The sequence below is a fragment of the Papaver somniferum genome, chromosome 7 (assembly GCF_003573695.1).
Source record: "Papaver somniferum cultivar HN1 chromosome 7, ASM357369v1, whole genome shotgun sequence".
In the NCBI taxonomy this organism is placed as follows: Eukaryota; Viridiplantae; Streptophyta; class Magnoliopsida; order Ranunculales; family Papaveraceae; genus Papaver; species Papaver somniferum.
In genome coordinates, this window is record NC_039364.1 from 93507563 (window position 1) to 93579651 (window position 72089).

At 37.6% G+C, this 72089-nt stretch overlaps 1 protein-coding gene and 1 long non-coding RNA gene across 19 annotated transcripts; both read left to right on the forward strand.

Annotated features, from left to right (window-relative positions):
- The first annotated feature begins 22437 nt into the window (after nucleotides 1-22437).
- On the forward strand, nucleotides 22438-26808 carry LOC113297880 (transmembrane 9 superfamily member 8-like). The gene is made up of 7 exons (XM_026546454.1): nucleotides 22438-22786; nucleotides 24095-24259; nucleotides 24349-24458; nucleotides 24560-24668; nucleotides 24754-24866; nucleotides 24990-25140; nucleotides 25248-26808. Exons 1-7 carry the CDS (start codon nucleotides 22670-22672, stop codon nucleotides 26403-26405), a joined length of 1923 nt encoding a protein of 640 aa, XP_026402239.1. The 5' UTR covers nucleotides 22438-22669; the 3' UTR covers nucleotides 26406-26808.
- A 13131-nt stretch (nucleotides 26809-39939) lies between these two features.
- Nucleotides 39940-47893, forward strand: LOC113297881. 18 transcript variants are annotated; one of them, XR_003333847.1, is made up of 8 exons: nucleotides 39940-40131; nucleotides 40390-40439; nucleotides 40677-40716; nucleotides 40827-40883; nucleotides 41049-41153; nucleotides 41295-41373; nucleotides 42076-42450; nucleotides 43145-43576. It is a non-coding gene; the product is annotated as an uncharacterized LOC113297881 (long non-coding RNA). The 18 variants fall into 18 exon arrangements; XR_003333850.1 differs by lacking the exon at nucleotides 39940-40131 and adding an exon at nucleotides 40520-40578 and having other exon boundaries at nucleotides 40138-40439; nucleotides 40808-40883; XR_003333852.1 differs by lacking the exon at nucleotides 39940-40131 and adding an exon at nucleotides 40520-40578 and having other exon boundaries at nucleotides 40138-40439; nucleotides 41037-41153.
- Nucleotides 47894-72089: the final 24196 nt, after the last annotated feature.

Genomic DNA, 72089 nt, shown 5'->3' on the forward strand with positions numbered 1-72089 from the left:
GCTGGAGAAGGTGATCATGTTGATGTATTTGCTGTCCTAAGGTAGTTCTACCCTTTTATTGGGGGCTACCTCGGTATCAGCTGGTTGTATCTGCACGTACTCCATGAATTTTCCTTCGTCTATGAATCTCTGAACCGTGTTCCGTAGGTGATAGCATGTGTCAGTTGTATGCCTGTAGTACTTGTGGTAATCACAGTACTCCTTAGCCTCTTTTGTTTTATTCGGTTGCTTTCCTCTAGTATTTGGGTAAGGAAAGCCCGTCTTTGCTCCTTCCTTGCTTAGAATGTGAGAGAACGTTGTGTAGATTTTATATACAAATTCTTATTTTCCTTTTCCTCTTTTGCCATCTCCGTATTTGGATCTTTTGTCTCAAGAGCTGGTTCTTCCCCCGGCATTGTTTTGCCTCTTAGGTTTCTCCAGAATCGATTCCAGAGAGTTGGTTCGTTGCTTGCGCCCTGGGGTTGTCTTTCTGGATTTCTTCGAGTCTGATGTAGCAATCTTGGACAACCCTAAGCTATTCTTTGGAATCAAGGGCTCAGTTGTGAAGCTCCACGAAGATAGCTGAGGTTCTATCAAGTCCGTACTTATAGCAGTTAATGCTAATTTATGAATTGACTTTCCCGATTGCTTGGCATATCTTCTGCCACCTATATGTGTATTGCATCAATATTTCCCGGGGTCCGATAGCTAGAGAAAATAGCCTATCTAGCCCTGCCTTTGTTGACTTGTTGTACATGTACGTCTCCAAGAACACCGTAGACAATTGCTCAAAAGAGTCAATTGTGTTTGCTGGTAAATTGTCATACCATGCCAATGCTAATCCCGTCAAGCTTGCAGGAAAGTACCTACAAAGTACTACCTCATCTCTTTCCCAATGGGCAACAACACGAGTGTAGTATCGTAGGTGGGCTGCGGGATCAGAGGTACCATTGTATGCCTGAAACGTAGGTACTGGGAATTTCGCAGGGATGGGTTCCCTCAAAATGCGAAAAGACAACAAAGATGTTGTCGCTTCCTGGATCACCTCTTCTAGCCTTGCTCCTGCGTGACCGGTTTTCAATCCTTGTATCTCCTTCCGCATTTTCTCCATTTTCTCCATGACCATGTTCACATTGTGAGCATCTCTAGAAAATGTATCATCATAATAAGATTGAGAGGGCTTGTAAGTTGGATCCATTTCGTTTGGATCATGCTGCGTTCTCCTGGATCCCCATGGTGGGTTAGCCTTTAGTGGGTTAAGATCCATACTTCGTCTTCCTGAGCTAGCTCCGTTCTCACGCCTCTTTAACGGAGGGTGAGTTTGGGAATCTTCGATCTGCACATCCAGCATATCTTTTAGGTTTTGGTTCTTCTGGGCCATCACGTGCATTGCATCCTCATGCTCCTTGTTACGCAGTAGCAAATTTGCTACTTGTGATGCCATTTGATCTTCATTGTGGATTCCACCACCCTGAGGAGTGTTGTCGGCTGGATCCTCAGAGTCATCCACTTCTTCTTCTATGGCCGGAACATCGGAATCTAGCTGGATTGGAGTTAGGTTTCCCAACCCCTCCCTGTAGGAGCTAAGGTTCTGGGTAACCCTGCGTTGGCTGCAGGTGGCTTTGTTACATTAGGAAGCTCCGGTAACGGCATGACGTAAAGTGGTTGAGCTCCCGATGTTTGTCCCATCTCTTCAGCGGGAATGGGTGGCTTGTTAGAAACCGTTCTTCTTGCTATTTCACTTTGCCCGTCCTCTGCTTCTGTTCTTTGATTCGCTTGAGATGGCTTTTGAGATCTTCCTCTCGTAACTGATGGTCGTGAGCTTGTTGGTACATCACTAGGTTTTTCCATACTTTAGGTCTCTGGCTATCCTGTTGACACAGAAAAAGTGGAAAAATCTGCTACTTGGATGCCTTCGTTGAAAGTAGCAATTAATGCTCCGACACGGAAGATAGCTAAGCAGCTTTTTCAGAAAAAGGACTTGAAAAAGCGGGGGTACAACAACCTCACCCAATATTTCGATTAGCAAACTGTATGGACTAAATCTAATATACTTTTAAGAGAATCAACTAGACAGTCAGACTCAATCTTAATAAAAAGTATATCAAGGAGTTAATATCTCTATCTCTCAATTTGATCTTTACTCAAGCAAATGGAAATCTGCGAGTCCAAATACTTGAGAGATAAACTTGGATGGTACAAAAGACCAATATCCAAGTGTCAATCAATGTAAATCAACAACCAAAGGTTGGATATTCTAATTGATTGATCTCAACGCACAGCCTGTGATATTTCAATTATATAACGAAATATAATGCGGAATAGAAATAACACGGACATCAGAAATTTTGTTAACGAGGAAACTGCAAATGCAGAAAAACCCCGGGACCTGGTCCAGATTGAATACCACACTGTATTAAGCCGCTACAGACACTAGCCTACTACAAACTAACTTCGGCCTGGACTGTAGTTGAACCCTAATCAATCTCACACTGATTCAAGGTACTGTTGCGCTTCTTACCTCTCTGATCCCAGCAGGATACTACGCACTTGATTCCCTTAGCTGATCTCACCCACAACTAAGAGTTGCTACGACCCAAAGTCGAAAACTTGATAGACAAATCAGTCTCACACAGAAAAGTCTATGGGATTGAATAAATATGTCTCCCATAGATATACCCAGGAGTTTTTGTTCTGTCTTTTGATAAATCAAGGTGAACAGGTACTAATTGATAACCCGGACTTATATTCCCGAAGAACAACCTAGTATTATCAATCACCTCACAATAATCTAAATTGTATGGTAGCGAAACTAGATATTGTGGAATCACAAATGATGAGACGAAGATGTTTGTGATTTCTTTTTATCATGCCCTATCGGAGATATAATCTCAAGTCAATTATTCAATTGAACTCCTATGATAGAAAATGGAAAGATCAGATCGCTCAACTACAAGGAAGTAGTTTCGTCTGGCTTCACAATCCCAATGAAGTCTTTCAGTCGTTAACCGACATGGTCTCGAGAAGAAACCTACGGTCAAAGGAGAATCGACTCTAGCAAAACCAACTAGTATCACACAGGAGGTGTGGGGATTAGTTTTTCCAGTTGCTTGATGTCTCCTTTATAGAGTTTTCAAATCAGGGTTTGCAATCGAAGTTACCTTGGTAACGAAGCATTAAATATTCATTGTTATGAAAAACCTGATTTGTCCAAGCTAATATCTTTCAACCGTTAGATCGAAACTTAGCTTGTAACACAAATGAAATGTATTCATTTAGGTTTGAGTAACCGTACCTAAACGTGTACACTTAGTTGGTTCACAAATAGTTAACCAAAGGTTAGCCATATGAGCACTTTCATATTAACCGTATTTATCTTTCTCATAACTAGTTCAAATGACTCATAAGAACTAGTTCAAGAGTTATTAAATTGCTTAGGTCTTTATTCATAGACACAATTGAAACAAAATCGGTTTGATTCCCTTGAATCAAGTCATGAACAATATAACCACGGTTTGCAAAGATTGCATTCCTTATAGTTTATTGTTTTAAGTTCCTGAACAACCGATTTGAGAAATAACCAGCTTGGGTACGTGTACGGGTATGCGCACTTTAGCTACCGGATTTGAGTTTACAAACTTAACAGAAATTTTCGGTTCGAAATCTTCCGTGGGTACGCGTACAGGTATGCGTACATAAGGTGACTGGTTTACTAGTTTGCAAACTTACAAATTCAGCAGAAATTTTCGTTATGAAAACTTCCGCAGGTACGCGTACTCAACTTGTCTCCTTCACCAATACCGCATGCACACATATGCACGCACTTGGTTTCCGGCACATGGATTTATACACTAATGTGCGAACACATTATATATGCTTATATTCATAGTTGGTAATCTCAACTCTACATTTCAATCATTGAAACATTCTTCTATATGTTATAACAATCGTTATTCACGACTATCTTCATCAAAGCTATTTTCAAGATTGAAACGTCTTCATGAGTTGCGTCACGGGTAAAGATGAAAATGGTTAAAGCAAAAGATGACCAACACATATTTCGAGAAAAAGATATGCGAGTAAACTCGGCTCGAAAGAGAAATGTGTATGTATGAAAACTATCATACTTATACGACTTTGTCTCAAGAGTAGGAGATAGAATAGACTTTTGAGTGACAGAAAAGTTCAAGTCTCCACATACCTTTTTGTCGGATGAAGTTCCACTTATTCCTCGAGTAGTTCTTCGTCTTCGTAAGATGATCGCCATGGAGTCTGGAGCTCAACTGCACTTAACTATCCTAGACCGAGACTTAGTCATAAGTAAACTAGAAATCAAGACATATAGTTTTGATCATTAATATTGACAAACATGCTTGATATAGCAACGCCATGCGAGTTCGACCGAGCAGTGCTCTAACAATCTCCCCCTTTGTCAATTTTAGTGACAAAACTATCAATACATATGGATTACAAAATAGATAGAAACTTTGTAGCTTCACGCCCACATGCTTGATCTCCTTGGCGCTTCAACATTACTCGAAAACTTCGTCTTTTCCAAGCACTCCAATGATTCCAAAGGTTGTAAGTTCAGCATCATAGTTGTTGAAGTTCCGTATCCATAACAATAAGAAAACAAGAGATCTCAATCATTGTTATACAGTATCATAGTATCATTACACAGCATCAAAGTTCTCATATCACAACTTCGACAACAATACTATGGTGATATGTATCTCTCCCCCTTAGTCAGTACTTCGTCTCAACACGAAAACCACTCCCCTTTATATAATGATCCGAAAACCATATGTATTTGTAGTGTGAACTACATATTAATTCTCCCCCTTTTTGTCAATAAAATTGGCAAATGTACGAAAACGAGATCCTAATGAAAATTTTCATGGAGACACTTCAAGAACAAAGAAAAGTACATATCAACTTTGTTTAGATGCAATCATAAAGCCGAAGCTAAATGCATTCATCACGAAGTTTATAAAGATACAAGATAACTCCTCAAATATTCCATAGCCACACTCCCCACAAAGATATGGCAATTAAGCGCAAGTTCAAAAGAACTCTCCCCCATTTGATGTCATTCCCGAATAAACAACAAGAGCGACCTTACTTTTACGAGAAAACAATGATTTCTTTGGACACCAAAAACCACAAAATGATTTTGTATCCAAAATTCTCAATTAAACTAACCACAAGAGAACCCATGATTAATTTAATCGGAATACACAACCAAAATAACCACAAACGAATCTATGATTAGTATAGTTGGAAATGCTCACACGAGAAGACTTATGGAGCCGCACAGTATATACATAAAATATGGATCAGGGAAGATCAATATTGCGGAATATATAAGGATTCATTCTATTTTCCATCACTATTTGCACAATGACATATACTAGACATAATCCTTGTAAACAAAAGATTTTAACCTATCTTCCATCAATAAATGACATAATAGGCTTAACTTTTGTTTGTCAAAAGTTCATCGATCTTGTATCAATACATGCATATCGACAATTTGACAATATATGGGACAATAATAGTTCACGGACGCAAACATCCCATAACACATTGCAATATATAAAACCATAAAGATTAATACTGCAAAAATCATCTTCCAGACCAAACTTTAGAATTTAAACAAATAAATCTAAAAACATGAAGATGAAAACGTTGGACATAGTTATGTGTACTCACGATAATGGCTATTCCAAACCCTAGTTATCCTTCTTAAACAAAAACAAGAATAAAAATTCTTTTAAGAAGTTTTATTAGATAAATAAACTTGATTATTTCATACCTTTGGAAGGGTCCATCAACCTAGGAGTCACTGATATCCTTGATTTTCTTGACCGTAGAGACGCCATGTTCATGAGTTAGAACATTAGTTTTTCGGTCAACGATGCGTGCAAGATGCCTGGATTTGACGCAATCAAGGATGACCTTCCTCTGGTTCCTGATCAAGATGTTTTGATTTTCAAGGATTTTTGCTTGTCCATCAATGAGTTGGTTTGTCTGGAATTGAAGGTTAGCAAGCTCGTTCTTAACCTCAGTCTGAACGAAGATGAAATCCTTGACAGATTCTCCTATCCAAGAGTTATACTCTTTTCTTTCAAGCATCTTTTTTAGAATCAGATCTTGAGTTGAATCACATCCTTTGAAGTCTTCATCCATCTCAATGTTTACTTCTTTTTGAGGTTCAACAGAAGTTACCATAGATATCTTTTTCTGGGAACAAGATACACACATACAAGGCATATATATGTTGTCAATCAAGGGAGAAACCCTGGATTTCCTTAGAGAAGACTTGGACGTTCATGGACCTAGAGAAAATATCAGAAACAAGAGGGACCCAAAAGGGAATACAAAATGTTTCTCAAAATGTTTCTTTTAAACAAGGCTCAATACTGAAAAGTTAGAGCAAAAGAGATACATTAGATACAAAGAGAGTAGCAGAATAACTCAACTTGTAATACAGACATTAACATAATGGATGATAATCGTCCTTAAGACTTGAGCATCTCATAAACAGACATCCTTGTGACTCTCAAGTTACACACGAGGATGTGAGTACCTATAGTTAGGTAATAGGATGAGATGTGATATCACCATGAGTGTTTAGAGATACAGGGACATCATTAGTCAGTCTGTTATTTGTATTCCATTTCTTTCTTTGACTGTTTTACTCCATAGAAGTTTCTTACAGTCCTTCGAGAGAATCCATTATATGAAACTTTTTGATGACTAAGTCTAAGACCTCTAGAAATTGGTTCTAGAGGATTAAATGAGATAGGTCTCCACCTTCTAGACTTAGATCTACTAGTTTTATTCTCATAGACACTGGGAAGCTGTGTTTTTGTGGTGTAGTTTGCACCATGAGTAAAAACACGATTCCGGTAAATTTTTTGAAAAGAGTGATCTTTAAAAATGTTTTTATGAGAATTGTGGTTTTCTGTGGGAGTGAGATCCATTGTTGATGCCGCTAGATGATTAACTCGGTTGACGGTAAATAGAAGAAGATTTTGAAGATCGGAGATCTGTTTCTTCCTAGAAAAACAATGTTTAGCACTAAGATTCCTTTTCCCACATAAGGAACAATTTCGTGGAAGATAATTCTTGAAGGATATATGATTCAAACCCATGTCCCGTTTGGAAGTTTGACATTTATATTTTGCAGGGACTTCCTTTGGTGAGTTTTTCTTCATGTCCGGTAACTCAGACGTGACACAAAAGAATTTCTCATTACAGTGTTTTCCTTAGTTAAGGAGACAGACTGTTTTTGGGCTAGGTGAAGAGATGCAACAATATTCTCTGTTTCAACACGAAGGTTGTTCAAATAAGAGAAGTGTGTCTCAATCCAACGTTTTTCTCTAATTGTTCCCTCTTTAACAATATTCTCAATGATGCTAATTTTTTCTTGTTGTAGCACATTTTCTCGAGTGAGTCTTTTAATATTGTTAGAGAAGGATTCAATGATTTTATAGAGTTCACGTTCTCGACTAAGAGACTTCTCAAATTCATCCAAGAGTTGAGAATGATTGTGAAAATCAATTGTCTCAGTTGGATTTTCTTTGGTTATGGTGTTATTCCTTTCTACTTCTGACATCCGTCAATTGTCTCGTTTCTTTCTCTGGATTCGGAAGAATCAGCTAAGGAATTATCCTTTGAGGAAAAACCAAGACACTTGACATAGTCAAAAGTATGGGAAGACATAAACTATGCGTAGATATGAGATACTACTTTGTCCACAAAATCAGATTGCTACAAACACAGACTTATAAGGTCTTGAACGTGTTTTCCTGCTCTGATACCAGTTGAAAAAGTGGGGGTACAACAACCTCACCCAATATTTCGATTAGCAATCTGTATGGACTAACTCTAATATACTTTTAAGAGAATCAACTAGACAGTCAGACTCATCTTAATAAAAAGTATATCAAGGAGTTAATATCTCTATCTCTCGATTTGATCTTTACTCAAGCAAATGGAAATCTGCGGGTCTTTATCAAATACTAGAGAGATAAACTTGGATAGTACCAAAGACCAATATCCAAGTGTCAATCAATGTAAATCAACAACCAAAGGTTGGATATTCTAATTGATTGATCTCAACGCACAACCTGTGATATTTCAATTATATAACGAAATATAATGCGGAATAGAAATAACACAGACACCAAAAATTTTGTTAACGAGGAAACCGCAAATGCAAAAAAACCCGGGACCTAGTCCAGATTGAACACCACACTGTATTAAGCCGCCACAGACGCTAGCGTAATACAAACTAACTTCGGTCTAGACTGTAGTTGAACCCTAATATCTCACACTGATTCAAGGTACAGTTGCGCTCCTTACGTCTCTGATCCCAGCAGGATACTACGCACTTGATTCCCTTAGCTGATATCACCCACAACTAAGAGTTGCTACGACCCAAAGTCGAAAACTTGATAGACAAATCTGTCTCACACAGAAAAGTCTATAGGATTTAATAAATTTGTCTCCCACAGAAATACCCAAGAGTTTTTGTTCCGTCTTTTGGTAAATCAATGTGAACAGGAACTAATTGATAACCCGGACTTATATTCCCGAACAACAGCCTAGTATTATCAATCACCTCACAATAATCTAAATCGTATGGTAGCGAAACTAGATATTGTGGAATCACAAACGATGAGATGAAGATGTTTGTGATTTCTTTTTATCTTGCCCTATCGGAGATATAATCTCAAGTCAATTATTCAATTGAACTCCTATGATAGAAAATGGCCAGATCAGATCGCTCAACTACAAGAAAGTAGTTTTGTCCGGCTTCATAATCCCAGTGAAGTCTTTCAGTCATTAACCGACAAGGTCTCGAGAAGAAACCTACGGTTAAAGGAGAATCAACTCTAGCAAAACCAACTAGTATCACACAAGAGGTGTGGGGATTAGTTTTTCCAGTTGCTAGATGTTTCCTTTATATAGTTTTCAAATCAGGGTTTGCAATCCAAGTTACCTTGGTAACAAAGCATTCAATATTCACCGTTAGATGAAAAACCTAATTTCTCCAAGCTAATATCTTTCAACCGTTAGATCGAAACTTAGCTTGTCACACACAAATGAAATGTATTCATTTAGGTTTGAGTAACCGTACATAAACGTGTACACTTAGTTGGTTCACAAATAGTTAACCAAAGGTTAGCCACATGAGAACTTTCATATTAACCGTATTCATCTTTCTCATAACTAGTTCAAATGACTCATAAGAACTAGTTCAAGAGTTTTTAAATTGCTTATGTCTTTATTCATAGACACAATTGAAACAAAATCGGTTTGATTCACTTGAATCAATTCATGAACAATATAGCAACGGTTTGCAAAGATTGCATTCCTTATAGTTTATTGTTTTAAGTTCATGAACAACTGGTTTGAGAAATAACCAGCTTGGGTACGCGTATGGGTATGCGTATCTTAGATACCGGATTTGAGTTTACAAACTCAGCAGAAATTTTCGGTTCGAAAACTTCCGTGGGTACGCGTACGGGTATGCGTACCTAAGGTGATTGGTTTACTAGTTTGCAAACTTACAAACTCAGCAAAAATTTTCGGTATGAAAACTTCCGCAGGTACGCGTACTCCACCTGTCTCCTTCACCAATACCGCATGCACACATATGCACGCACTTGGTTTCCGGCACATGGATTTATACACTAATGTGCGAACACACTATATATGCTTATATCCATAGTTAGTAATCTCAACTCTACATTTCAATCATTGAAACATTCTTCTATAATGTTATAACAATCGTTATTCACGACTATCGTCATCAAAGCTATTTTCAAGATTGAAACGTCTTCATGACTTGCGTCATGAGTAAAGATGAAAATGGTTAAAGCAAAAGCTCACCAACACATATTTCGAGAAAAAGATACGCGAGTAAACTCGGCTCGAAATAGCAAATGTGTATGTATGGAAACTATCATACTTATACGACTTTGTCTCAAGAGTAGGAGATAGAATAGACTTTTGAGTGACAGAAAAGTTCAAATTTCCACATACCTTTTTGTCGGATGAAGTTCCACTTATTCCTCGAGTAGTTCTTCGTCTTCGTAAGGTGATCGCCATGGAGTCTGGAGCTCAACTGCACTTAACTATCCTAGACCGATACTTAGTCATAAGTAATTTAGAAATCAAGACATATAGTTTTGATCACTAATATTGACAAACATGCTTGATATAGCAACGCATGTGAATTCGACCGAGCAGTGCTCTAACAGGACCTAAAAGACGCCTGGAAAGACAGGTTTAAATTTCTTATGACACCCTTGGAAAAAAACAACCTTAAATGTTGAAAACAATTGAAAAAGGTGCCATATCTACTAGAAATGGGGTATTAAATTCTTGAAAATATTTTTTCTTCCTTAAATTCGCACTGAGATTCATCGTTGTTGAACTCAAATATCTTCGTTTAAAGAAGATGCGTAAGTTAAAATAAATGACGGAACATAAAAACTCAAGCTGGTGAGCAAAACCTTCTAGCGCCAAACTGTGACTACTAATTTTCCCACAGTCTACGTAATGTATACATCTCAGAGAATTGGATACTAAGTAGTATTGATGCCTCTGTTGAACTGACAATGCTAAGTAGTAAAAGATACTCAAGATCACAATAATAACGAAGAGCACAAATATAACGTAAATGCTACTAAGTTATCATGAGACACAAGAGATTACGTGGTTCGACTTTCGTCTACGTCCACGGGGTAATGAGTGATTGTTTGTATTAAGTTGTAGTGGTTACAAAGATCTTAAATGCTTCCCAAAGTAATAGAGAGAACTCAAGTTGAAGTAAATACTTAATTTCTAAACATTAAAGAGGTATAAGCTTAAGACTAGATCTTCTCTCCTAGATATTGAATGCCTTTAGTTTGTTGGTGAAGCTTGGTATTATAGCCTCTTCTGCTCCAGGTATATCTTTGTTGTCTTTGGACCCATCATTCTCTGATATACCTTTCGTACAAATGGTACCTTCGTTCACCGCTCGCTTTCTCCAGTCAGACTCTGCCACCTCAGCTGACCCACGTCCCTTCGGGAACTCCCCATCCTTAGTATAGATTGTACCTTTGTTCACCGCTATCCTTTGCCATTCAGGTTCTGCCATATCATCTCTCTCCGCGTGCTTTGGTTATGCGTGTAGATAAGATATTTGTGCATTTAATGCTGACTAGATATGTCATCTACCTCTGTCCCTTGGCCAGCTGCCTCTTTCTAGACTAGGATTTACTTTTCCCATCTTGACCGTCGAGGTATCCCTTCTTGGGACATGATAAAGTAAATCTGTGAAGGTATCCTCTATTACTTAGGTTTCTCTGTATAACGAGGGCTACACAGTTATCCTGTACGCGACCACTAAGATCGTGACACGTGCTCCGCAAAATATTGGTATTCACACCTAGTTATCCTTCTTAAACATAAGAATAAATTCTCATAAGAAGTTTCCTAGATAAAATAAACTCAAATACTAAAAACCAAACAAAACATACAAAAATTAAAGTATACTTTTGGAACCCTCATGGGTTTTAAGACCCTTGAGCTTGTGATTTACATCATCTACTGCTTCTTCGGAGAAGATATCCTCATTGAGAAGGTCTTTAACATGCGTCTTCATGAGAAGAAGGTCAGAATTAACCTTTTTCAACTCAGTTCGTAACACATAGAGACCTTTCATAGTATCAACGACCTGCAATTTCGCTTCATCAAAGTATTTAAGAAAATCATGAACAACTTCAGCAGAAACCAACTCATCATGCTCTACATCTTGTGGGTATATGCATAGTAGCATGAGACATCGGGATGATCTCCAGAGTTTTGAGATTCGACAGCTTCAACTTCAACAAGAGTTCTTTTCTTCTTCCCTTTGATCCGAAATCGTTCCCCTTATCAATAAATCCTTTCATGAAATCGTGATAAGTGCATATTTCACATATATTTGGTGTTAGTTCCATGCTAGTATTTGTTGGTTTTCTTGCAAATTATTGTATATTACGCTTGTTTTCTCTTATTTGTGTTTTATTAGGTGAATCATCCAAAAGAAGAGAAATGCCACTTAATTGTGCAATAAAAGAAGCTAGATACAAGTGGAGAAGGGACAAAGACCAAGTGGAACTCGTTCAAGTACAAGATTTCTACTTTTCAATTTGTAGAGGACGAGATGACGAAGGCAATGGCGAATGAACGGAGTCATTCTGACTTTTTATGAAGAAGTTATGAGTAAAACAAGAACTTAGAAGACTAATGGGAGGGAAAGTGCTATTGGCATCCTCGTTGTTCGTTAAGGGGCACCTCATGTTAAGGGGATGACATCTTCAAAGGAAGTGCTAAAGGGAGTCGAGTTTTGTTCACTGGGGGCTGCCAGAATTCAAAAATTGCTAAAGGCACCTGGATTATTACTCAGGGCACTTCGTCTTCCTTATTCTTATACAACAAACATACGATGGAAGTTGGAACTTGATGATCAAAACATATGGATTTTGATCAACAATTATATTCGAATTTAAAATATATCATTGGGTTCCTAGGGATGGTGGAAAACATGGGTTGATGTCTGATTTCGACAAATCAGTCAAGATGGCTAATGGCGATGATGACAAGATGGTTCATGCTGATGCCATAACCATCTCGGTGATTTTAATGGTTGGAAATGAAGTCGAGTCTGAAAAGAAGAGGTATACAGAGAAGGCAGTGAAGATAAGAAGCTCGAGCAAGCTCAGGGAGCTGCTGATGATCGATGATGATGAAGATACGATGAGAGTTGTTTGATGCTCGAATGATGTTGTGGCTCGATAGGAAACTGAGAATGAAGATGGCTCGATGGTGATAAAGGTTGATGCTGGTGTTTGAAATGTAGTAGGTAGAGAAGCTCGTGTTTGAGTTTGTTACTCGATCTTGGCAGATTTGGACCTCGTAATAGTCCCACATAGCTTGTTTCCGCATAATTAACTTAAAATATAATATTGAAAGGCCTCTCCACTCATTGCCCATTGGTTTTGAGTTGGATGTCCGCAGACTTTAAGATGATATCAGAGCTAGGCCCGTACGCGGGGTGTAGGCCCGATTTTGGCCATTATTTATACCGTGAACGAATTTGTCACTTGTGCACCCATGACCCGACTTTGTTCATTACGTATGTGATCCATATGTTAGGCGAGTTACTGGCCTTGCACGTGAGGGGGCGTGTGGAGGGACAATAATCCCACGTCGCTTGTTTCCGCATAATTAACTTAAAATATAATATGGAAGGGCCTCTCCACTCATTGCCAATTGATTTTGAGTTGGATGTCCGCAGATTTTAACACCTCGAGCCAGACAAGGAACATGTGGCACAAAGATATCGAATTTGAACAGGGTACGAAACTGAGAATGGGTGAGTCCCTTTCCGAGAAACTAGCTGAGAAGACACTGTTCGGGATAGATACATAGATTTCCGAGCAGCAGAAAGATTTCTACGCGGAATGGAAATGTGGGGATTTGGTGCAACAAGGGATATAACATTGGATATATATCTAGCATTACAAGAAGACGGACCCGTCCATTGTAGGGTCCCACTAGAGTCTTATCCAACCATAGGTCCTAGCCATTTTGTTAGAATACTTCGTGAAACAACGAGTCAAAGATATACGTTTCCCAAAGTTCTGAGACTCTGTGAACCGACTATACATCCTTATCACCTAAGGATTTGTCGCACTTGAAGCCTATATAAGACCAAATTGCCGAGAAGAGAAATTCACTTTTGGGAGGAGAAAGAAAAGAAAGAGAAGCAGAGGCGGTTTGGGAGGTCGTTTTCGGGTTTGCGTTTTCAGTTTAAATGTTTCTCTTTCATTTAATTATTGAGAACTTTATAGCTATGTCTGGATAATTAATCAATTGATTAAGGATGATTTCAAAATTCTGATTTATGAAATCTTAATTATCTTTGCAAGTTAATTTTGAGTTGATTTTCTTGTCGATTGTCTCTATTATTTTTATCGTCTAAGATTATTATTGGGTTGTTTAATTGACCATTTAAATTAACCTAATAACAATTCTTCTACTAGTATTGAGTTATGCGATACGTGTAATAGTCACTCGATTTTTACATAAATAGTACATCGCAAAATCTAACAGAGGGATTCTGTTAAGTGATTGCGTATAGAGATGACACTAGTAAGCAGACCGAGCTTATGCGTCTGATGGTAGGATTAACCTAATTCACAAAACGTAATGCATTCGACTGGGTTACACCTTGAGAGATTATTCATGGTGTCTCAGATGGATAGAATCTGGTAGTCGAGCGCTTCTATATCCAGTGACAACAGGAATTCCGGGGATAGCTGAAATTATTGCTATTCTACGGTTGGTGACAATAGAAATTTAACAAGAAATAAACGAGTATTTTAATTAAGTTTCTTTTCAGTGACGGCGAAGGATTCCTTATCGTCTTTCTTCTTATTGTTTCAAATCAATTCTTTTTATTTTCTTTTATTATTTACATTGTTCAAAATCTAAAACCCCCCCTTTTTATACTTTATAAAAATTAAAAACTCCCAGCTCTTCGTGGGAATGAACTCCTTGACATTGTATTACCAGTTAATTGTGTGGAAAGAAGTGAATTAATTCGTTGTGTAAACGACGTGCATCAAATCGCAAGTGCGAGAAGGAGATGACATTCTTGATAAAAATAAATAACCTAGAGTGAGAGAACTCAACTCAAAAGGATAGGTATATAAACGGTTTCACAGGAAGTAATTTTTAGGGTTTCTGAAAATTGGTTTGTGACATGTAACGTAGGTACCCGTACGAAAACCAATAGAACCCAAAAAAATAATTGACATGCGGTAAACTCCCCATCCACAAGGCATAATGGTTACACAACAATATTTTGCTAAGTGTAAATTTCCTTCCACAAATCTTAACTCAATAAATTTTATGTTCTCACAAGAGAAAATTTATAGCACAAGATTAGCACAAAAGTCATTAGTAAACAACTTAAGATACAAAAACAACAAAATTTTGGAGTAAACTTTATCCAAAACAAAATACTCATGCAAGCTAGTCTGTAGACAATAGTCTAGCTTAACTAGACAAGGACAAGTTCGCCATCAAGTATAACTGATCATTAGCATATCTTAATCAACAAGATTTTTCATGAGTAAGATTTCAACCTTGTGATTAATTAACACAAGTATGAGCTTTACGCTCATCCAATGAACAATGTTCATGGTTAAACCTCCTTTTTCTTCTAATTTTTTAAGGAAACCCTTTTTGATGTGAAAAATTATCATAAAACTCACTATCATCAAAATATGAAACCAAGTTTGAATCCTTACTGAAGAAGTTTGTCTGGAGGAATTTGACAACCTGTTGATAAGATCTTTGTATCCTTCAATTATCAGATTTAGATTGTCCTTTACATATCCATTGTTGTTTACACCTTATGATACCTTTTTCACACTTTGAAAACCATCCCCAAACTTAGTTTGAGAAGGATTCTTATCAAACCTCCTTGACCGATTCGTGTCAACACTACTATTATAGGTTCCAACATTATAGGAGCAAATTGAACTGATCTTCCTGGAACAATTCTCGGGGTGAGTCCTAAAACCGATTGGTTTAGACATACGAATATCAGTTACACCTTTGAGTATTAAATCTGAGGTGTGTTGGAGTCAACCAAAATCATTATCATCCAACCTTAATTTGCACTGTCGCATGTCCCTTTGTGTCACAAAAGAAACATACTTTCTGATCACCAGAGTGATTATAGAGAATAGGTTTAACATAATCGTTAGAAGTTTCCTTCCTTCCGTGGGATGCAGCAATTCCTTGACTAGAGGAAGTTATAAGCACATTTTCAGTAATCGGAAGGGATTGCAACTTATCTTCTGAAACTAATTTCGTTAGACAACCATGATTAGAAGTCATGTTTTCTAACATCTCAGTTTTGTCAGAAGCAAAAGGTATATTCAACTCTTCAGAACAAACGTTGCATTGAATAGATTTACTCAATAGTTATTTAATCTCTAAAGCATTCTCCTTTAATTTGGCCTTGAGTAAATTATTTGACAAGCTTACTTTGGCTTTTTCTTCATGGAGAATCTTTATCTGAGAGTCATGATCATTAACCATACCAATAAGCATATTGATTTTATGTTTAAGCCTGATAACTTCAGTGGATTGAATTCTAGCTTATCTTAGAATTACTGCACTTTCTTTGGTTGCTTCCCTTTCTACTTCAGAGTCAGACTCATCAGTAAGATAAAAAGGATAATACTTATCAATATTTCCCCGTTTCATGTGAACAAGATGTTAATCTATATTTGAGAAAGACAAAACTTTTTCTTCAATAGATTCCATAGAAACATAACTTTTATTCCTGGTAATGTGTTTGTCAGAGATAGCAGTACTGTCCATAGAGTCAGATTGCTACAAACACAGTCTTATGAGGTCTTAGCGTGTTTTCCTGCTCTGATACAAATTGAAAAAACGGGGGTATAACAACCACACCTAATAATTCGTTCGACAATCTATATGGACCAATTGAAAAAGAGAGCCCAATCAAGAGATATATCAAAGAGCTTTATCTCTATTTCTCAATGCAATCAGCAAATCAAACATATAGAAATCTGCGAGCCTGATTGATATGAGAAATAACTTGGATGGTACCAAAGACTAATGCCCAACTGTCAATCAAGTTTTATCCAACAAACAAGGTCGGATTTATCAACTGATTGAACTACGCACAACCTGTGATATTTCAATTATATAAAAATATAATGCGGAAAAGAAATAACATAGACACCCGAAATTTTGTTAACGAGGAAACCGCAAATGCAGAAAAACCCCGGGACCTAGTCCAGATTTGAACACCACACTGTATTAAGCCGCTACAGATTCTAGCCTATTACAAGTTAACTTCGGACTGGAATGTAGTTGAGCTCTAACCAAGTCTCACACCGATTAACGTACAGTTGTGCTCCTTACGCCTCTAGAACCACATCGGATTCTGCGCACTTGATTCCCTTAGCTGATCTCACCCCAAAGTCGAAGACTTATAAACAAATCTGTTTCCCACAGATATGTCTATTTTTTATTCGGTTTTTGTCCGTATTTTGATAAATCAAGGTGAACAGGAACCAATTGATAATCCGGTCTTATACTCCCAATGAGCAGACTAGAAATATCAATCACCTCTCAACAACCCAACTGATTAACAGGAAAAGTTATTGCGAAATCCCAAGAGTCTGAGACGAAGAACTGTTGTGATTAGTTTTTATATCTTACCTGTCCGAGATAAATCTCGAGTAAATCTTAGAGAAGATAAAACTCAATACAATAGAACAAGTAAGATCAGAATACGCAACTACAGAGAAATAGTTGGATCTAGCTTCAAGAATCCCAATGAATTCTTCAAGTCGTTAACCCATAATGGTTTTAGGAAGAACCTAGGTTAAAGGAGAATCGACTCTAGTACGCAACTAGGAACACACAAAAGTGTGTGGATTAGGTTTTCCCATTGCTAGAGTTCTCCCTTATATAGTATTTCAAATCGGGGTTGCTTTCAATCAAAGCTAAGATAGCTTAGTAACAAAGCATTAAATATTCACCGTTAGATGAAAACCTGATTTAAGATTCAAGCTAAGTCTACTTAAAATTAAAGCAATCAATATCCACTGTTAGATGGTCTTATCTTGTTACATACAAATGAAATATACCTTTATTTAGATATGGTTTACCGCTCCTAAACGTGTATATTGAGTTGGCTCAATAATAGTTAACCGAAGTTAGCCATATGAACACTTTTGTCTTAGCCGTATTCATCTAACACTTCTAGATCAAATATGAAGATCAATCAATCATGAAAGATAATCAAATGAATCTAATTATGTTTCAAATAAAGTTTTTCAATTGTTCACTATCTCATAGAAATATATATAAACAAGTTGAATCGAAATCGGTTTGATTCGTAATCGTACAAAGTACTAATACAAGAATAAATTCATGAACATTAAGCCACCGTTCGCAAAGATTATATTCCTTAGATCATAAATGTTTTATTTAATGAGTGTGAGAATCATACATGACGGATTCTAGAACTTTACCATTGTGTTCGCCAACCAGGTACGCGAACGGCAGCTCTTGACCTTGGTCTGTCAAGCCGTTCGCAAACCCGATTCGCAAACAGCCGTCCTGGACCCAACTCATGTAAAACCGTTCGCATACTAGGTACAAACAAGGTTCCCGGACCTGAATCATTACAAAACAGTTCGCACACTAGGTATGAATACCGTGTTGTATCCAGACATCGGTAATCGCTCTAAACTCTCATTTCAATCATTGAAACATCATTGGAAGACGACAATGGTTGTCTCACACAAACCATTAGCTTCAAGTAATTTTCAAGTGATTGAGTGATCAATACGAAACTTCCCAAGTTAACGTCAAATGACTGTCTCACACAAATCATATAAGATGTTCAAGGTAATTTTCATATGATCGTCTTTTGACTTATATTTAGTTTTCAACAATAAATTGTTTCCAACTAAACTCGTCAAGAATATGATGAACATAGCTAAAGCAAAAAGCTTCCAACATATATTTCGAGAAATAGATAAGCGAGATAAACTCGTATGGAAATATCAAATGTTTATAATATAAAAGTCTACATAATTATATGACTTAGTCTCATTAGAAGATAGAAAAGAATAGCCTTCCGAGTGATAGATAAGTTTTAGTCTCCACATACCTTTTGTTGATGAAGTTCCTCCAAGCCCATCAGTGGATCTTCGTCTTCAATTGGTGAACGTTGTGAAGTCTAAATCTCAATTACACATTTTATCCTAATCCGAGACATAGCTATAAGTAGATTAGAAATCAAATATATCGTTTTGATAAACTAAACTTGACAAACAAGCTTGCAAGTTCGACCGACCAGTGCTTGAACACTTCCTACCTTTCATGACCCCTTCTCTGGTTCCAAAATATTCTCTTGGGTGAAAGGATACATGACTGGCATCATCTTGTGCCATAGTATTTGTTTTTGAGATCGGAACATCTTCCTATACATTTCCGCCAACTTTTTCCCATTTGTCGTGTCCGAAATCTCTAGATCATCCTCATCGTCTTCGGTTGGGAGAGGATCAAAGCTTAATTGTTTCCAAAATGATCAATGTCCTCAAATGGTATCATACCATCCTTGTATCGAAGTATGTCATGGAGGCATGGAAGTCCCATAAATGTCTTCATTTTACAAACACACTCTTCCTCCAAGTTGGCGGAAAATTTGTCAATCAACTCACTTCTTTCATCAATAAGTCAATGCATAGATGGGAGACTCTATAAGTTAATCATCATAGTCATTTACTATCATACTATTTGTGTTTGAACATAAGGTTATGTTCGAACGCCGCTTTAATTCTCATAACATCACTTTTGAAATATTCATCTATTGCATCAAATACCGTGACAAACGTGTCAACGCAACCAAAAAGGTTTTTCTTCAACCGATAATGAGCCGAATCTACCATACTTGTGCCTTGGTTGTCGAAAAGTTTGTGTCGATCTGTGAAATAAGCCACAAACCTTTCTTTATTATGTTCCAACACATCTTTGAGCAAATAAATAATGACGCCGGGGTAGTCGGTCCTCCAATGATCGAACCTTTTCTTTGTAGACTTCCTCGGTGATTGACCATACCAAATATTCCCACTCTCCATGGAAATAATTCCAAAACCTCTCGTTCTTGTCATATTCTTTCATGAATTCCTTCTTTTTCTTTACTCGTTTTTCCTCTGGTAGCTTAGCAATATTCTCTAGTTCTTTCATCTTAAGTGGTTGAATTATCGGTTGTCATTTTTTCCTTATATTGCACCATATATTAAACATACAAAGAAAGTTAAATGCATCCGAAAATACCTTATTAATAGCATACATCAACGATAAATCTTGATCAGATACGAACACTTTAGGAAGAGCACCCTCCCGGAAGATTAATTTCAATAGTTCTAGCCCCCAAATGTAACTTTCTTTCTTCTCGTTTTTCAAGAAACAAAATCCACGGTGAATGGTGCCTTTGTCGACGTATGCCCGACAATGTTCATCAACGACATCTCATATTTGTTAGTCTTGTACGTGCATTCCAATATTAGAAATTGTGGAAAGCAGAGATCCAATTGGACGCATTCCGGGTGGGAAAGAAAAAGGTGTGTCACTTGACCGAAGTCATCCAACTTCTTTTGGCAAGCGTAGTTATATTTCACCCCCAACTACATCACTTGTTACATCACTATCCTACCTTGCAAATTGAGTCTTCTCAATTTATTTCTTGCGTTGTAGATAGTTTGCATAGTCAACCTGTTATTCTTGTCGTCCTCCTTCAATTTACTAAGAATCCTAGACGGTGCCATACGTGCTCGTGTTATTTTATATACTTCGAGAATCTCGTTGGGTTTGAGCTGTGCAACTTTTGCATGTCCATGAAGTTCACATGGACGTGGGTGGTTGTGACAACAATCCTTAGTTTTATTCATAACCCAATATTCTTCATCTTTGTTGAAGGACTTATTCTTGAGGTTGAAAACGATCTTGAAAAGGCACTTTGTTTTCTTCATCTTTGTCTTATTGTTTCCCTCGGTCTTCCCAACATATACAAAACCTTTTTTAGCCTTGCTATCGCCGGTTCCACTTCGCTCACAAATCTCAAACCTATCCCGTCGGTTTTGTTGTCCACAAACTAGTACGCAATTTATTTTCATTGCGTGTTCCTCATCCCAAGCCGGTGCTTCGGGATTACTTTTTCATGTCTACGTTTATTCAAACACAAATAATTATTGAGAAAAACTTTGGAATATTCCGAAACATTAAGGTAAACATCAAATTCTTACATACCAAATCATTTTGGAAGTGATCCTTAGTATCTTTGTGAATTACATCTACGGGATCAGGTTGATCTTCCATCGGTACAGGTTCACCAAGCACGATCTACAATAATCTCACAAGTTTAGATGCTACGAAGAAAAATCAATGATTATGTTCGGCTTATATACTAATTAACCAACAAGCCGAACCTTCTAGATTTAACAAGTTCGACTATTACGATCTTCACACTATAAGCCGAACCACTAACAAATTCTGACCACAACAATTCTCAGAAATATTAAGGATAATGTTCGGCATATATACTAATTAAGTTACAAGCCGAACCAAGTATTTCCATAAGGTTCGGCTCTTACGATATTCACCAAATAAGCCGAACCATGAATAAGTTTTCTTCCAACAACTCTCAGGAACAAGTTCGGCCTGTTATGAAACTTTAAAACAAGCAGAATCAAGTATTTCCATAAGGTTCGACTCTTACGATATTCACCAAATAAGCCGAATCATGAACAAGTTTTCTTGCAACAACTCTCAGGAATAGGTCCGGCCTGTTATGAAACTTTAAAACAAGCCGAACCAAGTATTTCCATAAGGTTCGGCTCTAACGTTAACACTTTCAGCTAGCCGAACTGTTCATCATTTGTACAGAACCAGGTGGGTTCGGCTACTAATTATAAGCCGAGCGTATTCCTGGTTCGCCGAACCATGGTAAAAAATACAAACTTTTGATGATTTCAACCTAGAAAAGGAAATTAAACACAAGATAAAAGTATACCTGTGTATTATTAGCATTGGGTTCATTATCAATCTCTTCATCATCTGGATTTGGCTCATAAAAACCATCATCTTGAGTTTGAGTTTGTATAAAATCATTTTCATAATCTAAGAAATCAGCCATTTCCGGATCATTGTTGTAATTGATGTGTATTTTCCTAGGTTTTTTAGACGAAGATTGGCCCTCCTCATCCATTGAATCACAATACAAGTTTTTCCTCACTTTCTTGTTCTCCTTCTCCAAAAAAAACCTAACTTTTTTTTTCTTCAAAGTTTTTCATTTACACAAACTTTTATAACTAAATTATCTTAATCAGTCTTCTGAAGGAGACATCTGATAAAATTTTTTTTATCTTAGCTCATTAACATTACTGATAACTAATCATTAATATTAACACTAATTCTAAAAGGGCAAATTTGGTATTACCAAAAATATTTTACTTTCCGATCTGTTTTTATCCTTATTCAGTATGCCCTGGAATTTTCTTGTAGGCCCTAAAACACGGTTCAAAAATGGAGGATTGGTCCCCTTCAAATACCTCAAGAAGAGAATCGTTGTACTGTGACTACTTAATTGGGCCTAGGATGATTGATAAATAATTTTATTGTTCAAAAGAGACGAACCCACACTGCTACTGATGTCCATTTAACAAAGTCCAGTCCATTTTAGATTACGTAAAACGCAACCTTAGAGGCAAAATGGTAAATGAATTCAGATCTAGGGTTATATTTTACCTAGTCTATCGTTTTAAGTGTCGAAAACAAGGAACGAGACCTTCCAAGAGAATTATAATCTTTTAATTCCGCGAAATTGGTGTAGCTTCAGTTCCACCAGAGAGTACAGAGAGAGAGAGAGAGAGAGAGAGAGAGACTAAGTTGTAGAAGGAAAAACAAAAAAAGAAATAAATTGTTAGATCTCAGAAACGTATTCATTCTGGAATTCAAGATTTAGTTATCTTCTTCTTCTCCTCCTATCTTCTTCTGTATATCAAAGTCGGTGAATTTCATAATGGAGATTCATCGATCTTTCAGGTTTCACTTCTGCGTCTCAGTGATTCTTCTTCTGTCTATTCACCATGCATCTTCTTTTTATTTACCTGGTGTTGCACCTGAGGATTTCACTAAGGTTAGTTACTCTCAATTCATTTATTTTTTTTTGACTTTTTTTTATGTTAGATAGATCTTGTCGGTGTCTTTTACGTGATCTGCTTACTTTAATCAGATCTGATATGTTCTTAATTTTGGTTACGTAAAATTATTTAGTTACTTATTCTAAATCTGCAGAGAATTTTTTAAGATCTGAGTATTTTGTTCAAATTTGTTCTTCTCGAGTGATTTGGATTTCCCGAGTTTGTACATTGCGATTTTAGTTATCAACTTAGACTAGAAAATGCCGAGGTGTTACTGATCACTAGCTATCACTTGAAGCTGACAATGTCATATGCATTGGATTTCGAAATGAATTCTTCATTGGAGAAACTTGCTTTTTGTAATTCCCTCTCTATTGTTGTTTTGGAGCTGACTTGAGAGTGTAGAGGACAAGCACTCAACCAGGTAGGACATTGGTACTGACTGAAGTCGTATTAGGCACCTGTAGATAGACACTGAACCAAGTTAAACTTGCATGTGATGAGTAGTCTGGATAGCTGTTAGTGGTAAGTTTGTGGAAATGGGTTGCCCATTAGTAAGTAAGATAATATTTTCATGGCAATGATCGGTTTATCGATCATGTCATTGAATGGGTTATTAATCTGTGCCAAACTAAAGAAGCAGTGGAGTCTATGCTATTATAGAACTTAAATGCCATTAAGTGTTAGAAGATGCTTGGACTTGATGCTTGTGCATATTAAAGGTTCTTTATTGATATGCAACTAACCCTTGACTATGCCAGTCTTCATAGATGAATATCAACAATATTTTAGATGCGAAAAGGAGCAAAACCAGTACATCCAATAGATGGTAAATAAAAATAAAAATTAAAGAAGTTAGTAACGAGTGTGACAATCAAGTCAAGATGAAGTAACTAAAACTTATAAAGCTCGTTAATTTTCGTGCTAAAATGTATTTATTACTGGACAATACTATTAACCGCCTTTTTTGAAGAAACCTCAAAGAACTTGTCTGTTGGCGGATCACATTAACAATCGCACCAAGCCATTGACCTTCACAGAGAGGACAAATAGACCTGACTAATCCATCACCTTTGACCATAGTAGAGAAACAAGTAGATCAGGCAGCCCTAGAAAAATTTCACCCAGTTAGTGAGTGTATACTGTAGCTGTGAACGTGGAAAGTATTCCCAGTTGCTTCCATAATTTGCTTAGGACAGTTCTGACAAAGGTCGAGATACAATGCCACGATGCATATGCTGTTTATTGTTTCTTATCCATGTTTATAAGTTTTTGGGTTCATCTTTTCTGCTTTTTGACTGCAGGGTGATCTGTTGAAGGTGAAAGTGAACAAGTTGACCTCTACGAAAACACAACTTCCCTACTCCTACTATTCTATTCCATATTGTAGCCCAGAATCTATTGTTGACAATGCAGAGAATCTTGGGGAAGTTCTTCGCGGGGATCGTATTGAAAACTCTCCGTATGTGGTAAGTTGTATTTCTGTTGCAGCTTAATTTTTCTTGCTCGCTGTTCAATAATTCTCTTTTAGTTGCTAACAATAATGTTTCTATCGTAGTTTAAAATGAGGGTCCCAGAGATGTGTAATATTATCTGTCGCAAAACCCTGGATGGAAAATCTACCAAGGAATTTAAGGAAAAGATAAGCGACGAGTATCGTGTCAATATGTAAGGGTCACTGTGTGTTCTGCGTAGTGATTCCTCGCTTGATTCTCCTCTTGTGAAGTTTATTTCAGCATATGCTAAATATTATACTTTGCATTCTATAGGATCTTGGATAATCTTCCATTGGTTGTTCCAACAAGAAGACTAGATCAGGAATCTGCAATAATGTACCAACATGGGTACCTCGTTGGGCTTAAGGGAAAATATTCTGGAGTAATTATCTCAACTTATTACCAGCGGGTGACTTATATGTGTGCAACAATTATGTTTTTTAATTCTGTTACATTTTATATTGCAGAGCAAGGAGGAAAAGCATTTTATTCATAACCACTTGCAATTTACTGTCAAGTATCACAAGGATCCAGCAACAGACCTTTCAAGAATCGTTGGGTTTGAGGTGAAACCATTCAGGTTAATCGCTAATGCTCTTCCGTATGAGATCATAGCTGTTCTTCTATGATGCTTTGGCGCAAAGTTTGGTGCTGTTATGGTTTTTGCCTGTTTTAAATATCTGATTTGTATTTAATGGTCCAGTGTGAAGCATGAATATGAAGGTGAATGGAATGAGAAAACACGTTTGACAACTTGTGACCCTCATGCAAAACGAACAGTTAGTAGTTCAGATTCCCCACAAGAGGTAGAAGAAAATAAGGAGATCATTTTTACGTATGACGTCGAGTTCCAGGTGAAACTTCTGTGCCTCATAATTTTCAAAACACCTTTTAATTCTAAGCATTAGGTTTATCCATCTATGTTTTATTGGTTGATTGTGTTTTTTCTTGCTTATTCCAGGAAAGCGATATCAAGTGGGCTTCTCGATGGGATACATATCTTCTTATGGCTGATGACCAAATTCACTGGTTTTCTATTGTTAACTCTCTCATGATTGTTCTATTTCTCTCCGGTATGGTAGCTATGATCATGCTACGAACTCTGTACCGTGACATTTCCAAATACAACCAGCTTGAAACCCAAGAAGAAGCCCAAGAAGAGACCGGGTGGAAACTGGTCCATGGTGATGTCTTTAGGCCACCAACAAACTCGGACCTGCTTTGCGTCTACGTCGGGACTGGTGTGCAGTTTTTTGGAATGATACTTGTCACTATGATGTTTGCAGTATTAGGTTTTCTCTCCCCCTCAAACCGTGGTGGGCTAATGACTGCTATGCTTCTACTATGGGTTTTCATGGGTCTGTTCGCTGGTTATGCCGCGGCTCGTCTGTACAAGATGTTTAAGGGAGCTGAATGGAAGAAACTCACACTCAAAACTGCTTTCATGTTTCCAGCTATTGTATTTGCCATTTTCTTCGTCTTGAATGCTTTGATCTGGGGTGAGAAATCCTCTGGTGCTGTCCCATTCGGCACCATGTTTGCTCTCGTCTTCCTGTGGTTTGGAATTTCAGTTCCGCTTGTCTTTGTGGGTAGTTACATCGGTTTCAAGAAGCCGGCAATAGAGGACCCTGTCAAGACGAACAAAATCCCAAGGCAGATCCCAGAGCAGGCCTGGTACATGAACCCCACCTTCTCAGTCTTAATTGGAGGAATCCTTCCATTTGGAGCTGTCTTTATTGAACTCTTCTTCATCCTGACCTCAATCTGGTTGAATCAATTCTATTACATCTTCGGATTCCTCTTCATCGTTTTTATTATCCTTGTGGTAACTTGCGCCGAGATCACAATTGTGCTTTGCTACTTCCAGCTTTGTAGTGAAGATTATCTATGGTGGTGGAGATCATATTTAACTTCAGGTTCCTCCGCTCTATACCTCTTCCTTTATGCCACATTCTATTTCTTCACAAAACTTGAAATCACAAAGCCTGTCTCCGGAGTATTGTATTTCGGCTACATGATCATTGTTTCCTACGCATTCTTCGTCTTAACTGGAACGATTGGTTTCTATGCATGTTTCTGGTTCACAAGGCTCATTTATTCATCGGTGAAGATTGACTGATTTGTTGAACCTGGTCAGGCAAACAGGTGATTTTGTAAGTGTTTTGTAGAAGAAGATATCAAGTTCATGTCCGACCCTGTGCACATTAAATCAGCAGAGATTTTGCAAAGCATCTTGGATCCAGTTTTGGATACTAAAGGTGGGTTCTCGAATCTGTTCTTAGAAATCGTTTTTACCTTTTGGGATACATATTATTAGGGAGCAATAGTTGTTTCTCTCTTAACTTTCTTCTCTTAGCTTTTCTTTTTCACGAATTCTCGATGACTTATCTCCAATTCCATAATCCCTTGCAATGATTTTGGAAAGACTAAATGGATTGCAGATGTCTGCAGATATTTGATTGAATGTTTACACATTATATTAACAGATGAATTTATTGTTAGATAATTCTTTTTTCTTTTGATGCAACTCGCTTTAGATCGCCGGAGTTTGGGAATTATATATGGTATACATGTAGAGCCTACTAGGTCAAATTCTTTTTCAGGGAACAATCTTGTTCCCACGTTGATCTTAAGCGGTGGTGAACGGTGATGACTGTAAATTAGTTATATTGGTTTTTAACTTTCAAGGGGTTCTTTGGTTGTGGATAATTTTTTTGGGTGAAACCTCTCTGTAGGTGGGCATTTTAACCGTAATCCGTGGATTTAACCGGGACCAACCGTATTTTTGCGGAGGGATATCCAAACCGTTCGCTAATGGATTAGATGCGGATGGGATTTTTAAAATCCAACGGATAACAGATTGGTTCCGGATGCAACCATGAAAATCCGTCGGACATCAATAACCGTTGGATTAAGGGCATTTATATAGTCTTTAGAAAATATATAGATAGTTTAGCAACCGTATTTTTGCGGATGGATTAGATGCGGATGCGATTTTTGAAATCCAACGGATAACAGATTAGTTCCAGATGCAACCATGAAAATCCGTCGGATATCCATAACCGTTAGATTAAGGGCATTTATATAGTCTTTAGAAAATATATAGATAATTTAGCAATTCTTAAGATGTTTGGTATGAGTGTTGTCCATGACACTTTTATACTTATATACGTATACAAAATATGTAGGTACTATAAGAAGTCGTTTATGTTGGTTTTATATTTTCATTATAAATTTTAACTAAAACAAGACCATTGGATTATTCGTACCCAATCTGTTCATCCGTGCATCCATTGGATGTAAATCCGCTAGATGTTGGATTAGATGCAGATGTAAAGTTTAAAATTCGTAATTAACTGAATTGGGTGCGGATAAGCTAAAAATCGGCCCATACCCGCCCATGCTCACCCCTGTGGGTCATAGCCTTGAAGTGATCCGTTATTGCAAAATTGAAGATCGGCCTCTAGTAGAAACTTCTATTCTTTTTTTGATTCAAAAGAAAATTTAACGAAGTGATAAGCAACACTGCTTGCTAACCTCTTAAGTGACTTACAAAACAGATGTTCTACTAGACATCTTATTTTTAATTTCTGAAATGAAACCTTCGTTAGTCTGATGAACAATAGAAACAGGTTCATCATTGACAGAATTAACTAGTGGGGATCTCATATATATATACCCCTCATATGAGTGGGCTTTGGGAATTTGTTTTTCGGGCTGAATATATGAATAATTTTTTTAGGGACCATGATTTTTTCGAGGGACCATGATTTTATTAGGTCACCTTCCCTATAATGATAAGGGGTGTCCTAAAACGTCGAAATGACTAACCTACACTTAACCTAATTTAATTTAAAACCAACCTAATAACCACCTATATATATAACCACCACCTCCTCCCACCACCACCGCCCACCACCGCCGATTACCACCACCACCACCTCCGATTATCACCACCACCAACCACTGATTACCACCACCACTGGTTGGACTTGAAAGAGTACCTACGACTATGTCAAACTGCAAGTGCACAGTGTCACAATGTAACACAGAGCAAGCACAGGTCGATCCACAGGGACAAGGTGGGTGTAAAGCTGAAACTATGGTCTCACTTAAACTGAATCTAAACAAGAAAGAGTAACCAAAATGGGGGTTGTTTTGATGTGTCGATACGACAAGTATGAATGATTATACTACACAAACAATATTAGAATGCAATTAGAAAGCACTAGGGCAGTCGAATCCACTGCTTAACCTGCACTAGATGATTCAGTTATGGATATTACTCTTGTGCTTTTAATGAATAGCGGTGAGGATTCGTGTCTTCCGCTTATTCAAGGTGATCTGAAGATGGATGACTAATCACAACTAAAGTATTTATCCTAAGTAATAATTATCTGATTAAAGCACAACTATTCAAAAGATAAATCAATTCATTTAAGCATGAGTTGCAGCACAACAACATAGAATTGTTCCAACTACCTAGGTTGCATGACAAACAAGGTGAAAGTAATATGTTGTAGCACAAAGATTAAATCTATCCTTAAGCAGTTAAGCACAACAAGAACAAATTCATAACCAAAATTATCTGATATTAGATTAAGAGCTTCATCTAAGCCCTAGTTAGAAAATTAGAACATTATAAGAACTGAAAAATAAACCTAAATACTACAGCTTGGTGCACCGGCTAATCCGGGCATCTAGGGTTGAGCTCTGGCTAACCCAGGCATACCCTCACACACACAAACCTAATATCTATTTATAGTACAAGAAATCCCCAAATTTTACAAACCCTAAATGAAAATCCCCAAATCAGAAAAATTAGGGTTTCGAAAATAACCACTAAAAAATCAATACTTTCCTGAAATCTGCTCGACCCATACTTGTACTTCTCTTCCTCTTCTATTATTGTCTGCTCGATCAACTCCTCTTCAACTGTGATGAAACCCTAGTTTCATCTCTCTCTTGATTGTAGCACCTAGTGTGTGGGGGCGCTAAGAAAGAGAAAGAGAGGCAACTAGGGAATGGGTTTATGGGGTTTTGGTGAGGGAGGGGGTATGGAGATGGTGGCGCAGCGGGTGAAGGGATGGAGTTGCAGACTGTTTTCGGGGGAAGAAGAAAGAAATTCGGGGAAGAGAAGATCGATGGGAAGAAGGGAAGGGAGTGTTTGGGTGAAGGGTATAGGTTCCGATGCTAGGGTGTGAAGCGAGGATAGCGAACTTTGATGCACAACGAGTAAAGAGCGTTGGATGATCCCATATAGATTGAATCGAACGGTTACGATAGAGAGGTATGTAGCGACCGTTGGATTATGAGATACAACAAAACTGACGGCTTCAGATAGAGTTAGGTACTATGGTGTTTGACAGGAGCTTCGGATTTTGATGCACAATGATGAGGCGGTCGTTGGATGATGAGATGGATCCAATCTGACGGCTCTCGTGGAAATGGGTATGGAAAATGGAAATGGATTTGGGTAAGGGTTTTGGGCCTTGGGTATGCCAAGCCCATATCTTCTTTAAGAACAATTCTTCCTCTTCAAGCCCACTTCTAATTGATCCGGCTCTTGCAAACATCATTCTTCGCTGTCTTTCTGCGGGAGTCTTTGCCGTTTCTTTGCTCTTTTCGCTCCGTGAGTTAACCAGGATTTATTTAGTACCTAAAAATGCAAAATTAATTGAGAAAAGTATTTATTCTTGAAAACAACGAAAACACAGAATATGGGATAAAATGGAGTGTTAGTGCACAAATGATGAGTTAAATGCCAATAAAAAGGTTCAAATATATACAATATTTGGCACTCATCAACCACCACCACCGCCCACCACCGCCGATTACCACCCCCACCACCTCTGATTATCACCACCACCAACCACCGATTACCACCACCACTACCGCCACCGCCTATTTAAGAAATGTAACAACATCAATGCAATCACAATTAAGTTCGATTACATAATAATCTTATCGAGTATAAAAGACGCCAGCCGCAACCTGATTCTGCCATGGGACCACTCCGAAGGTATTTTCCACCCTTCACTTTAATTTGATTTTAATTGCTTCAATCGAATAGAAATTATCAAAATAGGGTTTTAATAGGAGTTACAGAGCCATGTTTGGTTAGGACGATTTTCCAAAAAAAACTAGTTTACTAACCGAACTTCTTGAAAATGAAGAACACGAAGAACAGTTCGGTTCTATTGGATTTAAAACTAAGTCACCGAATTCTCTGTTCGGTTGTTTCGCACAAAAAATTAAAACTACAAAGTAACCGAATTCCACCCTTAGAACCGAAAAAAACAAATCCAGTCTAACCGAACTGTGTTGTTGTGGCCACTATGTTGATTTCCAAAATAACCGAACTTAGCCTATAGAGTTCGGTTTGTTCGCAAAAACTTTTAAAACTACAAAGTAACCGAACTTAGCCAATAGACGCTGGAACTTCACCTTTTTTTTGTTTGTTAAGTTCGGTAACTTCACAATTTTATCGCACAAACCGAACTCAGAGTTCGGTTGGTTAGATGTTAGGTTCAAGTTTGCGAAAGAACCGAACTTTGTAAACTTATATACTCTTATATTACGTAAATTTCGGTTAGATCAAAAGTGCATGCAGTTTGCGAACCAACCGAACTTTGTACACCAAAGTTCGGTTAGTTGAGAACCAACCGAACATAACGCTGTAACTCCTAGAAATTCTATTATTTGAGATTTCGATAACCTGCGTGTTTGGAACAAGTAACCGAACTACACTTTCAGATGGGTTCGGTTACTTGTTCATCTCACGGGGCAACCGAACTACAACTTCAAATGAGTTCGGTTACTTATTCTTCATATAAAGTAACTGAACTGTTCAAAATCCAGTTCAAATCCGGATCATTTTGAAGATTAACAAATATTCTAGGAGAGGATGGAGATGAAGAATCAGATGAGTTTTCATCATTTGAATACTCAAACTTAGTGAATTGGAATTTTTTTTTATTTTCCATGTTTTTCTCCTTCATCTTCTCTAACTCTACTCTCTCAATAATTATACTCAACTAATAATAAACCCATCTTTTAATTTAATCTCACTAATTGTTTTTAACTAAATCATTCACTAATCATAACCTAAAATTAATTAAGAGGGTAGATTAGGTATTAAATAAATAACTAGATACGAGGTGACCTAAAATTACTTCTAATGCCTTTACCCAAAATAAAACCATGGTCCCCCAAAAAAACCATGGTCCCCAGAAAATCGTTCGAATATATATACCCCTCGTATGAGTGGGCCTTGCACAAATACCCTTCGTGGGCATTTGTTTTTCGGGATGAATATCCATTAAGAAGTAGAACCGTAGAACTCCGTTTTTAACCTTTAATAAATGAAATAAACAACCTAAAAACCGCACGCCATTTCTCACTCCACGTCGAGAGTTGCGGTAACCTCCCCTCTCATTGGCCGGAGAACAAAACCCTTGCTCCTGATTGGCTGAAAAGCAAGTTATGTCCCCTACATTTTGCGGCCGCTAATTTTTAATGGAATTGGCTTGATCTGATGCTCCAAATTGAGTGATAGATTAGCAGATTCTTACACTGCGTTTACATGATTTTAATAAAATCTGGACCTTCGGATTGGCTGTAGAAAAAAATGGAAAAAAAATGGATTGTTTATATAGAAAAAAGAAGTTATCATGGCCGTTGATTTCTAATTGGAATGATTCGGTCTGATGCTCCAAATCAAAATCGAGATACTTTCAAATAATTTCATTCCTTGGAACTAGCACTATGGTGCCCTCCATCCCTTCCCTATCCCTCAATATCTCTCAAAAACTCAAGAAACCAAGTACTATGGTCTTCCATATCCCTCCCTTTCCCTACTTGGAGGATGACATCTGATCCCTCTTGTAGGGAAGGGAAATCACACGGCTACTCAGTAGCCGTATGAAATTATGCTTTACGGATACCGAGTAGCCGTATTACTGTTGATACAGCTACTGAGTAACCGTAACTTTTTACATGGCTACTGAGTAGCTGTTTCGGAAAAAATATTTGTTTGACCTTTTTTCGTTTATACTTCTCTCACACCCGATCCTAACCATCCATTATTAATAACGGCTCTATCTTCTCCACCGTCGGATCCCAACGGTTATTTTTTCAAAATCCTCTATAAATACCACTCTAATTCTGTACTCAAATCACACCAAATCAATTTCTTCTTCTTACATCAATTGATTTCTTCACTAAAATATCTCCAATTTATTTCTTGTTTAAGTAAGAGTTTCAAATTCTTTTTGCTCATCAATGTCGGAGACTCAAAAGCCAAAAAGGAATAGAGCGAGATTTAGTACTTTGGAAGATTTTCACATTGTTACTCAGTACAATGCTCTTGGTTATAGCAGTTATGAAGATAAGGAAGAGTTTTGGGAAATCCTTTTTCAAAAATTTGTGGAAGCTTATGGTGGGAATAAACACGAGCGTACTACAAAAAGCGTTCGTAATCGGTTTAGCATAATCAAGAATGAAGTGGATAACTTTTCCGATTGTGCTTCAAGAGCCGTTGCAAGTAACCGGGTTTGGACTCTATTAACCGGGTATGTTATCTAAATATGTTCATTATAGTTGTTGTATATGTTGTTTGTAAATAGTTTAATTTATGCGTATCTTATTTATGGTTTTTTTATATTGATGTAGGTGTTAATTGCGAGAAGCATTCATGTTGAAATACACAAAAAAACACTTTATTCGAGATGCTGAGTATGAACTTCTTGAAGATGTTCTAAATGTACCAAATGTACATGTAGGTTTAGCTGAAGATATGGACCAAGATTCTAATACCCCGTCATCTCAAATTCATGGAAATTTCTCTAATATGTTTAGTACTCCAACCCTATCTTCTCAAAATCCACCTACAAGCCAATTCGTTGATTTTCCATTTGCAAATTAAATTCCAAACGCTTATAATGTCCCTAGCGGTATCCCTTTTCCATTAGGATATACCCCTAGTACGAACCCAAGTACAATACCTGGAACGTCTTCAGGTGGATTTACAGAAGATAAACGCAAGTCCAGAGCAGCGAAAAAAATCCCAAAGGAATAAAAAGGTCGCTGGGACAAGACCCGCCACACCATCCTCGCAAGACTCCCAGATGAGCGACGCGGGCAGTAAACTTGTTGATTATCTAAAGGAATCCCGAACGACAATCGCACCTCGTCAGCAACAACAAAACCAAATTATGGAAAAGTTGCTAGAGACAACACAACAACAAATTGAAGTTGCTCGAGAGAAAGAAGAAAGAGAAATAATGCAAATCGATCTCGAAAAGCTGGCTCCAAATGAAAAAAAGTACTTTGAATTAAAACAAAATGCCATATTGTCCAGGCAGTTGGAGAGGCGACAACAAAATCAATTCTATTTTTAATAGCTTAGTTTAAGTGTTTATTTTTTTTAAGTAAAGCCGTGTTTCAGTTCCGGTAATGTAGTTTCCTTTTTCTCAGTAACATTAATTTATATATTTCTAATTACGATAATTTGAATTATATTTTGTTATACCAATGGATCTTTAGTAACGGCTAATTTCCAACGGCTAGTTTCCAACGACCACTTTCAATGCCTTTATAAATCGTCAAAAAGTTCCTCAACACAAAAAATCCAAAATAGTTGGCATTAGTATCCTCTGTGTCTCATATTTTTGGTTTCAATAGATAACATGGTATTGGTTGGGTATACCGTAGAAGAAGATGTTGCACTCACCACAGCGTTTGTAAATGCTGCTACTCTGCCTACTGAAGATGTTCAAGAACTCTCCGCCTATGAAAAATGGACGCCGGTGTTGGAAGATTTTGTACAAGAGTTTGGAAATGTTAATAACCGAACCAGACGACAACTTCAACAACAGATTTGTCAAATTCAAATAGAGGTTCGCAAGTATGTTAGAATACAAAGAAAGATTCATGGTTACGCCCCACAACACATGACAACTGCGATTATCGTAGGTGATAATAAATAGTTTGATATTTGGAATGGTGTTTCCACATAAACACTAACCTATTGCTTTATGCTTGTTTTACGTAGGAGGAAATGGCAAAATTTGTGTACCGACTAGATCATCGTACATAATTTACATGTTATGAGTGCTACTTAATCTTTAAGGCTAACATGCCTAACTTGAAATATTACAATCCAGAAATGATTTCGGCGCTCCTCCCGAAGACGACCTGACGAATAGTATATGCGGTTGTTGTTTAAGATTTTATGGGTAAATCTCTGTGTAAACTCTCACGAGACTATAACTCGTCCACTAGGGTCACCTAGGGGTTTGAAGGCTTGTTGCACGTGATAAGTGAAATCGGAGTTACTACGACAAGTAACCTAGGTTTTTATTCCATAATTGTAATGTACTTTTATAACGGCTAATTTCAAACGACTATCCCAACGGCTATCTTATAACGACTACTTTATAACGACTACTTTATAACGGCTACTTTGTAACGGCTACTTTATAACAGTTTATTTTGACGGATATTATAAATTGTGTTATCTATCTCCAAAAACAAACACCTATTTTCATACACTTTGCAAACTTCTCACATATTTCGATACCTCTCATAACTCTTTATATGAACACAACCATGGGATCATTTGATTCAATTGAAGATTTGGCATTCATCAAAAGCATGGTACACAGAAACTCGAGTAATAGATCACTCCCCTGTAATGGCAGACCCGAAACCTTTTGGGCGAAGATATAAACCAATATACACAAGATTATGGGAATCCGAAGAAAGAAGTCTTCAACAAATTCATGATAGGTACCAGATTATCCAAAAATCCGTTTGCGATTTTATAACTATTCAACAACGGATCTTCAATGCCAGCCATATTAGCCTGTCCCCTCAACAATTTGTAAGTATTTTAGAATTGCTTTCGTACAAAACTAAATTGATTGATTTTAAATTACAACAGTAAGTATATTGCGTTGTGTTATTATAGCACGAAGTCGTTAAAGCGCGTTATTTTGAGGAAAAGGGTGAAGCATTCACATTTGATGAAAGCTATAATTTCATCGTATCCAAAATCCCAGAGTATCAATCGCCGGACAATTCATCTGCTTCATCCAGTGAAGATTGAAAGTATAATAAATGTTTGTGTAGATTTGTGGGTAAATCTCTGTGTAAACCCTCACGAGACTATAACTCGTCCAATAGGATCATCTAGGGGTTTAAAATCTTGTTGCATGTGTTAAGTGCAATCGTGATTACTACGACAAGTGATTTGGTTTTTTATTCAATAGTTTTGAATTTGTTGTCTATTTTGTGGAATTTCAGTTTTATTTATGTTAAACTTTAATTAAATAAAAGATAGAACATCAGATCATATATAGAGTGCAAGAAGACTTAAAGATAAAATATTACATTAATTTAAGATAAAACATTCAAATATAATCATTCTTCAGGATTGTTGTTCCGAAGACTTGATTAACATCTGATGCAGAACACACACACAAAGACGGAAAACCACATAAAATATAAGATAGAACATTCACATTTAATCATTCTCCGGGATTGTTATTCCGGAGACTTGATCAACATATGATGCAGAAACACACACACAAAGACAGAAAATTACATAGACGGATAAAGCACATTATGGCAGGGTAACGTTTCGCAGTTTAATGAATCCTCCACTTATTTGATGGGGTGGTTAAGAGATTACCTATGGTTAAACTCTTCACAACTTATCAACGGATATAACCCGTTTGGTATGAATAGTTTATCCGTCTGGGCGTGGATGTTCCTATTTGGACATCTTGTTTGGGCTACTGGATTTATGTTCTTAATTTCCTGGCGTGGATATTGGCAGGAATTGATTGAAACTTTAGCATGGGCTCATGAACGCACACCTTTGACTAATTTAATTCCCCGCAAGATCATTTTTTTGCCAAAAATTTAGGATTTAATCATTCTTCAGGATTGTTATTCCGAAGACTTGATCAACATATGATGTAGGAACATCTTGGCAATAAAGCTACATTTCATCGGTATTGTATGTATCATAACTTGCTTTCAATAGCTGATAACATTCATCATGCGTAAAATTGTCGCCTAACTGGTTAAGATAGTCTAAATGAGCAACACTTTTCTGAAATTTTTAAAAATAAACTTAGCTTAAAATAGTTATATATAATTTTAGGAAATAAAAGAAATTTGTTAATAATTTCTTAACCTTTGTTCATATGACATTCCAGGATTACGTATGTTAACTTCGGCCTGAATCGTGACAAAAGTGATGATTTCCTTATTGATCTTGCTCCACCTTGCTCTAAGACCTCCTTGGACTCTCTCATTTGGATTTCCGGATATGTTATCAAAAAAATTCAAATACACTCTTCCATAATTGGTTGCTAGTGTTATGAACTACGTTCAGAATATTGTTTTTTGCTTCAATCCATGCTTGAGTAAGAGCAACATCTTCTTCTTTGATGAATCTCATTTTTATAAAACACAAATATGATAGAATGTTTGGATAGCTTCACTTTGGAAAGTGATTTGCTATATATAGATACATGATGAGAGGATATAGAATTCAAAAACAAAAACCCCTTTATACAGTAAATATTACCAGTACAAATAAAACTAAAAAAAGTAGTCGTTATACAGTGAAAATGAGCAGTACATAGATATATAAAGATATCCGTTAAAAAGTTAAAAAACTAGTCGTTTACATTTAAAACCATGGATGATTTTAATTACCCTGATGTTGGTATGTGGTTGTACTTTGATTGAGTGGCTCAGAAGAATTATAAGGATGGTAAGATTCTTCTTGACTATTTGGAACAAAAGAACTCGTCGACGGTCCTGAATCACAAGACATGCATGGGGTAGATGACTCACATGTATATGGTGGTTCATACTCTCTCACAAATATATGATGGAATTTTGCACCGTATTTGATTTGGTGTTGCAGTTCCTTTGTGTGGTCGAAATAGAATTGTTGTGCAGCCATGTATTTTTGTTGAACATCCTTATATGCCTCACACCACATCTCTTGTATACAGTAAACACCGACATGGGTTTATATTTTTTTCATAAGTAAAATATATAAGAATTAAAGGACATATGATACTCAAAGTTGTACCCTGATCGACATTATAATTGGGTTTAGGAAACTCTCTCAAATACTCCATTCCAACAGGCATATGAATGGCATTAAAATCAAGGCCGCATATTTTAGCTGTCAGATTTTTGGGTGGATATGGGAAGATACGACGATCGACGGGCACCAACTCTTCTGTATATGTGCTTTTTCGTGGCGGTGCTGGTCGGCGTACACACGCATCGTTATCTTGGGTACCATACAAATCCATGTTTCCTTCATGTACAATTACACCTGAGTACTTCCCAACTGACCTCTCATTCCGGAACAACTTATACTCATGATCGGATACTTCAACATAATGCAAGGGATTAAGTTGCTGGTTGGCGTACAAATAAGCAGTGTTGATGTCTATTGTTGAATCAGGAAGATTGTACGGTATTACTGTCATTCCAAGAACTTGTTTGAGACACTGTTCTTCCAGGTACAAGGCGTTGTGACCAAATGGATCGTAAAAGACCCTCCGTGTTACAGAGATTTGTTTAGCCTCTACCACCTCAGGGTTAGTCTTCCTTTCACTATCCTCCCATGGCGACTATACTACAGAATCGAATGAGAAGTTATCAATATGGTAACGCACAAGAGTCACTGAATGGGTACCTGTATCACTCTGTTTGCCTCTTTTCAAGTTTCTTTGGTCTCCATCATATAACCTATCCACTGGCCACGAATCCATTTTTTCATTCTCCGCCTTTGTATAGGGAAATAGACATCGGAAGTATGCCCAAAACCAAGGCTGCAACATTATTAGTTATTATTAACAACTAATTGCATTATAAAAAACACGTAAGGAAAGTAAGATTACAAGTGGGTATGAATTTTTACCATCAACGGATACGAAAAGAAATGCAAGTCAGGCTTGTTGCACGTTACTCCAGTATTCAAGCCCCATAACATACTACCGTACAACGTCAAACCCCAATCATAATGCCTCAGCACATTTAAATCCTTAATTATACTAAGCCATTTAATCTCAACAACATTGTTCTTGTTTGGGAAAAGGATATTCCCAAAACACCAAATCAAAAACCATCTTGCAATTTGCTCCTGAAATACAACATCGTTTTCTAGGTCGAGTCTATGGTCAAGAAACAATTTAATCAAACTCTTCTTGATCCCCTTGCATCTATCCACAATTTTAACTCTCAAGTCGACTAAGTTTTCTTGTGTAACTTCTATAATTCCTATTATATCTCTAGATTCTTCTACTCTCATTCTTCTTGTTGTAGCTTCCACGTTAATATATGGGTGCAAACAATCTATTGTTTCGGGAGCAATCTGATGCAGTTGGTCCATACTAATTTCTTCTAATGATATGCGATTTCCTTGGCCAATAGGAATTCCGATAATTTGAGTGAAGTCTAATGGGGTAAACCCTATTTCAAAACTAGGGAAGTGAAATGTATTGGTGGTATGCCACCACCTTTCAAATATACCAGTAGTTAGGCAGTTGTCTTATAGTTTCGCATATTTTATTTTGAAAATTGAACCAAACCCGCAGTCGTCTACAAGTTGTTTAGCATGTGGAGATTTAGTAACTGCGATATACATTTCATGTAGTTGGCTTACACTACTTCGATGTTTCATAGATTTCTACCTCTCATCTGACGAGATTGGGACTTTCAGTTTATGATCACTATGTTCTTTTGAAGAAACCAAAATTCTATCATTCATAATTCGTTGAAAATCATCGAAGTACATCTGCAACACACATGTACACAAAATCATCACAAAACAATCCATTTTATGCAAAAATTCTACAATGGATATATATTGTACAAGACCAACAAAAAAATTAGCACATTATCTATCAACTACAACAAAATAATCAATCAACCCTAAATTATCCATCCAAATACAATCTCTCTGCCAACAATCTTCCCTAGACATAATACATATTCATTTAATCATCCATCAATCCAAAATTATCAACAATACCATATCTATATCAAAATCAATCATAAACAACAACCTCTTTGATTCAATCAACAAAATATCATAAATTCAATCAACAATGTATCAAACTATCACAACATACAAGGACACATTATAATCAACCTAACATCTCCAATTTAATCATAATCAAACTCAAATTAAATTTAAACCCTACAATTTGAAACACTCGCCTTGAACGGTTTTGTTGATGAAACACGAAATTGAAAAAGGCAAATGCTTCACCGGTACTAAGGAACAAACCCATTGAATTTTAGCTCCTGAATCGCACCAGAGGGTCTTCAAATCGAAAGGGGTTGTGGAGAGGAGAATAATAGAGAAGAAGAAGGAAAAGAAGAAGTGGGAAGCCCGACTCGCTTATGAAGACTTAAACCTACAAAACGGCTGAGTAGCTGTATTGGTCAAGTCAACGAGTTGACTGATACGGCTACTGAGTAGCCGTTTGGCACTATTCATACGATACTAAGTAGTTTTCGTGTAGGGAAGGGATAAGAGAGCACGGTAGTGAGGTTGCCTTCCTTGTAATCCCTTCCCTACATTTGAGGATAGGAAGGGATGGAGAGTATCATAGTGCTAGCTCTTAGAAATTCTTACCATTCTCAAAATAAAAGAAAAAAAATTACCATCCATGTTAAATTTATTTTCATAAAGAAATCTAACTCAATGTCAATACTTACCATTCCTATTTGATATATGGTTCCTGTTTTAATCATCGATGGTTCTCTTAAGATTTCCTACTATTTTTAAATCTAAAATGGTAAGTTAGCACTAATTTTAGAAACAAAGATTATAAATTTATAGATATATGGATCGATATTATTTCCTAGACAATTTTTCCATTCATGGAATTTAAGGGTTCATCGGCATATATATAAAACATTTCAGGAAAAGCCAAATCCTTTCTTGCACCCGCGCCTCTTTCGTCTTCTTATTCTCTCCTTCTCTCTTCTGAAACCCTAATCATCTGTTTTTCATGTAATTAACAAAGGCAACTTTATGTTTATGTTTGTTACAGAGATTAATGTTGGTTCTAAACAATCTTTGTGCATCAAATCAATTTACGAGGTAATGTTGTTTTAGCGGTTTTATAGAATTTAACAATTTTAATGCTTTTATCACTGATAATCTTGATGATTCTGCTGAAGATGTTGAGAGAGTTAGATGTTAATTTGATGATGAATTATCATCTACCTCCATAGAAAGTGTAAGGTTTTTGTATACAATTTTTTTTTTCCATGTTGTTGCTTGATTAATAGTTAGGTTTTCTATCTATTGATTTCTGTTGTTGTATCTGATTGCCAGCAATAATAACGAATCTAATCTCAACTCCAATCCACAACAAGTAATTATTTTTTTGTTCTTTTCTTCTCTGTTTGGTTAGGGTTTTAGGGTTTTTGATTAATACATGTTGTCTATTTTGAATCATTGATCAGGATACCACTTCTTTTTTAGTTGTAGTTTAATAAAAGGATTAGAGTAGGGAAGAACTGGGTGTCTTGCATCAACCAGGTGTGTTTAGATTTCTTTAACTTTTAGAAAATTTGTATCCAATTATTGCTTATGAGGTATTTGACAGTGATAGGTAGAGAGATTTCCTTACAAGCGATTGCTTGATACTATAGTATGAAAGTACTTGATTAGGTTCGTTAAGTCTTACTGCAGGTTGTTTCTTAGTATGCAGAAGTGCTTGATCGATTTTGATGGCCGAAACAAATTGACAGTCTTTAATTTGTTCTCATTTTACGCATTCAGCATAAACATCATAAATACAACATGAAGGTAAGTCTGATTATTTGCTATCTCAATCTCTTTTCACAATTTATCTTGATCATCTCCAAGTAAACGATTGAGTTCTATATATGCAAAGCTTAATCTTAATTCTGATACTAAATTATTTTTATACATGTGATGATTTTGCAGAAAAAGATTCTTATCGAGGTACAGATGCACTGTTCCAATTGCAGGTCCAAAGCTCTTAAACTCGCTACAGTGGCAGACAGTATGTACACGATTCATATACCACGCATATAGAGTACTAGCAGCTATACGAGCATAATATATGAAATCATCACATGAATATATGAGCTCTATTAATTTATCTTCTTTTTCAATCCTAAATCTCAGGAATAGGCATGGAACTGGTTAGTTATTATCCTCTCTTGACTTTCCAGAAAAAAGAAAAAAAATGGTTGAAAGGCTTCGAACTATATTGTCTATCAGTCCAGATGCTCCAGGTTCATAAATAAGAAAATACTTGCTTTCAGGAGTTAAAACTAATGATTTCTTAAATAAAAGCTCTAGCAGATGAGAGTAGTATCTTTTGTTGTTTGGCTGGCAAAAACAGCTTTCTTAGAGATGAAATGTGCAATTTTTTCGTGGCCAGGGGTGATACAAAGGAAAAATAGAAATCGAAATTGGGCTATAATTGTGTAAAATAGGAAAACAGAACAGAACTAATTACTTAAATTTGGTACAGCCAAATCGATTCGTGCACATAATTTAGTTGTAAACCCTAAGAATAACCCTTTTGCTAGGTATCTATAAATACCAGTAATCTGATATTGTCGGTGCATGTATAGATTTTCTGAGGTTTCTCATCTACTCTTCCTATTTTATCGTTTGAGATGCGGATTTTAGATCGTTTAGAGTTATTATGATTGTATGATTGTGACTTTGTTAATTTATCTATGGTTTTTGTTAGTCAGGTGGGGGAGAAGGATATTAACCCTTTGTACTCTGGATTTATAGCACGGTTGGAATTAGAGCGCAGCTACATACAAAATTTTGATGCAATGGGAGTATCAAGTTGATTATGTGTGTGGCCATTGAAGCTGGAGAAGGATATTAACCCTTTGTACTCTGGATTATGTTAGTCAGGTGGGGGAGAAGGATATTAACCCTTTGTACTCTGGATTTATAGCACGGTTGGAATTAGAGCGCAGCTACATACAAAATTTTGATGCAATGGGAGTATCAAGTTGATTATGTGTGTGGCCATTGAAGCTGGAGACAATATTTGTTGTTCTGGATTAAATTAGGGTGACTGTATTGGTGCATGATTCCGTACTAACTACAGGTATTTATTCTTTGTTCAATCTATTATTGTGGATATTGTGGATGTTGAGACTTTAGACGTTTATACGCATAGTTCTCGGACATTAATTATGAATCAAATTCACTATATAGGTTAACTTTGGACTGTGATTGATGTATTTACTGAGAGCATGAGACAGGAAGTAGGATTCAACGTGATAAAAAAGGAAATTCTGAATCTGTCCCTTCGTTAATCCATATGGGTAAAAAAATGACTTAAGGTTCACCTAAAAGCATGAAACGACTGATATTATCACCTTTCGGAGAGTACGTTTAGCAACTTTTAACATCAAATTTAAGAAAAACGAGTAAAAGCTTGACAAGATATATCTATATCTCATGTTGTTTTATTAGTTCCACTGGAGGACATTGATCTGTCTTTTCAATCAAACGTAAGTGATTATTATATGTGCTAGCTGCGAGGTCGTCAATAATTTGGCATCCTTGTCTCTTGAGATTTTTTTTTTTTTTTCAATATGGGATTTTGCTACCTGATATGTGTGTCAATCGTTTGTTTTTCAGGTATCCTAAAACAATTTAGTCTATTGCGTCTTCTTTTTTTTTTCACATTAGTGTTGCCTGAGGTATCTTAGATTTTTTAAAATTTTGAATTGTGATTTTTCAATTTTTGTTTTACTTTTTTAATTTGGAATTTGGTGTTTGTGGTGTATTTATAGGATTTGATGTGAAGGAAGTATTTATAGGATTTGATGTGAAGGAAAAAAAGGATTAGGAAGAAGAAAGATTACTCTGATTCAAACGAAGAAGAAGAGCAAGATGCTATTTATGTGAGTGTAAGAACATTTAACAAAGTTAGGATTGTTCTGATTAGGTTTTTGAAATTTAAGATTTTGGATGAAGTATTAAAAAAGGTATAGGAGAATGGGGTTGTTGCCATTATAACTTTCCATCTCAGGAGTAATTTAAGGCTTAAGAAAAAGCTTGCAATATTCTTGGCTGCAGAGTATAAAGTAGATCTGCAAGAGCTATAAGTTAAAGACAATTTTTGCACTTGGTATTCCGTTTTTAGTATGTTACATTGTTTGCGACACGCATCGGTGTTTTGGTATTTGATGTATTTGCTAAAATAACATTTAGGAGTTTGCATACTTAAAACTGGTCATCGTTTGGTTCAGTAGTAACGGACCGTTTAGGTGCATGCATTCAGCTAAGTTGTAATTATCGACCTGTATGACTCTATGGCTCTTTTGTTTCTTATATATAACAAAACTAGTGACAAAACACCTAGGTGACCAACTTTGTGGTACCAAAAATCCAGCCATATTATTTTTAATAAATTAAATCAATTTCATAAAAAAGTGGCACAAAAACCTCAGGTCAAATAATAATGAGCAAATTTAGTTTTGTCTACTTTAAAAAAACCCAAACATATCCTTTTAGCTTTTCTTCTTCTTCTTTTTTCTTCTTCTTTCGTCTCCTTCTCCCCACCACCATCACTACCAGCGGCAATAACAGATCTCTACACCAGCAGAAATTTCATGCTCCCCCGACCACATTACTGCGCCTCCGTATCTCACCACTACCACCACCCTTCTCCGCCTCCTTCAATTCCTTAACCATCAACACCATTACCACCCCCAACCTTAATTAAAACCCTAACCGTAGTTTCATTTTCAAATTCAGAAGAAAACACAGGTGGATCTGGTGATGTTTTGATATTTCTGTAAGATTAGATGAATAAATTGTTGAAATTAGGGTTGCGATTGTAACTTCAATTGAAGAACAAGAAGAACAGGGATGGGTTGGTGACGAATTGATGATTGAGATCGATTTTCAAGGAAGAGATGACGGAGTGGTGATGTCAAATTTGATAACCTAATTTGTCTAATTGGCGATAGCGGTAAGAAATCACAAATTTCTTGTAATTTTTTGTTAAATTTTTGTCAAATTTATTGGTGGAATTAGTCTGTGAGGGATCTAATTTGATGATCTTTTTTTGGTCGAAGACTTTATGATTTTTGAACTAATTTTTCATTTGAAGTTTGACAAGGATCTGTATATTATTGAAAGTGTACATGGATCTGCACTGAAATTTTTCTGAATCAAATTTGGTTGGTTACATTTAAGCCAAGGATTAGATGTGGATACAGAGGAGAATGAAAATTTTAAGGTGGAAGCATTTATTTGAAATGGTAGATAACATTATAATCAAGGAACCAAATGTGAAATTAAAATGGAAATGCTAATTTCACAAAACTAGGATGAGTCTTTTGGTTGTTGTTTGATGGTGGTAGTGATTGGTTGAGATGATTCTGCGGTGGATTGAGTTGTCGATCGACAAGAAGAGATGTTGAACTGAAATGGGTTTTGTGGCGTTGGGTTTTAATAGATTTGATTGTTTGTTTTGTTCCTAGGTTATGACTGAGATGGATTTGTTGATGGCAGTGGTGACTGTAAGCTAAAATGAACTGCAGGTGATGGATTAGGATGCATATGGAACTGGGTAATAAGTCTGTTCATAATCATGGCGGCAGTGGCGGCGGAGGTGGTGGTGAGATAGCAAATATGAAATTGGTGGTAAGACATAAAGATCTTGCTCAAATTGTTGCTTGTATCAAATAGTATCTTGAGAAAGCTGTTGTTGCTGGTGAGTCTGTCTCTAATCTGCTTGAAATTAGTCGTGCCCATCTAAATGAAAAGTTTGTAGTTTTCTTTTTGAATGAAAATTACGTTTATTTGGGTTTAGGATTGATTGGGGTTTCACATTTTGACTGACCAGAAACTGTCTTTTGACAAATTTGAGTTCAAACTAGATATCAAAACCTCCTTTGGATATTTAGTATCGATTGGATAACGGCACGCTTGTGGAACAAGGTCCGAAGAGTCACTTTTCCACATTGGAGCAACTCTTGGCATGGGAGAAGAAGCTATAACAGGAAGTTAAGGTATGCAGAATTGTACTGCTTGTTTGTGACACAAAATTGAGAACCACTAGACTAGGATATTGAACATTGAATTCATTATAAATTGGAAATTTGACCTTTGATAATTCAGATTTTAATTTGCGTGTGAAGCCATTAGGTGTCTTGTTGAGTTTCAATGTAACGTGGAGCATTAGTCTTAGTCTTAGTGATTGCTTATATGTGTTATATGTTGCTTGATTTTTTAGGCTCTTGAAGGGGAACATATTAAGCATGAGAAGAAGTTATCAACATTGCAATCTTTGGAATATAGGGTAATTGGAGAAGCTAAATTGGACAAGACAAAAAGCATCTGTAAAGAAGCTGCAGTCAATGATTTTGGTAACATCACAGCTGTGTCCACTACTTCATATGTTATTGTCCAAGTTAGGGACACCGAGCTTATTCAACTAGTTGAATATGCCACGGGTAACTCAATTCTCCTTGTTCAATTTTTTCTTTAATCTACATGCTGCCAGTGTCAGGAAGTTGCTTGCATCTTAATTGTTTAGTGTTTGTAGCCTATCCAACCTTGAAATTAAATAAATCTCATGCTTAAGAATTTCATTTGTCACAATATGCATGACTTTCGCCCGATTATACTCTCCTAGGTGTCCTGATATCTTTGTTCTTGTTTGGTTATCAACTCTGTATATGTTGACCTACGTTCGTAGCTAGTAAAATGCGATGTGTCAACAATGGATGTTTGATTTGTGTTGATAGTCACAAAACTCACATCAGAGACTTCGAACTTGTCTACGGCTTGTTCATTAACCATGTGCTAAGTAATAAGAAATTGCTTATTTATGCCATAAAATTATGAAATGCAGGTTCATGCACATGTGGAGGTCAATGAATCAATAACATGCAAGTTCATGTACATGTGCAATTGAATTATGATGAAACCAATTATGGTTTCATCTTATTTATGATGAAACCAATTATGGTTTCATCGTATTTATGATGAAACCAAAATTCGTTCCATCTATCAATGAACATGTATAATACCCCTTATAATTTTTCTTATAGTTGAATTCTCACGAAACCAATTATGGTTTCATCTTATTTATGATGAAACCGAAATCGATTTCATCGTATTTATGATGAAACCAAAATTGGTTTCATCGTATATTTTGGGAGGTGGTGGTGGTGGGCGGTCGTGGTGCTGGTTTTGGTCGGCGGTGGTCGACAGTTGTGGTGCTGGCTGGTAGGGTGGCTGGTATTGGTGGTGCAATTACGTAGTATCGGTGGTGGTGGTGGTCGGAGGTGGTGGCGGTGGTGGTCGACAATGGTGGTGCTGGATGGTAGGGTGGCTGGCAGTGGTGGTGCAATTGCGCAGTATCGGCGGCGGGCGGCGGTGGTGGTCGGTGTTGGCGACGGCGGCGGTGGCGGTGGTCGGAGATGGTGGCGGTGGCGGCGATGGTCGGAGGTGGTGGCGGTGGTTATCGGTGGCGGCGGCGGTCGGTGGTGGAAGGTGGCGGTGCTTATTGGTGGTTGTTTATTTCTTGTTGGGGGTGACAATATAATAAGAATTAAAGTGGGGTTGATTTTTGTTTTTGTTGGGGTGATTTAAACTAGAAGGGTAATATAGACAGTTTATATTAAATGGGGTTTTTGTGAACAATTTGTTTTGTTGGAGTTTTTGTATATGGATAGTGACACTTTTGGGGTTATAACTCGCGGACCGTATATATAAAGATGTTTTTCCTTCTTTCATGATTCTATAAATACTTAAGTGACCAAAGGAATATCAACTCCTTGGTTGACCTTGTACTCAATGACCAAAGAAATACAAGAACAACGAGCTCAAAATCATTTATGGAATCATTCAGGGGCTGTTCCATGAGGATCCGAAAAAGCGACTTTCAATTGGAGAGGGACGGATCCAAGATTTTACCTAGGGTAGGGCTAACTCTATGTTGTGGAATTTTTTTTTAGATAGATACGCAATGAAATTCTTTTCGGAAAGAGACTAAATCGAGAAATTATATCCCATTGAACTGGCAGAACCACTGTTAAGTGGCTGAGTTCTTATAACTCTCCGGAAACAACAATTTTAACTGGCCGACTTGGCTGACTTTTCTGTGGTTTAAGCTATCTAATGAGCAAGTAGAGAGCAAGTATTGACAGTAACAAATAGATTACTACGCTAAAGTTTCCAGTGCAGAGATATAAACAGTTTCTCTTTTTGTATTGTTCTAAAGCTATTCTGCCTATTCTTCACTTACACTACTACGCTGTTAATCTCAATTGACAAATTTCTATTACTTGATGCAAGACTTTGGCTGCTTATTGATGGGTGTTGAAAACACCTTAATATTTATCTATTGTTTATGCTTTCTTTGCTACTTTTCGGGTGAATTATGTATCTTATGTCTGATTTTGAGTATTTTAGGTACTTTGGAGTCGTTCGGATCGAAAGAAGAAGAAATCATCCATTTTGAGCATAAAGGGTTAAAGCGTCATTTCACGAGGCAGTATTATTGGAATCTTAGCCAATGATAGGGGATAGCCAGCTGGAAGAGTAAATGGATTACCACTTTGGTGGCCTATATCCAACAGTGGATGCTTGTAGAAATTATCATCATTACCTAGCCCTAAACTTTAGAGAGAAATAATTCCTCATATCATTGTCTTCTTTTTTCCTACATCACCTGAAATTAGAGGAGAAAAGATGGCTGCTGCTGATGGAGGAAATCAGTGAGAAGGAAGAGATTCAGAGTCTTGATGATTTGATAGATGGAATTGAAGTTCTGGTGAGTTTGATGGTCTGATTTGTATGGTTTTAGACTGAATTTTGAGCCGAGATTAAGAAGGCGAAGTTAGGGTTTTCTGTGAGACAAAAGAAGAAGTGGTGTTGATGTTCATCGGTGTTGTGTTTTTGAATTTAGGATGGAGGAGAATTTGTTAGGGTTCAAAAACTGTGAGATGATGAAGCTGTAGTTGTGGCCATCGATTGAAGCAAGAATTAAGAGATGGGATTCAAAATTACAGTGTGATGAAACTGAAGTGCACGGTATGTGAACAATGGGTTTGTGGTGAGTATTTGCTACGTCGAAATCAGAGAGATTGGTTCATGAGAAATGAAGGGATTTGACGGATTATTAGGTGATTGAAGTGATGCTGGCTTGTTATGATATGAATTTGCAGAATGGAGGCTTTGTTGCAATCGACTTCAGAAATGGAGGAGAAGCTCTAATGGACTGTGCTTGAGGTGCTCAGAGAATGGACTTGATATGTTGCAGGTTATGTTGTAAATGGAGTTGCAGAGTGATTCAGGTGATGCTGAAATTGAAATGGAGTTGTGCTACTAGTTTGTGGGATTGAAGCTTTACATGGATTATTTGAGCTGAAACTCAGATGAGGCTGGAATGTAGCTATGACAGTGCAGGTGTAGTTGAGTATGGCAAGTGCAAGCTGGTAGGGATGATGTTGCATCTGCAGATAGAGAATGCAGTGGTGGTTTGGTGGTGCAGCTACGAGCCATGGTTGCAGGCTAGACCTAGAAGCTCAGGATGAGAAGAGATGAAGAAGAAATTAGGGATTTGCTGTTAATCCGAAAAATGAATTGAGCTGAGCTATGAGCAGCTGAAGTTGAGGATTATAGTGAATTAATGATGTTGTTCACGTTGGTGCTGTCATGGAAGTACAGTAATGACAGAGTTGCAGTCATGGTGAATTAATAGAGAAGAAGAAGGAAAAAGAAGAAGTGAGAAGCCCGAGCTCGCTTATGAAGACTTAAACCTACAAAACGGCTGAGTAGCTGTATTGGTCAAGTCAACGAGTTGACTGATACGGCTACTGAGTAGCCGTTTGGCACTATTCATACGGATACTGAGTAGGCGTTTCGTGTAGGGAAGGGATAAGAGGGAACCATAGTGAGGTTGCGTTCCTTGTGCTATCCCTTCCCTACATTTTAGGGATAGGGAAGGGATGGAGGGTGCCATAGTGCTAGCTTTTAGAAATTCTTACCATTCTCAAAAAGAAAAGAAAAAAAATTACCATCCATGTTAAAATTTATTTTCAGAAATAAATCTAACTCAATGTCAATACTTACCATTCCTATCAGATATGGTTCCTATTTTAATCATCGATGGTTCTCTTAAGATTTTTTATTTTTTAAATCTAAAATGGTAAGCGCTCCTATATACGGCGCATATGTAAAAATACGTAAGCACTAATTTTAGAAACAAATCTAGGACTACTAAATGAATATAGTTACTTACCGTCCCAACGCCAAAGATTATAAATTTATAGATGCGGATCGATATTATTTCCAAGACAATTTTTCCATTCATGTAATTTCAGGGTTCATCGGTATATATATAAAACAATCCAGGAAAAGCCAAATCCTTTCTTGCACCCGCGCCTCTTTCCTCTTCTTATTCTCTCCTTCTCTCTTCTGAAACCCTAATCATCTTTTTTTTATGTAATTAACAAAGACAACTTTATGTTTGTTACAAAAATTAATGTTGGTTTTAAACAATCTTTGTGCATCAAATCAATTTACGAGGTACTGTTGTTTTAGCGGTTTTATAGAATTTAACAATTTTAATGCTTTTATCACTGATAATCTTGATGATTCTGCTGAAGATGTTGATAGAGTTAGATGTTAACTTGATGATGAATTATCATTTACCTCCATAAAAAGTGTAAGGTTTTTGTATACAATTGTTTTTTTTTCCATGTTGTTGCTTGATTAATAGTTAGGTTTTCTATCTATTGATTTCTGTTGTTGTATCTGATTGCCAGCCGTGAACACAGAAATAACGATGGTATCATCGTGTTCACAAACAATATCTGCATTACATATAAAATCATTGATATTGTAGATGAGGAAAAACGATTTGCTAGTTTTTACGGAATTGAGGAGACGACCGTACGGAGGAGACTCCTTGAACCAAGTGAAATGTTTAACCTCACACAGATGCACTACAAGAAGGGGGTGCTTTAAGTTCGAGAGATCAATCTATAGGACTCCGTCCTAAACCAAGACAATGGCCGTTCCAGAGTCAATTCGGTCACAAGAGAGGATGGGTCGATCGGTAGGAGGGAAGCTGAGAAATGTGTGAGATCAATGGTGATCGAAGATTGTAGGTGTGTTGTGTATTCTGCGTAAGGAAATAAGATAAGCTCTGATTGATTGAATTTGCTCTGTTGAGAGTAATTGCTCAGACGTTGAGATGTTAATCTCGTATTGTCTGTTTGACGAAAGATTGTCTTCTTTCAATCATGATTCAGAGACTTATTTATATTGCTAGAATTGTAAACACCATGATCCCATGAAGTGTGACAGTTGCTGGAGTCAAAGAGTGGGGAAGTGGAAATCGTGTTAAAACCAGTTACTCAGCGTGCGGAGACTTGGTTGATTTTCTACCCACTACTTTGTTAACTCCTTCAACTGATTGCACGACTTGCTCACATTCTCATCGTGTGCATGAACACCCGTGCCGTAGACCTCCAGAACAAAACCCTAGTTAATATCCCCCCATGTAACACGATTGATGTCTCGTGATTGTAGAGTCTACAAGGCAGACGTGTACTTAGTTAGTCAGTTGCTGACTTCATGGGACGATGAGTCCTTGTATTGCTGAGTCGAACAATTGTTCTGGGACTCATTGATCAAATTTCAATAGTGGTAAGAAAGGTTGTCGTTCACTCAGACTTGTCGGATTGATTTTAAGTTTTAATAAGAGAAAATACTAAAAATAAGAAAATATATATATACAAAATAAAGTCATAGGATGAAGAGGGACCGAGACTCGGGATTCCACTGCTTTTCATGTTCATGGGATTCATAAATTTATCCTAGACATTTATAGCTCAAAACAAAAGAAACAATGACTCTATTCTTTGCCAAAGTATATTTCGTAAAACATCAATTATAAATTACAAGCATAGTATATCTAAAACACCTAAGACTAAGCATACACTATCTAACAAGATAACAATTGATTAATAGAAATCATAAATCATTTAAAATCGGTGCAAAAAGTAAATAAGGAATTAATTAAATTACCCCAAGGATGAAATCCAGCTTCCTCCGTTGTCCCAGTGATGGGTTCTAGCTCCACATGGTGAAAACACACTCAAAGGAATTTTTTTTGCTCAATAGTTGTTTACAAAGAGGAAAATATAACTCAGGTAATTCGCAACACTGAAAAGGCGTTACAGAGATCACCGTTACAATAATTGTTACAAAATGAAGGTAATCATTAGAAACTGGCTGTTACAAAATTTTAAATATGCGACCCTTAAAACGACAGTTTTATACGATTTTATGTTCTTCAGGTTCTTCTTCCCTGCAGCAGCAGAAAAATCTGCTCTGCAGCTTCCTATTCCTCTATGTCGCCTCTCCCAACTCTCGATCCTCTCTCTATGAGTCCTGTATCATGGTAGGCTTTGGGATATGTATAAAATAAGAGCAAAAGACAGCCTACAGTAACACCGCAAGTACACGGTCGTCAGTTGTAGCTCGTGCAAGTACGGGTCGATCCACAAAGACTGGGTGTGTTTGGAGTTCTCTAGCTATTTTGGGCTCTAATTTGTTGTTGGTTAACTATGAAGCCTTTTGGGATTTGGTTCTTTGGATTGAACTGGGTCTTTGCCTCAGTGAACTGGGCTTCAGTTTGTACAAACAATGGACAGTGGGCTTAGAGAGTTTTTGGTCAAGAAGAAAAGAAGTGACCAGGAGAGACAGGTAACAGTGAGCAACAATGGCTCTAGGCCAAAACAGCAAAGATAGAGGAAGAAGGCAGTGAGGCAATAATACAAAGGCAGTTAGCCTAAGGCAAAGACAATGAAGAAAATTAAACAAGACAATGACTAAACAGCAAAGAACTAAACAACAATGCACTAAACAAAGCAGTGACAAAAGATTGTGAAAGTGATGAAGATAGTAGCGAAATAATGAGGCAATGGATGATAAAACAATAAACACAAGGTAATAGTGAAGTAAATGTGACAGTACAATGAAACTACAAGCGGAGAACAATGGAACCAAGGCCTAAGCCAAGGGCAGGGGAGATGGTGAAGGTGAAATGGTGAAGGTGAGCCTAGGCATACTACTCGAGTGGGAAGAGAACCAGCTTGCTCACAGTCACTAGTGAGCACTAGTTTCTCCCCACTGCTCAATCAATCCAATGCTTCACAGGCTTTAGCCTAACATTCACACAAAACAGTAAACAAGAGTGATGAAAGAACACTAGGATGTTGAATCCACCATTAACCTAAGGGATATTCTACTCACAGCTAAGAAAATTACCAAAGTGCTAATTGTCTGATTAAAGCACAACTAGTCTAAGGGCTTAGCAACACTGAACATGAGCTGCACATGATGAAGACTATCTTATTGATTCATGGTTTCATCTAGTCCTAGCATTTGAGGTTTAGAACATACATAACAAGAACATTAGAGAACAGGAAAACATAAATAATGAACAACAGATGAACAATGAAGGAACAAACATCACAAACATCACATTAACAGCAGCTTAACATGAACAACAAATTGAACAGAACACATACATGATTAAACAGGAACAGTGCATGAAACAGCACAAATTGAAGAGACTCAAAAAAACATTAACAGAACATAACAGTTCTGGACACTGGCTGCTAACCCAGCATAAGCCTTTACATCACACCAGTCCCTTCTATTTATACAAGCAAGCAAAAACCTAAAAATCCCCAAAATATCAGAGAATTAGGGTTTCACCAAAAAGTGAAATTGACTCACCTAACCTACTGATAACAGCCCTCATACGTTGACCCATGCCTCTTATTCTTCTCCTGATGCAACCCATGCCTTCAATTTGTACATGCAAGCTCAATCCCAAAAATCCCCAAATTAACAGTAAAATTAGGGTTTTGATTTTTTTACTCACCAACTGTGATAAGACGAGTCCGTCTTCAACCCATGCTTCTTCTCCCTTCTCTGCTCCTTCCCATGCCTTCAATTTCTCTTTCTAGCCCGACATATTTCACTAATCTCTCCTCTAGGGTTTCTGAAAAGGAAGAGAGAATGGTGAAATAGGTAGGTAGAAGGGTAGGATGATGATGGGTTTCGATTGGTGAGAGCCATGATGGCTTTTGGTGGTTGTGGCAGAGGTATGGTGGCGGAATGGGTGTTGCAGAGAGGAGGTGGAGAGAAAGAGAAGAAGAAGAAGGAAATGAAAGAGAAGAAGAATTGGTCGACAGTTTAGGGTATAGGGTATCCGTTTTTAGGGTGTTGAGCGGGCGCATCAAAGTTAGATGTTGGCGAAGCTGAGCCACTGGAATCGAAGCTGATAGGTGAATCGGACGGCTCCGCCTGAAGAGGCTGGTAGCGACCGTCGGATGTCTTGATACAACGAAGTTAACGGCTCTAGATGGGGTTAGGTGTTGAAGTGTTAAGCGGAAGTATCGAGATTTGATGCGCAGGCAAAGAAGCGACCGTAGGATCTAAATGTGATCTAATCTGAAGGCTTGGAATTTAGGCACTATGGTATTTTGCAGGGACTTCAGATTTTGATGCACGATGAAGAAGCGACCATTGGATGATGAGATGGATCCAATCTAACGGATGAAAATGGAGGCGGGTATGGATATAGAAAATGGGTTTGGGTAAGGGTTTTGGGACTTGGGTATGCCATGCCCATATCTTCTTTAAGAACAATTCTTCCTTCTTGAGCCCATTCCTAGCTTTTTGGTCTTGTGCGCACCATTCTTTGCGGCTTCCTTGCGTAATTTCTTCCGGCTTTTCACTACTCTTCAGCTCTTTTCTGCTCCGCAAGTCATCCAGACTTTATTTATTACCTAAAAATGCAAAATTAAGTAAGAAAAATATTTATTCTTGAAAACAATGAAAATGCAGAATATGGGATAAAATGTAGAATTAATGCACAAAAGATGAGTTAAATGCCAACAAAAAGGGATAAATATATACAATATTTGGCACTCATCATATCACCCTTATATACTATCAGGATCACCAAAATCACTGTAATAACTCCCGAATCCTCCTCCAAAACTCTGCCATACACGGAAATATATTCTTGCCTTTTTCTTCTCCTGCACGCGTTTCACAGCTGGTAAATCTTCTTAATTATCTCTGTCGCCTTCCGAATGGTTGTTAGAGTCATCCTAGCATGCGCAAACTCGGTCCAACTCAAGCAAATCCCGTGAATATCTCCATCCATGACGTGCTCCCTGTCTGGCGACATTACGTGAAATCTTCCCATTTAGTCGAATTGAAAGCACTTACCAATCCTGTTGTGATATAACAGGCTGGTACATATCCAAATCAAGAGAAAAATCCGACCAAATCTCCATGAGTTTAACGGAGAATATCCTCCCATACACGTACGCCCCTGTCCTCTTCTACATTAGTTAACTATCCAAATTCAAGCGATCCAGAGACCCATACCAAGCATGTTAGGATAATTCAAGTCTTCCCGAAGAATATCAGCCATTGGATCTCCTTCTAGCACGCTAAAAAGTCCAACCCTAATTCTGCCTGCGTCTGAATTATTTTCCCGCCAATTTTGAAATTCAAAATGTAGATGATGACCTCCCACTAATATAGACGGGGGTGCGAATAGTAGTTGGCCAACTGAGGTGCCCCTTAGCCAAATCTGAGGGTCCGTATAGCAACTGTCCTTTGAGGGTGCCCCGAGAAACTTTTCGAGCCGAATTTTCCAACAATATTTATTTCCAAAAAATACCTACAAACACACAAAACACCATAATAAGGACGAAAATGAGTACTAACAATACGAAACATTGAGGACAAAATAAACACATAAATGCGTCTATCAAATACCCCCAAACTTATTATTTGCTAGTCCTCGAGCAAAACCAATAAAAAAACAAAACCGAGTTAATCTCGGGAGGGTTTACCAGAGGTGTACCCACAAAACCATGACTTCTAATTGGTCACAAGTATCCAAAGAGCTATGAGGACATACAAATTCTCAACCTATCTCCAAGTAACTAGAATGCCAGAGAAATTAAAGGTGTCAGCTCTAAAGATGACTGAAGAAAAGGGGAGACATATCCGCAACACTGCTAGATAAAGAGATATATTCTCTACACAGCTAGATAAACATTGTAAGATGCGTCCGCTAATTTACAACAGGATAAGATTAGGATAGAGATAAAGATGAGAGGGACATCTGCTACACAGCTGGACTAATTACGTGTGATGAGTTAAACCAGTGCTAGAAAGATCTTGTGCCAGATTGAAAGCGGGCTAACGAAGCAACCAAATGTATCTTTCTTCGATTCTCTCATAGTGCTCAGTAGAAACAATGTCTTCTTCGGTCTTCAACTGTTGATGATAAACTATCGAACCTCATAGAACCTTGACAATTAACTCTTCTCTTCGATGTCTTGCTTGACTTAAAAATTTCTATTTCCCTATGGCCTTAATGAACAAAAAACTAATTATAGAACAAAAAGAACGTAATGATTTTTTTTTCTATTTTCTTTTCCTTCATTTATTTATTATTATTATTATTATAAATTTTTTATAATAAACTAATAATTGGATAAAGAGTATTACGTTAACTAGTTGGAAGCCTAACAAGCTAAGCTCCAACAACGCACTACTACACGAATTGAACAGGTTGCCGTGCTAACCTACCAGTGAGCCTCATGGGTAACCTAGCCAAGGGAGCCGAAGCGGGAGGGGGGCTGAGATTGTGTCACAAGGGGGGCAAGCTAACTCTACCGTCCATGTTAATTCCTGCAATATTACGTCATTGGGACTCGAACCTGGAACCTCCTGGAGCGCATGAAACTTTGGGGAACTGGGATGACCAGCTGAGCTAACTCTACCGTCCATTATTATTATTTTATTTTTATTTTTTTTAATTTTTGGCACAAAAATTACAAGACAAAAATTTACATGGCCATGAGAGAAGGACTTTAAAAACTTGGATCTTCGCAACTTGTGATGTGTTGGTATCATGGATTCCAACAAATTATACCATTTGCTCTTATAACTTCTTGTAACTAAGTCTTTAACTTTGATTTTTGAATTATTCTTTTCTATTGTTGCTTCTAAACCTTAACTGTCTTCAACTTTCTTCATAGATTTTGATGTCGCTCCGCTTGTTGATGATGATAAGTTTCTACTGAGAGAGAGTCGTAATCCAGTAACTAAGACTACATTGTGAGGTTGCTTTGTCTTTCTGGCATTTCCTGACCTACTTGCCTTTCCATCATGGATGGTTAGGTCCATCACGGTTACCCTCTAAAAGGAACAAGTTCTCTCCTGAATTTCAAAGATCTCAATGTCTTTTACTCTAATGTCTCAAAAGATTGTTATCTCTAGCATTCCAATTTCTATCTTTTCGGTGAGAAACAGTATGTAAACTTAGCTAACCGGATACTATGTGACGCTAGAAGTTTCAAAAATGCGACTAAAAAGTTCTTCCCCACCCCCAAACTTAAATCTAACATTGTCCTCAATGTTCTAAAGATGAAATTAAAAGCATGAACAAGGAGAAACTGTTACCAATTGAAGCAAAAGAGATAAGGAAAGATATTACCGTGTCGCATGAATATTGGGTTACCTCCCAAGAAGTGCTAAGTTTAAAGTCTTCAGCCAGACTAAGAAAGGATTAGTCACCTTATAGAATCATAAAGTAATAGCCGGAATAACTGCGGATCACCAAAACCAAATAGGGCTATCACAAGTAAAAGGAATCTGCAACATGCCAAGAAAATTAACGGATAAAGTACGCCCTTGTCTAGTTTCCTGTTTAAGACAACTACATCTAGCTGTGGATCAGGTTCAGGTTCTATAACTGGGTCTAGATAAAATATTTTCATGGACTGCATTTCCTCGTAGCTAAGGTCCGATTCAGGTATTAGAGTATGGAAAAACTCCAGTAAAAACTTGGAAGCATATAATAATAACCTAAATAATTGCGGATCCTTTAAGTCAATCAGTTTTGACTCACACAATTGACCACGATGAAAGTAGTGGTCTTCCTTAAACAAATGTGTCGACCCTAATCTCCTAAAGTAATTAGGTTTAGTCTCAAAACTTAATAATTGACACATCTGAAACTTATACGTTCCCGCAATTGGAAGAAAAGTTTTTGATGGGAAAACAAAGTCAATCTTGGTATCATAGCCTGGGTTAACCACATCAACCAGAGGATGGGTTTCTAACAACTGAGATTCTTTCTGGACATCATTAGGTTCGGTAAAATGTGTATGAAGAGAATCTTGTAAGATGGTTGAGGCATAAATGTCAAGTCCTACACGAGGGAACTTTCTAATAGTTAAAGCACATGGAGAATGATAATTACGCCCAAACTTAGAGTTTTCTGTGTCTCTAGAAAGACTAGTCACAACTTCCCTAATTTCTAGGTCATCAGATTCCTGAAAATGGTCAATTGATTCTTCTAAGTCTGGTTCATCCTCACTTATCTCTACGAGTTTATGGTCTTCTAAGATTAGTGTTTCTAAATCGCTAGACTCAAAATGATAAGATATTTTAATTTTTGTTGTAGTAATAAATATTCGAACTCTAAGACTTGTGAAGATTAATTTAAAGATTTAATAATAAAGAGAGAGTTACTGGGTCTAGGATTCCACCGAATTCATATCAATAGGTTCAATATTTATTCTCAGCAATTATTGCTCAATAAATAAAATAACATCGACTCTTATTTTGCCAAGGTAGATCCTCAAAACATTAGTTATAAATCGTAAGCATGGGACATCAAACATTTAAGCAAGCATGACCCATCTAATAAAATGATAACTAATTAATTCGAATCATAAATCAATTTAAAATAAGTGCAAAAGTCATATAGAAAATAATACAAATTCACCCATGTGTGAAATTCAGCTTCCTCCGTCGACCCAGTGTTGGGGTTTAGCTTCTCATAATGAAAACACACTCAAAAATATAACTCATAGCTCAAATAGTGTTTTTATTGAAGAAAACTAATATTATAATGAAACTGCAACGTTGTACTGACGTTACAGAAGTCACCGTTACAAGAGTTGTTGCAAATTCAAAACAAGTGTGCTAAAATGACTGTTATGAGTACTGTTTATAAACGACAGTTCTCTGTGACAGTCAGCAGGCGTCAAATGTTCTTCTTCTTCTCCTTCTCTGCAGCAGCGGAGAAATCTGCTCTGCAACCCTCTGGTCTTCTCCCCAACTCTCGATCTCCTCTTCTGTGATCCCAGCAGCATATATATACCCATTTGGACTGAAAATAAATCATCTTAACTCCAAATAATCGCGCCAGTCAATAAAAATATTCCCATGCAAGATACGGGAATTTCTTTCCTGATTTATATCTCCACGTGTTTTTGTTCAGCTTGACTTACTCCAATATGTTTGAAGCACGCCAAAGTAGTAGTTAACTCCGTCCAGTCTCATGAAATCTTGCCAAAAATACAACAAATCCCGAGATTATTTCTCAGTCAAATATTCCTTCCCTGAAAAGATTGTATATCCTTATGCAAGTGTTTGTTGATGTCGACACACTCCCAACTTGCTGAGTAAACAATCAACATGATTCCAACTCCGTCCAGCCACATTTAGTACTCCAACAATAACTCAGAAATTCTGAGAATAACCCATGCACGTGAAAATACCATGTTCTTCTTCCACTCCACGTAACTTCCCTTTTCTTTCGAAAACAAAAGACTTACCTTCCCTGTTTAGTCGTAACAGGGTGGTATCAATCCAAAACAAGCAAAATATCCGGCCAAATCAGGTTGACAATCAATGCAAAAAATATTTGAGAAATTCCATGAATACTTCCACAGCTCTGTTTTCTTCAATCTGAATCTTCAGCCACTTCTAACCGAATCGCAGACCATTACCAGCCTTGTATGGTTTATTAGAGCAAACCCAATTAATCTCAGCGATCAATCTGTTTGCTTCAAATCCCCATTCTAGACAATTTCGATCCAAACAAGCGATCATACCAGGCCTGTTTAGGGTTAAAGAAGATGCATATTCAATTTCAGCGCTTTAGTCTCAGTGAAACCACTTCAATAATCAAACCCTAATTCTGCAGTTATTTTCCCGCCAAAATTCAAAATTCAAACAAAGAAGATGACTTCCCCTTATCCAAATTCAGCGTCCCTTTAGCAATATGGGGTACATTTAGCATTTATTTGGGTGCAAATAGTAATTTGTGGGGTATAAAGAGTATTTTTGGGCTGTAAATAGCGAAAACTCCTGGGGTGCCTTCATCAACTCCTTCGGGTGTATTCATCAGATTTCTAGGGGGTCCCCTTATCCAATATTCGGGTGCCTTCTGTACTTTTCTGGGACCAAGTAACACTTTTCGAGCAACTTTCTCCACAAGAGCTTATTCCCTTCAAAAGACTTAAAATAAGTTTATTAGCAATAAAATGAGTCCTGGCTAATGTAATTATGGGTGAAAAAGCATCGCACTTTCGTGTTTATCACTCATGAATTGAACGTGTCTGTTGAGACAGAAGTATAATTGTCGAATAAATGTTGATAGTTAAGGTGAGAAAATATTGCTCATGGATCGTTGAATATTGATAGTTGAACCAATATTCCTTAGTCTGAGCAAATATTGCTCATTTGAGCAAGTGCTGCTCATTTAATGAATTATTGGTAGCATGACCAAATAAAATATTATTTTAAGATACTGTCAATTGAACCGAGTATCATTAATAAGATGTTGATCATGGGATCATCGTAAAATTATTAGTGTTTGAATCTGCTCAGAATTATGTTTTTGCAGAGCTTTGGATTCGAAACCCTAATTTGATCAATTGATGATTTATTGAAAATCAACCATGGAGTGAAGGAGGGACCGGCTACATGGGATGATGGATCGACCATGTAATGCCTAGATGCTCGAGTGAACAAAATACCAAAGCCTCTTGAAGACCAGTTGGTGAAAAGATGATTAAATGTTGGTTTAATCATTTATTCAAACAATGTTCGTCTGAACATTAGGTGATAAAACCTAATAAATTATGAAGAGATGAAGGACCGACCAAGGGGTCATGAAAACCGGCCCTGGTTGGTCACAGGATCGACTAACGATCGTTTTATGAAATTCCAAAATTGTTTGGAAGAGTTTGAACCTAATATGACCGAATTAGGTCAAATGATGAAAGTATGTGGGACCGACTTCTTTCAATCCAAAGATCCAACCTTGGTCGGTCAAGGTAACATGCTCACGTTGCCAGAGTGTCCGCGTCTCAGTCCTGAGAATTTTGATATTTTATGATGTGCATTTGAGCAACATTTTGAGAAAATATGAAGAAATCAAGGATTTTGCTGAAACTGAGTAAACTTCATGAGATGAAGGAAATATCATGAAATCAAGGAATTTCATGGGATCAAGGAAATAAATAATAATAAAATAATAAGGAACGCAAGGTGTAGGACTGGCCACAAATAAGGCATGACCGGCCGGCTAGTAGGCTTGGTCCCGCACACCTTTCCTAATTATTTATTATTTCCTTGATGCGAAGGAAACACCATAAAACTGAGGAGTTTCCTTGAAAAGAAGGAATTTCGTTCAAATGAGGGAATTTTCATGAGATCAAGGAAAATAATAAAAATATGATAAGATACAAAATTGGGCGTAGGACTGGCCGTGGCACGACCGGCCGGCCGGTGGGCCCGACCCCCAGCACCTTGATTAATATTTTATTATTTATTATTTTCTTCCTATTTTTGCATAGGTTCATCGTTCCTTCATGTTTTGGAATGCTCGTTTGTGCATTCAGGTGCTCGTTAGTGCATTATTGCTGAGTATACTTGCACCATTTTAGTCGGGTCGTACTCGATAGTGGCTCAGATGCCCGTGTGTTGAATATTTATTACTAACCCATGAAATTCTGCTGGGAAGAACCATGAATTGAAGTAATAAAATATTATGAATACCTAGAAAATTTTCCAGGGATTCAGTTAATGATTCTAATGATTTAGGAATAATTAATTGAGGGCTCTATACTAGTACGATCGTCTAGGAGCATTAATTATTCAGGAATTGAGTGATATGAGCTTGTTGAAGCGTCATATTTCTTTTACATAGTCAGGGAAAACATTGTTACATCCTGAAGACGTTATTGCTCTATACTAGCAGGCAAGCTGTCTAGGAGCCGTCCAATCTTTCCATTATATATAGAAGTAATTACTGAAATTGCTCAGTATTCATGAGATATGCCGTTGCCTCAGTTGAGAGACTGCATATTCATGTATGCTCTGAGAGATAGTATGCTCAGTCACAGGTTCTCGCGGCATGAGTTTTCATGCTTCGATGAGAGACATGTGCCTCTATACTCATCTGATTGCTTTGTCGAAAATCCACCATCAACATTAAGTCCCCTGCTTAGTGAGGGACAGTCATGTTCCTCAGTCAACACTGTATGGTGATTTTCTTAGTTATAGACGAAATGAGTAATTGAACTTAGTCGTAAGATAGAATGTTACCGTATTTTCGATTGTACGAGCGAACCATGGCTTGAACGAAGATCCCAGTAGTATGACAGAGCATCGTCTAACGAGCGTAAATTGGTGTAGCAACGCTCTTTTTTTTATTTCTTTTTAAAAAATTGATAACTTGTTCATGAGTTGTTCATGTTAAAATTATATATACAAATGCATGTATAGACGTTAGTTTCGTAAAAACCCTTGTTTTTGGAACGGACGTTCGTTCGATCATTAGTTTAAGAAACTAACAATAATCCCTAATGTAAGAGAGATTTTTTTTTTTTAAATATGTGAGATTTTAATAAACTCTCGTTTCAAAGGTGGATGCTTGTACGAGAGAAAAAGTTTTTTTTTTAAATAGACGTGCGTCTGTTAGTAAAAAATTTGTGTATGAGCTTTCATGAAAAATTATTTTCGATATGTAAGCTTTCATTAATTTTTGAAAATATACTCTCGAGGGAGCAAATTTACGTGAGTTTCACGTTAAAACATATTTTTTGTAAAATCAATGTTTTGATTTTGAACGACTGTTGAAAGTAGACAATTATACATGGTGAAATAATGTCTGCATGTAAGTTTTCATAATTGTAGAATGGACGTCTGTCCAATTTTTGAAAAACCAGTGGTTGTTAAAATTCACGTGGGTTGTTCATGGTTTGATGAAAATCAAGTCATGATTTTGAATAATGAATCTTGCTCGTCTTTGCAGGTTTGAAGGAACGAGCAAGTTTTCGAAATTCTAACGTTATAGTCACTACAACTAGTGAAATTTTAAATAGGTAAGAGTTGGATTGTTACCATTTTTGTTGCGTGTTTGTTATTGGTATATCCATAATTCCATGTCTTTCGCCTCAGATAGTGGTGTCTTCTGGTTACAACCACCCTTCTGGCTCTTCCGGAGAACGCTCCCGAAATATCAAGTCAAAGATGAAGACTTCTGCGGATGTTCATGCCGAGGTGAATCAACCTTTCAGAGACGCTGGAAAGCTGGTACTTTGTATGTCTCTCGATCATCTGGGAGTCGTCCCTTATCAGTAGAAACACCGCCGACTTCAGCAAATGAGACTATCGACTGAAGATGAATTCAGGCTTTGCGTTGATGGTGTAGATCCTGATTCAGATGTGGATGAACAAAGAATTTTGTCATAATTCGTCATCAGAAAATTCAGAAGTCGGCCTTTCAGTAAAAACGTTGTAGAATCTTCGTCCGATGTCGGATTTTCGCGGTCTACCCATGTTTTTTCATCCTAAGAAGATTTCCAAGCTTTAGTAGAGAAGCTTTTAGAGTTTTGAGCATGTTTAGGAGCCGAAATAGGCGAAACAGTAAACTTCCAGGAGATTTCAAGAAAATTTTCAGCTGGCATGTAGTCCAATGTTTTGGACATATCTCTTTGCTCGTTTCTCCAATTGCTGTAAATTTTGGATATGTTGTATAGGACATCCATACGAAGAGAATGTTTTGGACCCATCCCTAGATTTTTCACCAATTTCTCGAAGATCGCTTCTTTGTGCGGGACAGTGTAAAATCATCTCAGACGAGCTTGTTGTAAAACACTCTTGTTGTGTCTTTGGACCATTCGCTTGTGTCTTGAACGGTTGGTGAAGGATTTCAATGTCATTGATTCATTTGAGATCAGGACCCCTTGATTGATACATGAGCATGGTGCTTGCAGCCATCTTGTTTATGTCAGTCGTAGAAACATCACTTCTGAAACCCTGGTCACAGGACCATAACTGAGGTTGTTCTCAAGAGGGGGTGGTGTAATGAACATGGTTTCATGTCCCGGTGGTAGCATTCCTTTATGATGAATGATTAGCACATGAGAGTCTGATGACACGGGTCTTGGACTGTGAAACTGATCGTCATGATCAGTGGACCGTCAGTCTCTAGTATTTTGTTAAATCTCTCCTTTTCGTTTTCTCTTCTTATGGAAAGACTTGGATAGAGGACCCAGGTATAAAAATTGATGTAAAGACCTAGGTGGTCGAAGTTGGAGGTACCTTGATGAAGTACTTAGTGGAAAGATCTGGTGGATACCGATCGACTGTGGAAGTTATGAATCCCGTCTAAGAATTGCTGCTTGCATGTTGTATGATCTGGAAGTTGTAGGAACCTCATACGACGTCTGAATTCGATGCTTGACCCCAAATTTTGAAGCTAAGAGACTGAGTTATCACATGAGAAAAGAATCACTCAATTTGGAGTTATATAGGTAAGCCAATGAAGCGTGCACATTTGTAATTTGTAATCCCGTACAAATTTTTCAGATTTCATAGACCTGACGAAAATGGCCATATCTTTCAGCTCGTATGTCCGATTGAGGTTCCCTTTTGATATGTTGTAGAAGAGACATAGACGAACATCTTTTGTTGAGGAAGCATTGTCCCATTCCTCACCCATTGGTACGTTTTTGTAAACCCATGGACTGAAGTGTGTTGTATCTCATTTGTAGAAGTCATGAGAACATCATATAGAAGACTTTGGATTATGCCCACCAGTCGTCCAAGATTTGGGAAGACTTTCATGTGAGCATGTTATCAGGTCTACACATCTTGATATGAATCATTAGTTCTTGGAGAAGTCCGCTTCATGTGTAACACTTCAGAGAATGGTTAGTTGATGAAGCCCTGTCATGAGGATGTTTCTCCTGAGATCGTTATTGATGCTGAGACCATGGACGGAGTTTCTCCAGAGACCGAAAAAGCTAGAACCATGATTATCAATATATCCTTTGCTCCTCCATCCAGTGAGCCTTTTACATTCACTAACTAGTTGGTGGGTTGAGCTACCTAAGATGAAGGTGTACTGGGAATTCAACCTGAATTCTCCTGAACACTATGACTTTACTACGATCTGGCTCCGTCAGTGAGTCGTCATTGTTTTGGTAGATAGCAGAAACAGTCGCGCAGGGGCTTGTGATGTAGAGAGGTTTCGTTGATGAAGTTTCATGAAACCACATAGGTTGCAAGAACTTGTTATGTGGATAACATTTATTGAAATTGATTTGAATAGATTTCTCCAATAAAATTAAGTCCCCAGTGTATGTTGAGGAGTTTGTGCCATCCATGGAAGAAGGATGTTGCATCTGCTTCAGAAATATTATCATGGGATAATGAAGATTTATCGATTGTAGTTCAGTTACACTTTGATCGTGCTGGTGTTGAATCAGTGTGTCATCGTCGAGATATTTGTGCTGAAGCCAGACGCGCCATTATCGAAGGTGTACTATTTGATTGGGAGTACAATTTTAAGGCTTCTTAGATGCTTGAGCTTTGAAGAGATGCTTGAGCGTTGAAGCGTCATAAACCTTAAGCATCTTCTGTTGATTCAACATCCCTTTCGTTGCGGTAATGGGATTCAATATTTGTGCAGACATCAGAGCTTATGATTTTGTGGAACACATGGACACTCCTACAAGGCTATGAAGAAACGCCCAAAGTGTTCTTTTCCATGCTTGGACATTATCTCAATAATGAATGTCTCAGTGCTCGATTCAGAGAAATGTCAGATTCAACCACTTGGTAAAATACTAATGCGGTGAAGCTACCATTCATAGCGTCTTGCAGAGTTGCTAGCAGAAGTCCCCATGTTAGGATAACATGTGAGGAAATAAAATACATAGACATGGAAGGAATGGGACTTGCCTGAGTGCGGAGCCTCTTGATGAATGTCTATACATCTTTTGCATGTGCTTGCTTCAACCTCGTCAAAGTTCGAAATTCCTCCAAGTGCTCTGATGATGGGATGTCCGCCAAATCTTCTGGATCAAAACTTTCTTCGTTGGAGAGATGTGCAACCAAAGGCGTTTTTCCAGTAGATATCTTTTCAGCGTGCATCCACGCTCGTCTGAAGAACATGTCATATCCTAGATCTTCTGGATTATGTGAAACTTAGTTTCTGTCCTGGTTAAACTTATGTTCACTTTGAGAGTGATGTAGCCATAAGTATTTCCGAACGTTCCTTCAAGGTCTCTGATTCAGATGGGATCACAAGTAGCTTCTTGCCGAGTGATACCTGCGGCTCGGAGGGTTTTCAGGGAAATGATGTTGATGGTGGTGTCAGCATCGATCAGCATTCTTCTGAATTCATTTCCTCTGATATGATCTGTGGCAAGCCGTCCTCAGTCGTGCATCTCCTTGTCTGTGGATGAAGGTTCAAGGAGTATTTCTGGGATAGACGTCTGACACAATGTAATTCGGTGTTGTGAACATGTCTTTATTTGTGCCTTAGACAGATAGAGCAATTTCACAGATATGCTCGATCAACGATTGAACTGCTTCTTTAACTGGTTGTTCAGAGTGTAAAGGTTCTGACTGGAAAGGATTCTTGTGTACTCCTTCAGTCCCCAGTTGAACCTATAGGGATCAACCTTCTCTTTGAATATGTGCTTCAAAATATTGCAGTTACTTGTTGGATGATCGATGAACCTATGAAGGTGACAGTACCTGAGATTTTCCATTTCTTCTTCAGTTGGTTCTCTCCTAATGAACGACAATTTGATTGCACTATCTTGAACCCAGACTTCCAGTAACTCGATCACTCCTTCATGAGAATAGAGAAGTTTGAGTCTGTCAGACCATTTCCCCGTTCGTTGATGCCGGGTCAAGGTTTGTGCATTTCAGGATTGGTTATGTTTTCTTTGTGCCTTCATAGGAGCCTGGGATGTTGGAGAAGCGTTCTGATACTGTGTCTCGGTTTTCCTTTCATCAACAACGTAGGCTGGAGATTGTATTGATTGTTGACTAGGCGTCGACTGCTTCGAGGTTCCTCGACTTTTCTCTTTCCAGTAAAGCAGGTGCAGTAGTCGCTGATCGTTTGGCTGCTTCATGAGGCTCTGAGAAAGTTTGAAACTAGAGATTTTCCAGCAAGGCTCTATAGACCGGGATCATTCCGTTGATGCACAAGTCCATCAGTTGTTGTTCTGTGACATTCGGGTCATGACAATCCAAAGCTTGCACTCTGAACCTCTTCACATAATTATTAGGATGTTCATTGTTCTTCTGAGACATTTTTCCTAAATCAAAGAGAGTGATCTGATCTGAGACGAAGAAGTATTTTCTGTATAAAACATTAATCATTTCTCCCCAACTGGTGATACTTCCTGGTGAAATGTTGTTGTATCATGTGTATGCTCTGCCTGTTAGAGACTTTGAGAATTCCTTCAAACGGACGACATGGTTGTGCTCATGTTCACCCAGTGATTCCAGAATCCGAGAAACATGTTCTCGAGCATTGCCCGTTCCATCAAGTGAACGTTGGAGAGGTATAACCTTTTGGCAGAGGAATCTTTTGTGTAGCAGCAGGGTACAGAGGTTGGTGACGGTAGACATATGATGTCTTGTATTTTCCTCGATCTTCTAAAAAGCGCTTCAGGTCCTCTCGAGTGATGAAACTTGCAGGTTCCTTTGTTGGTGGATCGTTTGCAGCTTTGCAGACTTCTTAATCATCTACAACATGGATTGGAGAGATTTCAGAATCAACGGTTGAAGATGTTTCTTTAGATTTTACTTTCTCGTGTTGAGGCTGAGTTTGTTCAGACGCAAGCTTGTCCGTGAGAGTTTTGAGATAAGCACACAACTCTTTCTGCGTTGCAGCCATTTCAGTCCGAACCTTCATGAGATCAACTATGGTAGGATGATTTCCTCTGGTTTCTTCAGGAGATTCGTTAGGAGGTGGATTGTTGATAGTACCAGTAGCATTACTTACAACATTCACATGAGTGATAACTGGAGCACCATCACTCGGAGGAGTAGTAGTAACATGTGGCATGACATTGCTGGCCGGAGGAGTGGTATTAGCGGTACCACTAGAGCCTGCAACGTTTTTAGAGTCGGGTGTTGAACCCAGATTGATAACTGAACCAGACCTAAGACCGACCAGCTTTGTGAAAATTGAGATTGCAACCGAGAGATTAATCTCCCACTGTGGTCGCCAATCTGTAGATGGGGAAAAACGATTTGCTGGTTTTTACGGAATTGAGGAGACGACCGTACGGAGGAGACTCCTTGAACCGAGCGAAATGTTTAACCTCACACAGATGCAATGCAAGAAGGGAGTGCTTTAAGTTCGAGAGATCAATCTGTAGGACTCCGGCCTAAACCAAGACAATGGCCGTTCCAGAGTCAATTCGGTCACAAGAGAGGATGGGTCGATCTGTAGGAGGGAAGCTGAGAAATATGTGAGATCAATGGTGATCGAAGATTGTAGGTGTGTTGTGTATTCTGCGTAAGGAAATAAGATAAGTTCTGATTGATTGAATTTGCTCTGTTGAGAGTAATTTCTCAAACGTTGAGATGTTAATCTCGTATTGTCTGTTTGACGAAAGATTGTCTTCTTTCAATCATGATTCATAGACTTATTTACATTGCTAGAATTGTAAACACCATGATCCCATGAAGTGTGACAGTTGCTGGAGTCAAAGAGTGGGGAAGTGGAAATCGTGTTAAAACCAGTTACTCAGCGTGCGGAGACTTGGTTGATTTTCTACCCACTACTTTGTTAACTCCTTCAACTGATTGCACGACTTCCTCACATTCTCATTGTGCGCATGAACACACGTGTTGTAGACCGCCATACCAAATCCTAGTTAATATCCCCCCATGTTACACGATTGATGTCTCATGATTGTGGAGTCTGCAAGGCAGACGTGTTAATCCTTGATTTCATGATATTTCCCTAAAATCATGAAAAATAATATAAAATTAGGAAAAGTGCCATGGGACCGGGCCCATTGGCCGACCGGCCATGCCTTGTCCATAGACGGTCCCACACTTCATGATTCCTTCATTTTATTATTATTATTTCCTTCATCTCATGAAGTTTCCTCAGTTTTAGCAAAATCCTTGATTTCTTCATATTTTCTCAAAATATTGCTCAAACGCACATCAGAAAATATCAAATTTCTCAGGACTGAGACACAGACACTCTGGCGACGTGAGCATGTTACCTTGACCGACCAAGGTTGGCTCTTTGGCTTGCAAGAGGCCGGTCCCACATACTTTCATCATTTGACCTAATTTGGTCATATTAGGTTCAAACTCTTCCATACAATTTTGGAATTTCATAAAACGATCGTCAGTCGATCCCGTGACCAACCAGGGATGGTTTTCATGATCGGACGGCTAGTAGGCTTTGTCCCGCACACCTTCCTAATTATTTATTATTTCCTTGATGCGAAGGAAACACCATAAAACTGAGGAGTTTCCTTGAAACGAAGGAATTTTGTTCAAATGAGGGAATTTTCATGAGATCAAGGAAAATAATAAAAATATGATAAAATATAAAATTGGGCATGGGACTGGCCATGACACGACCGTCCGGCCGGTGGGCCCAGTTCGCCAACGCCTTGATTAATATTTTATTATTTATTATTTTCTTCATATTTTTGCATAGGTTCATCGTTCCTTCATGTTTTGGAATGATCGTTCGTGCATTCAGGTGCTCGTTAGTGCATTATTGCTGAGTGCACTTGCACCATTTTGGTCGGGGCTTACTCGATAGTGGCTCAGATGCCTGTATGTTGAATATTTATTACTAACCCATGGAATTCTGCTGGGAAGAACCATGAATTGAAGTAATGAAATATTATGAAAAACCTAGAAAATTTTACAGGGATTCAGTTAATGAATCTAATGATTTAGGAATAATTAATTGAGGGCTCTATACTAGTACGATCGTCTAGGAGCATTAATTATTCAGGAATTGAGTGATATGAGCTTGTTGAAGCGTCATATTTATTTTATATAGTCAGGGAAAACATTGTTACATCCTGAAGACGTTATTGCTCTATACTAGCAGGCAAGCTGTCTAGGAGCCGTCCAATCTTTCGATTCTATATAAAAGTAGTTACTGAGTTTGCTCAGTATTCATGAGATATGCCGTTGCCTCAGTTGAGAGACTGCATATTCATGTATGTTATGAGAGACAATATGCTCAGTCAGAGGTTCTCGCGGCATGAGTTTTCATGCTTCGATGAGAGACATGGTCCTCAATACTCATCTGATTGCTGGATCAGGAGCATGTAAGATTATGGTTTTACGATTTTAGCCTTTATCGAAAATCCACCATCAACAGAGAGTAATAGAACACATATAAAACGATATAAGTCCGGAGTTAATTAGACTCAGAGCCATCGGGCTCGTCCTCGTCTAGCCACATGGGAGAAATTAAAACCGATCTATACACGATATGTAATATAATAAAGCATAATAAGTAAAACAGAAGATAAAGTGCGGAATCTAAATGAGACGATGATTTACATGGTTCAGCACTAAGGCCTACGTCCACGGGGGTTGTTGTTTCACTATGCATTTTGGGATTACAAAGACAGTCCAATGACTTTCGAGTGAATAACGAAGCTAGGAAGAAGATAAATCTACTACTTACTCTACTATTTCTCTCTCTCCTTCTCTTATCTCTTACTCTAACTTAGAAATTGGTCGACCCCTCTCTCTTATTGGAGAGGGGTATTTATAGGCATCCTCGGTGGGGCCCTCTTCTATAGACAGTTGTGTCCTTATCGTCTTGATTTGTGTACCAAACCCGATGCCATCTTCGTTCTGATCCATCGTCTCTCAACGACATTGTGTATCAACGAAGATAAGCTTCCTTCTTCTCCATATGATCTTTGAAACGTGTCATATGCCTAGGGTATTTAATGCGGGTGGTTGGGGAGATCTGCACGTGTCATGCGGCTGTCTGATGCCCCCGTCACATCCCTGTCGGCGTGATCTCTCCTCACCCTTGATCTTAGATCTTTCTTGGGATGGAGTAAAGTTGATCTTTGTGATTACTATTCTACTTCGCGGTAGCTCGGTCCTTTGGTGCTCCTTGATCATCCATTGTTGGATTGGTCTGATGATGGGAACACGTGGATGCCAGATTCCCCTTGAGTATTGGGACGCGACATCATATCTCGATGTTCACGAGCTGCATGTCTTCCACGTATATCTCCTTTGACACGTGGCGGATGATAAATTATGTGTATACAATTTGCCCATTTTCTTCAAGTTTGAAGTTGGTCAAAGGTTGAAGAAAACTGTCTTCACTGTCTTCCCCACTCCTCTCATTAACTCCTCCTTATTCTTAGGGCACGTTTCCCACTCCTAGCAATAACTTCACCTTGAACCATATTACGGTTTTATCTTTGTGTTATAAATATGAGAGAAGTTGCAAGTGAGATAAATTTTATTCTTCTTCATTCTTGTCAGTTCATAACTTTTCATTCCCTTCTTCGAACCTCTTCATTCTTTTTTTTTTGTTCTTTAGCTCTTAACTTATGTTGGTGCTGCTTGGAGTGAAACCTGATAAGATCTTCAGAGGTCCACTGCTGTCGTTGTTCATCAGGTGCTTGCAGATCGTCCTCGTTCTTTTCATAACGCTTCCGATTCAGGTGTGGTGTTTTTCTTACCTTGATTGATTCTTTCTTTTTTTCTGCTGCTGCTATTTCTCGGTTTTGTGATGAAGAACATAATATACGAAAGTATATATACTTGCCATTGTTCTTTATCACAAAACCTAGTATTGATCGTTTAGAGATTCATTCTAGTGATCATGGTTGGATTAAAGCTTTTAGATTTTGTGGTATCTATCAAAACTGATCATTTTTCTGGAAGTATTCCTTATGAACTGTGATAATCCTAGATTCCGTTTCATGATTTTTGTTGTCTTCCTCTTTTAACATTTGTTCCCTTTTCTGCCCCTTGCAGGCATGGAGGATCGTCAACGAATCTCTTATCAAACTCCACCATCGAGCCCTTACAGATCTCGTCCATCTAGAAGTCCTGATATATCGTCGCCGAGGCGTGGTCCTTAAAAAGCGGGGGTCTAAAAACACCACCCAATATTTCACTTAGCAATATGTATGGACTAACTCCGAAATACTGTGCTAGAGAATCAACAAGACAGTCAGACTCAATCTAGATTAAAGTATCTCAAGGAGTAAATATCTCTCACTTGTTTTGATTTACTCAAGCTAAAACAATAGCGAGTCTTTAATCAAACACAAGGAATAACTTGGACGGTACCAAAGACCAATATCCAAGGATCAATCAATATCAATCAACAACCAAAGGTTGGATTTCCAATTGATGATCTTAACGTACAACCTGTATTATTTCAATTATATAAAATATAATGCGGAAAAGAAATAACACAAACACCAGAAGTTTTGTTAACGAGGAAACCGCAAATGCAGAAAAACCCCGGGACCTAGTCCAGGTTGAATACACACTGTATTAAGCCGCTACAGACACTAT

Excerpts from the sequence above, each read along its gene's own strand:
- LOC113297880 (XM_026546454.1), top strand. The coding sequence starts at position 22,670 with ATGGAGATTCATCGATCTTTCAGGTTTCACTTCTGCGTCTCAGTGATT. Across the intron at positions 24,260-24,348 it reads TTGAAAACTCTCCGTATGTG|TTTAAAATGAGGGTCCCAGA; the intron begins GTAAGTTGTATT and ends TTTCTATCGTAG. Across the intron at positions 24,867-24,989 it reads TTTGAGGTGAAACCATTCAG|TGTGAAGCATGAATATGAAG; the intron begins GTTAATCGCTAA and ends TTAATGGTCCAG.